General features: G+C 37.4%; 1 long non-coding RNA gene across 1 annotated transcript; it reads right to left on the bottom strand.

Annotated features, from left to right (window-relative positions):
* Window positions 1-33,196: 33,196 nt before the first annotated feature.
* Window positions 33,197-69,767, bottom strand: LOC308639038. Its single transcript, XR_014019966.1, has 3 exons — window positions 69,746-69,767; window positions 34,184-34,302; window positions 33,197-33,762 (listed from the first exon to the last, which is right to left on the bottom strand). It is a non-coding gene; the product is annotated as an uncharacterized lncRNA (long non-coding RNA).
* Between the last annotated feature and the right edge of the window lie 2,322 nt (window positions 69,768-72,089).

Raw genomic sequence — 72,089 nt, 5'->3', positions numbered from 1 at the left:
CCATGTTTCTTGGCCTGTCAGTGTGCCTGGGCCACTAACAAAGGAGTCAAGCCTGGGGACCTGAGGAATGGTTCTACAAATGCTGGGAACTTCAACTTTGACATAGGGGGTTGTGCTCCAATAAAATTGATGGGAGACTGCTATGACCTTTCATCTTGGGGAAGCTGTTCTCAGAGCTCTCAGCTTTGCCCCTAGCATCAAGATACACCTTGATTTGATGCTTCTGCTTAGCTATTAGCCAGAGACACTGCCTGGAAGGACATGGTTTCCATAGCTTTGATACTCCTAATCACCCATGAGTGAGGACAAGTCATTGGTCAGGCATCTCCCCCAAGTCATTTTCTCAGCTGCTGTAGCACTACAGGCCCAAGGTAGGACCCACTTTCTCTGGGGCATCTAAGGAAGTCGTCACCTCAGAGTGATATCAAGTGGGAGGGACTCTCCAGCAAGGTGTTTTGGGAATCCAACCACCCATGTACTACATTCGTAATTTCTTTAGGCAGATGGGGCATGAATGCTGAATCTCTACAGATGCATTCACCCAATGGTATGTTTTTTGCCTTTGGTAGAAAAAGGTTGTCCATAGATCTTACACGGAATGGCCTCTCTCCAGTGTGGGTACATTAATTACATCTTGAGAGAGCTTTGGCAGCTCAAGACCCAGCAGCAAATGAGACTAGGGTCAGTGGTTGCCTTGTCGATGTTCACCACTGCCTGCTGTAATTTCAGATCTCTGAACCTAGCTTGGGGGTTCCATTACCCATGGAAGCCACCAACCATTGGGGAATTATAGTTTGGCCCCAGCCCAGGTCATGTGGGTCCACCCTCACTTTTTGGAGAAGGCCTATGCAGCAGTCATTGGGCAATGGGCCACCCATGAGGTCCTTAAGGTTTAGTCCCTGAAGAGAGATTTTGATGACCCATACAGAAGTGGTCCCTGTTACAAGGACAGGTTTGCTGTCTGAAGGACAAGAACCGAGTGCATAGAGGATGCCATTGCCTGCTGCCCTTTAGTTATATAATTCAGAAAACAGCTGGGGGTTCGTCTTTACCTGAGACTTTCAATGAAAGTATACCTTGAGGTTGCCCTTGGTGGTAAGTGATGGCCACAGACAGAGCACACAAAGAGGCTCTCTCCAATATGGGAGCAGAGGTGGATCTGCAAAGAGTTATCAATCCCGAAAAAAAAGTACTATAGAAATCGACCGGTCTTTAGGTTTGATATCCACAGCAGAGATGTTTGGTGACTTCCCTTTCCCTTATGGATTAGTGTCAGGGCCTGAGGTAGCCAAGCACTCTGGAGGTAAGAGATGACATTCAGGAGCACTCATGACCCATCTGGCTTCAGGGGAAAGGGTGTCAACCCTGGTGACAAAGAGCTGGCCATGGAAGGGATATTGCCATGAGATATCTTGATTCATTTCAAGGCGTCCAGAAACAGACATTGTCTTCCATCTTTCTGGCTGAGCAGTTACTTCAGTGGAAACCTTCTGGGAAAGTGGCTGCCTAAAGTCTTCAGGGTGTCAGCCACTGCCACACTAGAGTGGAGGGTGTGTGCAGCCCACACATTCACCTGGATGTGGAGCTGCTTCTGCTACAGGTACAGAATCTGCTTGAGGCCCCACATGGGATGCTGTTGGCACCAGGCACCAGGGTTGGCTGGCAGCTCATCCACACTCTAATGGTTCACCTCCACCTTGGTGATCAGTAGTGCCTGAAGAGTCCATTAGTATTGGCCACTTTGCATTTGGGTAAATAGTCATGTCCTGGGGTGTGGGCATCAGGGCAGCTTCTGCCTTCAAGTACACAACAGACTCTGGACTTGGCTTCTCCTTCCCCCTGTGACCATTCTTACTGCTTGGGCTATGTAACTGGTTGCTCAGTGCAGCTCTGGAGAAGTCCTCTGAAGGTACTGGCCCATCACTGTCACTAATGATGAGGACAGGTGGAATTCTAATACAATTTTTCTTGTATTTCAAGATTTCAGAAAGATTAAAGAACTTGGCACAGCATCTCTCACAGATGTAAGTCTTCTCCCAACAGAGCCACTTCACCATGGCTTTGTCCCATTCCCTTCATCACCATTCCCTAGAGGGTTCATTGGAGTAAACCTGTGCTACTGGGGTGTAATTTACAGTCAGCTCAAGTCATGGATGCTTGCCCTGGTTCTTCTCAGAGTTCATTTATTGGGGCTTTACCTGCTTGTGCCTAGACATTGGTGCTAACATCTGGGGGCCAGGAGAGCCACAGTTTTTTGCTCTCCCCACCACAAATTCTATGAATTGGGAAACCTACCCACTTCATGTGCATATCTCAGTAATTATTATCAATAATCGGTAGTGCCAGCTTCTGAGAGCATGGTCAAAGAATACATCTTAACATTTTTGATGAGTTTAGCTTTCTTCCAATAATGCTTGATTAATATAATAAGGTCACACGCCTCACTGCTTCCTGTCCTACACCCTCGCACCCCAGAATGGGCAATATGAAAATGTCTCAGTGATGACTTTCGATGATGACAGCTGGAGAGACTCAGTAAATCTTCACAGTTCTATAGAAACAGGAAGACGGGAAAGGAAAGGAGCATTACAGAAACTTCCAGGAGGATTATGTGAAGAAGTCCTGCCAGAACAATGCAGCTGGGCAACATCTTGCCTTTCTTTCTCCTATGGAAACTGCTCAGAGTGAATTACACATGGGTGCAGACACACGCACATACACACACCATAAACATGACGACACACAAACATGCACTAAGTGAAATTTACCAGATTTGCTAGCCAGGGTTAGTTTTGCAATCAGTGATAAACCCCAGCAGAACAAGCTTCTTCTGGATTGTATTGAAGTAACTCAGGGCAACCAAAACAAATGGTCAAAATACTTCTCAGAATGCAAACACGTGTGTCTATTGCCAAGTCGAACAGAAGCCCCAAGAAGTCATGTTTGGGAGAGGGAAGTTTGTAGTTCATTAGTGAAAATGCAACTTTTTCTTTCATTGTTCAACTATAAATAATTCTTTAGCACCTTCTATGTCAATAGTTCTATGTTAAGGACTAGAAAAGGGATGCCAAGAAGTACAGAACCCACTCTTTATCTTCTATGAGAGAGAAACTTCTCTGTATATTCCTCCTTGAGCCTAACATTTCTCCTAACATTTCTTCATCCTCAGGGAAGTGGTAGACAGATGCTTTCACCCATCACTCACCCCTCCATAAGACTTTAACAGATATAGATCAAAGTCAGACCACCTGATGGAAGATAAAGGGATGTCAAAATGTCGCTGAACAGAAATGGTCCCTCCTTTTGCACTTGACTTTCTTTGAGATAGCCTGCCTATGGAAGTCGCTCATAGGCCTGTTGTTTCTGCATTATAAGCAGAATAGAGAGGGGCTTCCTTGACCTGCAGAAATATCTTCAGTTTTCTACTTACTCCCCCTTGTCCTTGAGCAATTAAAGATGGAAATAATATACAGATTGATATGGGCCTTAGTTGCAATGGGAGCCCTTCTTTCTTCTTTTGCTACCATGAGAACAGGTCATGACTAAGCCCAATAATTCAAGGAGGATGAGAGTCATGTGAAGCAGATCTGAACTCAACCTACAGTTGGAAGCGTCCAGCTGAGTCTAGAAAAGCCACTCCAACCAACCTGCAGATTTATGGAAACTAAATGCTTATTATCATTTGACAGTGAGATGGTATGGTTGTCTGCAACAATAGTTAATTGGTACAGAAACTATGATTGCAAGAAATTAAAACCATGACTCTGGATTCCAGTTGGATTCCAGTTTGTTGGGTGCAATGGCAAACTCTCCAAATCAAAACTGATAACCCCAGACAAGCTCTTCACACTCTGGACTTCTGTTTGCATATCCATAAACTGGTGATAGCATAATTTCACCTCCCTCAGAGAGTTGTGAGGATTAGATTTCTCAATGCATTCAAAGAATGTGAAGCAATACCTGGCACACAATAAACAGTCAATAAATGTTTCTCAGCACAATTTTATCTAACAACAAAGTTGATGTTATAATTTGCACACGAATACAAATTTTAGGATCAACTGCAAACCAAAAATTTCTGCAGGGACTTTGATCAAGATTGCATTAAATCTATAGATTGAGTCAGAGGGAACTGGCATCTTAATATTGAGTGGTTCAATCCATAAATATGATATAGCTCTCCATTAGATCTTCTTTCACTTCTTTCAGCAGTGTTTTATTTTGGGCATTAAAATTTTGCATTTATTGTATTAGGTTTATATCTAAATGTCAGTTTTTAATGATATTTATTTTGATTTTCAATTATTCATTGCTAGACTGTTATATTTTTACTTTCTTTCATGCAATCTTGCTTAAATCAACATTAGTTTTAGGGCTTTTTGGTAGATTCTTTTGCATTTTCTACAGGAAAGGTCATTTCACTATTTTTTAGTTGTAGATGGACATAATCTTTATTTTTATGTGGTGCTGAGGATCGAACCCAGTGCCTCACACTTGTTAGTCAAGCGCTCTACCACTGAGCCACAACCCCAGCCCCATTTCACCTATTCATCTTTTCAATTTTATTTTATTTCTTTCAATTGTCTTTTTTTCATATTTGTATGCCATGTATTTCTTACCTTATAGTGGCTAAGACCTCCAGTTTAATATTGAATAGGAATGGTCAGAACAAATATACTTGCATCGTTCCTGGCCCAAGAGGGAAAGTCTGGTATTTCACCATTCAGTTTAGCTGCAGGGTTTTCATAGATAAGGGTTATCAGATTGAGGAAATTATCTTCTATTCTTAGTTTTCTGAGGGTTTTTATCCAAAACGTGTGTGGATTTTTTTTTTGTCAAAAATAATTGTTACATCTAATGAAATGATCACTTTTTCAATCTGTTATCTTAAATCAACTTTGTTTTGTCTTGAAATGTTGAACCGGTCTTGCATAACTGGGATTGATCCCAGTTCTTTCATTGTGTAACATCATTTTCATATCTTGCTGGATTTTATTTGCTAAGTTTTTCTGCATCTATGTACATGAGGGATATTAGTCTATTCCTTTCTTGTTAGGCTTTGTGTGGTTTTAGTATCAGGGTAATGTTGACCTCATAAAATAAGTTGGGAAAATATTGCTCCTGTTCTATTTGACTGAAGATTTGGTATAGCAATGGTATTATAGCTTCCTTAAGTGATTAGTAGAAATCACCAATAAAGTTTTGGAGGAGGGGGATGTTTTTTACTGAACACAATTAGCTACCAGGATCTTACCATCAAGCTGTGAGATCAGATGCATGAAGAAACAACATCTATGTGCTAAAGACCAGTGGCTTCTATAGGCCTCATGTATCAAAATCCCCTAAGTTTGTGTGTGGTTGTGAAATCAGTCCCTCAGGGATTACTTTATTATATTCAAAGTATGGAAAACCACACTTTAAAATATGCATTTTAAAATGAACACCAAGAACAATTCCTTAGGTTACTATAATGCTCACCTAGATTTGATGACTCATTTTGGGGTATAGAGAGAATGTTTTTAGCAGAGCTTGGACTATACTGAGGCAAGAGAAGCACCTAGGGTTTAATGAGGCTCTCACTCTTGTGTTAGTTTCAGGTGTGGATAAGTGTATCTGAGTACCATCTTAAATTTTATGCCCTTGGCACTTCTCTTGCTTCACCCAGTAACAGCCCTGGGTTTTAGCATTCAGGTAAAAGTGTGAGAGGAAGCAGGAGTCCTTGCTCTGCCTGGTTCCCTGTCCTACCTCACTACCATATTGTGCTCCAAACCACCTCATTTGACACTAAGTATTTGCTTGCCAACCTACTGGTCCTGCATTCCTAGCCTAACTTTTTCCTCTTCTATGACATTTCAGCTTTGTACCATAATCTAGCAATTAACTACTGCCTTGTTCCCAAGTCTTCTCCCTACCTTGAGAATGGGCTGTTTCAAGTGTGTATATGCAATGTATATATGCTAGTTATTCAGGAATTGAAGGATTTCAATCTTAAGATAATGGAAAGCAACTGGGAAACCATTGAAGAGTTTTAAGTAAGCATCTCAAATTCTGCGTGTCCAAAACAGAACTTATAACCTTTTCCTTTTGTATTCCTAAAGTAAATCATACCATCAACTATCCAAACCCAAAATGTGAGGATCATTCTACCTCTTTCCTCTCCTTCAGCTTCAGTTTCCAACCAGCTACCAAATCCTATCACTTTTTCCTCCTAAATATATCCAGCCCTGTCCAATTCTATGTATCCCCACAACCTCTGCCTTAGTTCAAGACTTTGTCATCTCTTACCTGGAGGTGGTAGCCTCCTCACTGGGCTTACTGCTCCAACATCCATAGTGTGGCCATATAATTTATTGAGATAATTGACTAAAAAGGAAAGTCTTAAAAAGTAATATTACATAATTTTTTAAATATTTATTGACCAATAAATCATCTTTTTTATATTGCTAGACTTATAAGATAGTTCTATTCACAAACCTTTAAAAAACAAATTTAATATAAAATTATGTATATCTGTGTATATGAAGGCAAAAACTCAAACTGTGTTTTTGATAGTCATAATAATCAAAATAATCTCAATGTATATTCATAATTAACATACTTTAGTTTTACATCATATCTATAGTACCATTTCATTTTCTAAAGAATTTAATTGTTTCAAAATGGTTGTATTATTTTAAATTTTTTATAAAATTTCCTATAATGGGGCTGGGACTGTGGCTCAGCGGTAGGGCACTCGCCTAGCACAGGAGGGACCCGAGTTCGATACTCAGCACCACACAAAAATTGTGTTGTGTCCATCTACACCAAAAAAATAAATACATATTTTTAAAATTTTTCCTATAATCCTCTTTAGCTTTTTATAATCTTTTGGTTTCAAATTTTGAACTATTGACATTTTACATTGACTGGTCTTAGCAGGGCATTACATTTGTGTTGATATAAAATTCACACACACCTGGGAGGGGTGGCGGCATGCCTCTAATCCTAGCAACTTGGGAGACTGAGGCAGGAGGATGGCAAGTTCCAGGCCACCCACAGCAACTTAGTTAGACCCTGTCTCAAAGAAAAAAATAAAAAGGGCTGGGGATGTAGATCAGTAAAGCACCCTGGGTTCAATCCCCAGTACGATAAATAAATAAATAAATATAAAATTTACACAACCTAAAATTTGCCATTTTAAAGTGTACATACAATTCAGGCTGGGTGTGGTGGTGCATGCCAGTAATTCCAGCAACTCGGGAGGCTGAGGCAAGAGTATCACAGGTTCAAGGCTAGCCTGGGCAATTTAGGGAAATCCAATCCCAAACTAAAAATAAAAAGGGCTGAGGAATGTAGCTCAGTGATAGAGTGCCCCTGGATTCAATCCCTGATATTAAAAAATAAATAAATTATACAATTCAGTAGTTTTCAGTATATGCATGATGGTATGCAATAATCAACACTATGTAGTTCCAGAATATTTTCATTATCCTAAAAAGAAACTCCACACCTATGAGCAGTCAATTGCATTTCCCTGTTCCTTACAGCCCTCAGCAACTACCAATCTACTCTGACTCTACATATTTGCCTATTTTGGATATTTCTTACAAATAGAATTATAAATTACATGGCTTTTTGTTCCTTCTATTTACCATGTTTTCAAGGTTCATCTATGTTTTAGCAGGAATCAGTACTTATTCTTCTTCGTGTCTGAATAATATTCCATGATATAGATGCATCATATTTTGTTTATCCATTCATCAGCTGATAAACATTTGGGTTGTTTTCACTTTGGTGTTATCATAAATACAGATGCAACAAACATTCATGTCCAGGTTTTTGTGTGAGTGTTTTCAGTTCTCTTGGATATATGCACAGAAGTGGAAGTGCTAGGTCAAATGATGACTATCTGGTCAACCTTTTGAGATGCCAAACTATTTTTCAAAGGGACTGCACTATTTTACAATCCTACCAGCAATATATGAGGAAACCAATTTCTCCACTTCTCATTTGTTTTATTATAGCCATCCTAGTAGATATGAAGTATCTCATTGTAGTTTTGATTTTCATTTCCCTGATAATCATGATGTTGAGCATCTTTTCATGTGCTTATTGGTCCATTTACCTGTCTTCTTTGGAAAATATCTATTCAAAACCTTTTCCTTCCCCCCGCCATAACTTTGGTACTGGGGATTAAATCTAGAGGCACTTTACACTGAGCCACATCCCCAGCCCTTTTTATTTTGAGACAGGGTCTTACTAAGTTGCCTAGGGCCTCATTAGGTAGCTGAGGCTGGCCTCAAACTTGCCATCCCCCTGGCTCAACCTCCTGACTCGCTGGAATTACAGGCATGCAGCACCTGGCCATTTTCCCATTTTTTAATTGTGTTGATACTTTATTGTTGAATTTTAAGAGTTCTTTATTTATTCTGGATATTAGACTTTCTTTAGATAAATAATTGCCAAGTATTTTCTTCCATTCTGTAGGTTTGTTTGTGCATTTTGATAGCATCCTTTGATATGTAAAAGTTTTTAACTATTTATTTATTTAATTGTTACTAGGAATTGAAACCTGGGGCACTTTATCACTGAGCTACATCCCCAGCACTTTATTTTTTGAGACAGGGTCTTGCTAAATTGCTGAGGGCCTCACTAAATTGCTGAGGCTAGCCTTGAATTTGCCATCCTCCTGCCTCAGCCTCCCAACATGCTGGGATTAAAGGTGTGTACCACTGTACCCTGCCAAAAGTTTTTAATTTGGGTGAAGTCATATTTTTTTCTTTCATTTATTGTGCTTGAATGTCATATCTAAGAGATTGCTGTCTAATCAAATATCATTAATATTTATGCCTAAGTTTTCTTTTAAGAGTTCTATAGGTTTAGCACTTACATTTAGGTCTTTGATTTATTTTGTGTTCATTTTTGCATATGGTGTGAGTTATGAGGCTAAATGCATTTTTTGCATCAGGATGTCCATGTCCCAGCACCATTTTTTTTAAAAAAGACTGTTTTTTCCTGTTAAAAGATTGTGGTACCCTTGTTGAAAAACAATTGACCATAGATGGGTGGTTTAGATATAATATTTTGATTGAGAGAAACATATCTGAGATGTAAATTCTGTACCTAAAGGATATTCTAAAGTTATATTTTTACTGATATGTGTAAATATATAAGCCAAAATATTTTCTCAGTGACTTTTTGCCTCCATATGGAGTATCTTTCCTTATCAAATATTTTTATGTGACAAGGCTGTTGAAATGAGTTGACTCTGTGATCCTTTTTAATGTTTTGCACAACTCAGATGCTGGAAAATTGTAGGGCTTTTCAATTTCATTCTATTTTGGTACAAACTATAAATTTATCCAATTAAAAATAGGAGTTTCATCAAAAGACCCTTCAAAGTCAAGGTATTCTAACATTCAATTATAGAATTGCAAAATTGGGTCTTACAGATCATTTGAACTCGCATAATTTAATTTGTTTAGAAGAAATCTAATGTCTGTTTGCAAGCTTTGTTTTCAATTATTCTTTTCCAAAATCTTCAAATGTGAACCTTCTTTGAATACTTTGATTAAAGACATCCAAATGGTTTTAAGAAATCAAGAAAGTAAAATTTAGGACTTACAAAAATGTTCAATACCAATGTAGCATACTTTGATTGATTTACAAAGTAATTCTTTAAAGCCTCAAACATTTCTAAAATCCATTTTATGACACATATCCCAACATCTAAGTATTTTTGATTCAACATATTTTGTTTTAAAAATTTTGTATTTCAGGTACTCTAACAGTGTATAAAAAGAAATATTTGTAAATTCTGACAACTGTAGTTTCTATTTTGATATAGTATTGTAGCTTCTCTTTTTGTAATAAATTATGTGTGTACCTTGACTAATTCCAAATATAGTTCAGTTCCTTATATTGAATTTACTAAGATAATTGTCTTCACTGCACCAAAATTTATATTTTAGCCATTATCTCTAAAACAAATTATTTTATCTTCAAATGTTAAACTTTTAAAATAAATTTACTATAGCATTCACAATCATGGCAGATGTTACACCTTTGACAGAATGAAGCTCCAAAAGCTTTATTTAGATCCATGAATTGGATGAAAATATCAAGCTATAACTGGAATGAACTGATATTCCAAGCATCTGAAGACACTAATATAAAACTGATACCATGTAACTCTTTGTGAACTTCTTTATCTTCTAATAAAGCCAACACATTGACAGATGTTGCTTCACTTTTTAAAAATATTTTTTAGTTGTTGATAGACTTTTATTTATATGCAGTGCTGAGGATCAAACCCAGTACCTCACACATGCAAGGCAAGAGTGCTACTGCTGAGCCACAGCCGCAGCCCTGTTGCTTCACTTTTTGTATGAACACAACGTACATACAAAAAAAGGAATGAAAGTTTAGCAATTAGATCTACATGAAAATATATACTACACAAAGCCATATGCAAACACCATTAAATGTAGATGAGGACCCCTTCCCTGAGGCACTACACAGCATAAATGCACTCAAAAAGTAAGTACCTTTTGGGCTGGGGTTGGGCTTAGTGGTAGAGTACTTGCCTTGCATGTGTGAAGTATTGGGTTCGATCCTCAGCACCACATAAAAATAGATATTGTACCAACTACAACTAAAGAAAAATATTGTATTTTTCTTTTAAGTAAATGCCTTTTAAAACTCAGGGGCTGCCCTGTTACTTGAGATCCCAAACTGAGAGCTGGTAGACTGTGAGCCAACACCCTGAGTGTCCACACTCAAGACTAATACCTTTCAAAGCTAAGGCACCTCTTTTCCACAGCTCTACTCTAGTGTCCTGGAAAGAAAACTGCATCAAATGCTATTTTCAAAATCGGAGACTGAAAGAATTTTAGAGCACAGTCGAGAGCTGGGAAGTGGAGGGACTTATATAAAAGCGAAATTAATTAAATGTTTCCCCAAGATAGAAAGAATATAATAGATATATGTGTAACCAAGTATTATTTCCCATTAGTGCTGAGAATATTTATTTTGTTCCCCTCCTGGGTTCCATAAATACTAATGATTTAGCATGTATTTGTACTATTTTACAATATTAAACAGTTCAAATTATTCTTACTTTCATGCATGTCCATATATCCATACAAATATCTATATGTTAAAATATGTAATTATATATATCAAACCAGTTGTAATTTGGGTGAAGTGAGCTTCAAATTCTTTAAATTGGCAAGTAGAAACACAGTAAACCCTAGAATTGTGAATAATTCTACTTTTATAAAATTCCTTCATACAATTTTCATCGGTACTTAATTTGATTTAAAAAATTCATGATATTCATTAATTATATTTTACCTTTTAATTGATAATTTTAAATATTTTAGAAATATCATTTTTGAAAACAAAAAGTAACTTAATTTTTTATATTTATATATTTGGATGAACATATAGGCAAATTTTATATCTTGAATACAATTCAGTTTTATTTTTGATCCTTTAAATCTTTGCTGTTAAGAGAATGCAAATTACATGAAAATTTTGAATATAAAAATATAATTAGTGATTCTGTTGAAATGAAGGAAATAATACTAATTTTAGGAGGGAGGGTAGTGATAGGGATGGAACACAGGTCTCATGTATATTAAGCACGTGCTCTACTACTGAGCTACACTCCCAGCCCCAAGGACACTACATTTTATGAAATACACAACAATTCATGAATTATATATCATATTATTTGTATTAATCATCTAAACTTTGTATTTATCACCTCAACATTATCAACTGCACGAAAGTATAGTCATCTTTGAGTTTTGTCCAATTCCATATAAAAAGTATAGCTTTGGGGCTAGGGTTGTGGCTCAGTGGTAGAGTGCTCACCTAGCATGCATGAGGCACTGGGTTTGATCCTCAACACCCCATAAATGTACAATAAAGGTTATTGTGTCCACCTACAACTAAAAAACAAATATATTTTTAAAAAAAGCATAGCTTTGCACATGTTTTTTATCTTGTCATAATGAAGATATTTTTGTTAAGGTAGAAGCTAGGATATTTTATTTAACAACTTACTAGTTTGATTCATAACTTGTAAATATTTAAACCTAATGAAATGTGGGCTTTCATTTGTTCTCTTGCCCCAGGCCCACAAATGTCCAGGGTAACAGAACACACCATCTGCCACTTCATGTGGTAAATTGCCGTCTCCAGGAAGCTTCTCATAGTGACAACTATTTTTGAAACAAATGACAATGCTTTTTCAGCAACTTTGTGTCCTCTGTTTTTCATGTGGTTAGTTATAGCTCCATTGCCTCCATGGCAGGTGATAAATGTCCACAAACACTTTGTGCAGGTCATATACTGAACATCAATGGTCTTGAGAGGTGAAAATTGCTACTTAATATTTCATTGAACATTCCCTTGAGCTCATTGCTGCCAAAAGGGTTTATTGCAAAAACAAATATTAAGCATTAGCTAACAATATAATAAATAATAGACATAAGTTTGTACTGTACAATAAATGACAAAATCCCTGTAGCAAAACCATTGAGTTGACCCTTTCTAACCTCCGGCAGTACTTCTCAGCCTTTATTTCCTGCACATACTTCACACACAACTCACCAGTGATGTCCCACATTTTCTCACTGATGTGGTCAAGTGGTGGCCTATGCAGCTTTACATAAGACATATGTCTCAGACAGACTATGGCATGAGCCACAGCAACTGACTGATACACAAAGAGGCTGGCAGGAACAATAGATTTAAATATTTCTCCCACTACCACCAGAGACCAAAAGAACTTAGATCCCTCCAAGCTGTTAATGTTGGAACCACTTGGTTTTTATCAGGGAGCAGCCTGAATGCTCCCCTGTGCTGGAAGGTAGATAACTAGCTATCTTGTAACAGAAAAGTCAGGAAAAGAGAGGCAGGCTCACTGGTTTTCTTCCATATTTGACTACATGATGAATTAATGCCTCTGCTCAGTGAATATTCATCTTATTACTAAACAAGACCATGACAAAAGCTGTAAGTACCAAATACAGGTCTACCAAACTTGCTCTGACTTATTTTAATGCTTATTAATAATAATACTTGAGGGCCGGGATTGTGGCTCAATGGCAGAGCACTTGCCTCATACGTGTGAGGCACTGGGTTCAATCCTCAGCACCACATAAAAATAAATAAACAATAAAAATATTTTATCCATCTACAACTAAAAAACATATTTAAAAAAAAAATTCTTGATTCTAAAATGAAACCTCTATCACAAATGCTAACATGAGCAGAATCCCAGGACAACAGGTATGAGTCAAAACACTCAGGCCAAGATACAGTCAGGGTGATTTTTCTAAGGCATAACCCTGGTCAGAGTAGTCCTCTGTTTACAATTCTTCAATTAATCTCCACTACTCTAAAGTTAAAACCCAATCCCTTGAAGCAGTAGGCTATCTGGACCCCACCTATTTCATCTTTGACCACTTCACCCACATCCCTTCACTTGACCCAAACTGGATCCCACATGATCTTCTCTCTTTTTAGAATATTCCTTCTACTCCCTGAACTGTCATTAGCTGTTGGACCACTGTCAAAATGTATTGCATCCATCCTCTTTTCTGGAAAACTTTCCTGATCCCTCTCTTCCAGCCAAGCTGCCTGTCCCCTTTTCCCTGATAATATATTTTGCACATTCCTGACATGAGTTTTTTTTTTAAATCATGAATTGTATGGGCTGGGGATGTGGCTCAAGCGGTAGCGCGCTCGCCTGGCATGCGTGTGGCCCGGGTTCGATCCTCAGCACCACATACAAACAAAGATGTTGTGTCCGCCAAGAACTAAAAAATAAATATTAAAAAATACTCATAATCCGTTTGAATCAAATGTATGAAATATGATATATCAAGAGCTTTGTAATGTTTTGAACAACTAATAAAAAAAGAAAAATCCTCACTCTTTCTTTAAAAAAAAAATTTTTAAAAATCATGAATTGTAATCTTCTGTTTATACATCCCTACTTCATCTGCAGGCACTTGAAAGAAAGAGATCTTCTCATTTCTATATCTTCAACACATTAGACTAGTCTAGACAGAGTTGGGTTAGATTGGGTTGGGTTGGACACAATTTGGAAACAAATACTGGGAGTCCAAATATGGAGAAATATGAATGCCAAGATGATGAAATTGCACTTTGGTAGATGGCTAATAATGACAAATAGGGAGATTTTGAGCAGAAGGCATAGTGACAGTATTATTTCAGGACAAATCATCTGGAGGTGTGGAGAAGATGAACTGAATTTCCGCTCACTTGTACATGCTCCCCACCAATAATGTTCCCAGTAAACACCCTCACGTTCTCTCTCCACCCACTCCATCTGAGCCTATCAGAGTACTAGCACATGAGAATACAGAAGGCATTTCTAAGTCAACACTTTTCATTTTTAATAAATAAATGTCAATATCCTTACTATATAAACAGAGAACACTTATAAATAAACACAAAAATATGAACAGCAACTGGACAACAGGAAAAGGACATAAATAGAAATTTTACAAAAGAAAAAATTGGACCAACTAACCAAAGAGACTGCAAACTAAATTAATAATGAGATGCCAATTTTGCCTATTAAATTGTCAGAAATCATAAAACTAATAATAGTCAGCGTTGGCAAGGGTTTAGAAAAATGGCACTCGTATATTAGATGTGAGAGTGGAAATTAGTGCAAGGCTTCAGAAGAAGGGGGAAAAAATCCAGAGATGAAGTCAAGGATATATTGTACAAGACATTTAGCACATTTATAATTACTTAGCTATTCAGTTGTTTTCCAAATTTCTAATAAAAGGGAATTTAAACCATGATACATTTTAATGATTCAATTTTATATAGTTATTTAAAACCACATTTTAAAAGAATATTAGGGACTTGGGGCACTTCACATTCATATTATAATGTTTAGTTTAAAACAGGATGTGGACATATATACAGATAATATAGTCACACAGAATACATGTTTTTGATTGGCATTAAATGAATGAGTATTAAAATTTATATTTGGCTAAAACAATCCATAACAGAAAGAACTTCTGGGATACAATAGTAAGTCAGAACTTTTATCCAAATTTAACTATAATTACAATTTTATTACAAAAATTGTTCTAGTCAAAATTTTAAAGTTACCATTATGATAAAGGAACAATAACTTGGGATACGCAATATGTTCACTTTCAGCTGAGGTGGGTAGAATACTTAATTTCATGTAACTCATTTTTTTTTCTAACACAATTTTCTCTCTTCATATTTTTTGTATCTTTCATTATGTTACAGCTTGAGGATGATAAATCATGAATGCTGTTGAATGTGAGTTTGGAGTTTCTTCCTATATATTTTTTTAATTTTTAAATTTGTTGTTTATTTATGCTAAGAATCAAACCCAGTGCCTCACACATGCTAGGCAAGCACTCTGCCACTGAGCTAGAGCCCCAGCCCTCTCCCTATATTTTTATTTACATTTTTAAGCATTTATCAACTAAAACAGGATATAATGAAGTCTCTAAAGTTATTGAGCTAATACACTCTGTATATTTCAATTATCTGTGCATTTATTTCTTCATCATTTTAGAGTTCTTGATTATTGTATTTTAATACATTTTACAACATTAAAAATAATAAATATACATCTACACTTCTCCTGATGAGTAAAATTTCAAGAAAAATACACAAAAGATGTTATATCTAAAAGGCTTAACCATATTTGTAAAGGAGACAAATAATAATCTTTAAAACATCAAACACATTTGATGTGCCATCCTCATATTTCTGACATAGTTGGGTCTTGCTTTTTAAAAAATCTAATATGACAATATTTGCCATTCGATTGGAGTATTTAGATCATTTACATTTAATCTTATTATTGATAAAACTGTGTCTGAATCTACCACATTACTGGGTTTTTTCTATTTATCTCATCTGTTCTTTATTTCCTTTTCCCCTGTTTTGTCTTCTTTTGGACTGAGGGTTTTGGTTGTTTTGTTTTTGTTTTTAATGAGTCCATTCTCTCAGTTTATTAGCTGAAACTCTTTGTTTTATTGTTCTAGTGTTCACTTTATGGTTTACAGTATACCTCTTGAACTTCTCACACTCTGCCTTCAGTAATATAACAATTCATATATAGCATAAGAGGCTTATGACACTATGCTTGCAGTTGCCCACTGGGAGTCTTTAGGACTCATAATCTATACAGTTTTCCATTTGCCCTCTGGCTGTTTATCCCTTAATTCTTCCTCCATTTTCCACTTGGTTTCATATATGCCACTAATACATCTTTCCTCCTGATATGCTCTAACCTTTAAGACTGAAAAAAAAATTTTTCCCTGTGGTAGGCCAACTAATGACCCCTAAAAATATCCACACCCTAATCCCAAAAATCTATGAATGTTACCTTATATAGAAAAAAGTACTTTGCAGATGTTGCTAAACCAAGGATCTTGAAATGGTGAGATTATTTTGGGTTATCTGAGTGGGCCCTAAGTATAATCATAAGGGAAGAAGACAAAAAAGGAGGCAGTGGGAACTGCAACAACAGAAATAAGAAGTCTGAATAAAGGGGAGAGATTACAGAGCTGAGGAATGCAGCCTCATATGAAACAGATTCTCTCCTGAAGTCTGCAGAAGGAATGCAATCATGCCAACATCTTTAGTCTAATCAGACTGATTCTGGACTTCTAACATCTAAAACTGTGAGAAAACAAATATATGGCATTTTTTACACTACTAAAATTTGTGGCAATTTGTTACAACAGCAATAAGAAACTAATACATTTGTCAGGTTGCAATTTTGAAATATGTATTTCATGAAGACTCTTTCAAAGATAAGTATATTTTTATCAGGACTTTAAATATTTTAAATATTTTTAGTTGCTGATGGACCTTTATTTTATTTATTTGTATATGGTGCTGAGAATCGAATCCAGTGCCTCACATATGCAAGGCAAGCACTCTACCACTGAGCTACAACCTCAGCCCTCTATCAGAAATTTTTAAAAATCCTAACTTCAAGGAAAATGTCCTAATAGACATTTGCTGCAGTAAACTGGAACCCATTCACATTTGCATGAGTAAAAGGGAAATGGTGACTGCAACACAACAGGCAATCCCAAAGGTAGCATCCAAAGAGAAAGCAAAGCTTTGGTGGACCATGAGATGCAGCAACTGGCATGTTGAAGAAAGATTAATTCTGGGGCCTCTGTTGGTCCCCAAAAATCTCTCAAAGTCTGGTTCAGACTCCAGTTTCTCTCAGGAAACACTTTTGAGAGTCAGTTCTAGATGACTTTTTGATTCAAGAATCCACCATGGGGCAATCTCTGGGTTCTTCTATCTCATTTCTCAAGAGAGAGAAGATTAGATTAACCCAGTACAGCTTATGATTGGTTGCAGATATCTATTCCCAGCCCAATCAATTGAGATCAAGTGTCACACACTAGAAACATGACTGCCTGGACCTTCCTCTTTATCGAGGTCAATGTCAAAGAAGAGTAAGTTCAGCTGGCATCCCAAAATGAGTCTGATACATATGTGTAAATAAACATAGTATGAAAGGCCAGGGTAGTAAGCCCTATTTCTCTTTGGATAACTTTTCAACAGGTGACTAATTCCCTGAAGTCTGGAATAAGACTGACATTTACAGGGCATGCCTTAGAAGTCAAGGAGATTGGGACAATGATGAGCAATTCTTAACATAATTATTCACCTTAGCTGAACAATTAAGTAACCTGAAGGGAGAGAATTTAGATGGGCAGTGAGATCATAAACAAAGAATAGAAAAGGAAAGGGTAAAGAAATAAGTATTTACTGAACACCTTATTGAATTCTGGGCACTTATCATAGGTTTTCTGGTGTGTTTGCTAAACGAGGAAAAGAGGGGAGAAGGAAAAACTGAGAAAAGGATAAGAAAGTTTGTACCAATTTACTCTCCCCACCAACGGTAAATATTGCTGCCTGTTTTATACTAGTGTGGATTTATTTTCAAAAGAACTATTTTTATATCATTTGTACAGCAAATCTCAGTTATCAGGAACTTAGATAATGAGCTAGTTCTTCTAATTGTAAGCTCAAACCTTTTTATGTTAACCAGATCACATGGATGAGTCTCAAGCATTATGCTTAATAAAAGAAGCCAGACTTAAAGGACTACATACTGAAGTTACACAATTGTGCTGGGGATGTGGCTCAAGTGGTAGCGGGCTCGCCTGGCATGCGGCCCAGGTTTGATCCTCAGCACCACATACAAACAAAGATATTGTGTCTGCCGAGAACTAAAAAAATAAATATTAAAATTTCAAAAAAAAAAGAACAAGCAAATGAAGTTACACAATTGTATATTCTCAAAGTTTTGTAAAACTATATACTTAAAAAGGGTGAACTTTGCATGTAAATTATGCCTAAATGAACACTTTTTTAACTTTTTTTCATTAATTCAGATTGAAATCTTTCAAAATTTTATCACATACCATCTTGAATTTTCTACATCAAAACATAATCTTTCCTTCATTGTTTGGGGATTTGAAAAGAATATGAATTCTAATAATTGTTCTCTTCTATATAAAATTGATGTATTTTCCCCTACATGAAATGATCCCAACTCACTTGCCTATTTTAGTCTTTGTATCTGCATTATCAATTTTCTCCCCCACCCCTGTTCCTGTGACCTCTCAACATCCACAACCCCTGTGAATGTACTCTGCCAAAATGACACTTCTAACTAGCAGCTACTAATCTGCTGTGAACTGTTGTGGATAGGATTGAGGGCAGATAACCTTCATGATAAGAATAGTGTGTTAAGTACAAATAAACTTTAAAGAAGGAACCAGGAAACAATCCTGTAAGAAGGTGCATCTGCTTTTATGCAAGGATTGAGTGATATCTAGTTTAGCTACTCAGAGCTGTTTTACTTATTTATTAGTTCTGTACTAAGTTCCCGAAAGGTCAGGTTGCTACATCATTGCATTCTTTTGAGATGAGGTATTAGAATAATATTTTATTCATACACATGGTCACACATACGTATTTACACACCAAAAAAAAAAAAACCCTGCTTAGGCAATAAGGAAAAGGAAGGAACCAAAATAAATCTTCCATTCTTCAGAGTAGGTACAGCATAGTATTCTATAGTTTAATAATCAAAGTGACCTCAAAGGGGGAATAGACACACATGCACATGCACACACACAGACACACAATTTCTTGAGTTAGACGAAAGGGTTTGGTTCACTGCCCACAGGATAAGGTCACATTTGAGTCAACCAACTGATAATGCCAGAAAAGCATTTCAAAGAAGCACAAACAGTAAAGACCATTTTCTATTTATCAAGCAGAGCATTTGATTAACCTTTTTTCTAAAGGAATCAATTACATGAATATCCTGCTATATGCGTTATAGCTGCTCATAATTCAACAATTTAAAATCTTTATAAAAATAAGATGATCTCTACACTCACGAGTCTAGACGAAATTTTGTTAATTCATTCTCAAAGGCTGTAGTAATTAGTGAAATATTTAAAGTGACAGGAAATAGTAATGAAGCTTTAGAGTTTTAGCATAAAATGGCATCATGACTAGAATAGGGAATTTTGAGTCTTGGCTTCCCTTTTCTGTGCTAAAATCTGCATGGTTGGGTTTGTAGATGACATTAGTTACATTCATCAGATGTCCTCATTTTGCAGCTCTCTCTGCCCAGTAATTGCTATCATTTTCAGAAAGGCTTTGTAAAAAGGAATGCATTTATTTCTGATTTATATTCTTTTATTTTGAGCTCCTATTTTGTATCGGGCACTATGCAGGCACTTCTAATTCTCAAAAGGATAGGTACTAATATTTTCCCCATTTCAAAACAGCAGAAACTAAGGCTCAAGAGGTTTCAGTAGGTTTCTCAAAGACACAAAGTTAGTTAGGCAGGGTAGTACATGCCTATAATCCCAACAAGCCAGGAGGCTGAGGTGGGAAGATCACAAGTTTGAGATGAGCCTCAGCAATTTAGCAAGACCCTATCTCAAAAAGTTAAAAAAAAAAAAAAAACTAAAAAGTACTGGGAATGTAGCTCAGTGGCAGAGTACCCTGGGTTCAATCCCCAGGACCAAAAAGAAATTATTTTTTCAGTGTATGAGTACCAGTTCAACATTCCCTATTCAACAGTAGATATTGTCGGGGGAAAAAAGATTTTTAAAAAGACATGAAACTGGTAAATTAGGAGCTAATAAATCTGATACACACTAATATCCTTGAGCTCATTGACATTACTTTTGCTAAATAAAAAGAAGAGGTCTCTATTTCCTTTTAATGATTGTAGCAAAGTCTGCTAATTCTTTATCTTTATATATTTTCAAAATTAATTTTATATCTTGTACCTCTGTTCATCTGAATTATTCTCTCACCATTTTATTTGGGCCAACAAAGTATTTTTAGTAAACATGAGACTCAAACCACTATTTCCAGGAATTTATAATTCTCTCTATAATGTGCCAAGTTCTTCAAAAACATTCCTTTCATTACAAAAAGATCAGCTTTACCTTTTCAAGTATAAAGATGACCACCTCAAGGCTCTCAATTTTATAAACTTGCCAAAAGAAAATTGACTTTTGGTAATCATTTTTTGAAATACTCAGGAATCCTCCTCCCCACTGTATCAGTTGAAATGAAATTCAAATCTTAAAATGAAACAAACTTGGCTGTCTTACATGATTAAAAGAACCTAAGTAACAGGAACACTTAATACAATCCCTTTGCTTCATCTTTTTATGCTTTTATATAGTTTTTTTTAATTGTTGGCTCTGCCTCTCTAAGTAATAAAAGAAAGATTGAGCTTTGAAGAACCTTTGCAAAAAAAAAAAAAAAAAGAAAAAAGAAAAAAGAAAGAAAAGGAAACAGGCCCAGAGAGCTGGCCTTAGCCTCACAACTGGATAAGGAGCCAGTCCTGAAATTTTTCTTCAGTTTTTTCTCCTGCTCCATGCAGTCTTGGGCTGATCTTATTCCTACTTGTTTTCTTCTGAAACCTGAATTTCCTAAGTCTCCCTATCTAACTACTCAAAGAAAACTGTCCACTGATTTCCTAGCAGAAGTGTCTTTCAAAGTTCTAATAGGTATCTATTTGCTTCTCCTAATGACACTTAAGCACTGCCCTGCTCTTGTTAACTTTCCAGATCATCAGATAATAAACTGAGTCACCTCTGTGTTCCATGTGGCTGGAACATCCAGTTGCTGAATAATGAGAAATTCTATGAAAGGCAGAGAAGTGATTCTGGGGCAACAAGTCAGAAGAGTGTTTATCAATTATTTTGTTACAATCCTGGTTTTACCTATCATGTCAAGGCAACCCATCCCACTGAAAAAAACTTATTTATATAAATATATAACATATTTATATATATGTATAATATATTATACATAAACTTTTATTTATATATATATGTATATATATATATATATATATATATATATATATATAAAAGAGAGAATAAGAACAAGGAAAGAAGAGTGATTACTCTGTAGTACAAGAGGAAGTTAAAAGCAGAACATCCAGTCCAAATTTTCAGCACTCCCCAATAAAGAGTTAGTTCTCTTTCTCTGCTTAAGCAGGAAGACTGCTGCAAGTAGTTGGCCACCTGTAAAATATTACCCCATGCCAGATATTCATCAGGAAAAACAAACACAAGCCAAATTTCCTCATGTATAGAACACAATACATATCTCAGAGTGTTGTGAGAATTTTATAACAAATGTGAACATGCCCTAGCACAGACCTCACATGTAGAAAGTGCTTCTGGAATGTTACAACACATGGTAGACATGGAACTCACTACCTAAGACGCCTTCAGTGGACAGCTCATTGCCCCCACTGCCGGGAGTGCTGTTAGTAGGTAGCCTTCAGCTTTCAGCCACTCTAAGATCACCCTATGCTGCAGAGAGGCTCACACAGGACAGTTTTTGTGGGTTATTTTAGTCACACAGCTCTCTATGGGGTTGGCCTAAACTGTCACTAGGCCCCCCTTCACAGGTCAGTTTCTCTCTCTGGTCACTCCTGTTTCTGTCTCCTCCCTTCCTGCGCACTAAACTTTCCCTGCTCCTCATGGAAGACAATCTGCAATAAGAGAATACAGAAATAAATAAATGGTTAGAATTTGAGGTTTAAAATCATTTGTAGCCCTGGCTTATACTAATACAATTTATTGAAATCTATTTATTAAAAGATTAGGAAAAACAAAAATGAGCAGTTCAGGTCATACTAGAGCATACTTGTAACCCCAGTGACTTTGGGGGTGCTGAGGCAAAAAGATCACAACTTCTAGGTCATCACCCAGAATTAGCAACTTTAGTGTTAACAAAATTATCATTTTTAAAATATTTGCTTCTATTCATTTGTTAAAATTTACATACATGGTATTTTATCAACTTGAGTACTTAGCTGAAAGTAAGAAGAAGAAGGATTTATGGTTTATTGGATCATTAGCATATAAAAGGGAAGCATGGAGATGGTCTCCTAAGACAGGCATATGCAAAGCCAATCAGACTATGGGAGGCATGGTCAAGTTATGGCACAGGAACAGTCTTATTAGGTGCCATCACTGGTCCAACCCCCTCTGCACATTAAACATCCCTACCTCTGGACTCTCTCAATATGGCTGTTCCAACCATGAGTAATTTTTCAACTTTTCCTGAGTCTTGACATAACTCTCTCAAAATTCAAAGTCCCTTCAAATGGCCCAGGTCATACTCTAGCCATAAATACAAGGAAGAAAGCATATTTGATCCCCTTGGAGAAACAAGACTCTGTCACACACACCCAAAAAAAGACAAGATAGAGAAGTGCCAGTTAAGAAACTATTTTTCCTCAACCTCAATCTCAGTCTCCTGTATGTCAGTTTGTGATGCTGAGGCTGAAACTCTGTAACCACATTTCTCCTTCACCATCTGTTCTCTATATTGACTGTGCCAATAGAAGACTCTAGAAGCAAACTGGAAGGCTGGGTAAGATAAGAAGGTCAATGCTTCTATTTACTTATGTGCCTTTCAGCATTACTTTAGCAATGTTTCCTCACCCCAGCAGTGAAGACTCATGCTATTAGTAACAGTTTATTCCAAATTACGATCTTTTTAGCACTCCCAAAAACAGTGTCTAACCCCCTTTGAGCTCATAGACACCAGTACCAGCCAATCAGCCTTTGCCCTCCTCAGACGTTCAAGTCCATGCCCTATGGGGCCCCTCCCACAAGTCTCTTAGTTTTCAAAATGTTGACCTTTTTCCTTTGTTTTTCCATCCCCAGGGGTCATAACCCTTGATGTCTCCTTTTTGCTTTCTGTTCTCAGTACCTACTTAACATAAAGGATATAATTTTAAAAATTGTTAAAATTACTCATGTGCTTTCTGTTCTCAGGCTGTTCAGGTATTCCTCTAAAATAAAGTATTTGAAATTTGAGTATAACCCCCACCCCCCAAAATGATGCAGTATCATCTTATTTCTTCACTAAGCATTGAATATTTGAGATCTATCCACATTGATCATGTATGCAAGTATTTTATCATTTTTCTATAAACTATTTCATTGTATGAACTTGATTTGTTTATTGAGGTACACTGAGGTTGTTTCTAACTTTTCACTCTTAAGAACAATGCTGCAAGAAGAGATAAAGGAGGAAAAACTGTTCATTAAATGGTTGTGGAAAACGCATTTGACAAAATTCCACACCCATTTATGATCAAATTTCTCAGCAATTTAAAAATAGAAAAGAATTTCCTTAACCTGATTAAAATATACCTATGAAAAGCCTACAGTTCACATCACATTTAACGGAGGAGACAATGTTTTCCATTTCTAATAGCATCAAAATGTGAAATACTGGACTGGGACCGGAGCTCAGTGGTAGAGCACTTGCCTGGCACATGAGGCGCTGGGTTCAATCCTCAGCACCACATTAAAAATATAATAAAGGTATTGTGTCCACCTACAACTAAAAATAAATACATATTAAAAAATGTGAAATAGGAAAAAAAAATTTAACAAACTTGTGAAATGAATGTTCCCTAAAAACTACAAAACATTGATTATCAAAATTAAAGATGACCTAAATAAATGGGAAAATACAGTCTTCATGGACTGGGAAACTTAAGCTTGTTAATATGCAATTCTTCCCACATTAATCTATACATTTGATTCAATCACAATCAAAACCCCAGCATGCTTTTTTCCCTAGAAATTGACAAACTGATTATAAAATTTACATAGAAATCAAAAGGACAGTATAATTACAACAGTTCAGAAAAATAAGAACAAGAGTTAGGTAACTTATACTACCTGATTTCAAGAATGACTTAGGCCAGACATAGTATCACCCGTCTGTAATCTCAAGAGGCTGAGAGAGGAAAATCTCGAATTTGAGGCCAGCCTCAGCAACTTAGAAAGACCCTGTCTCAAAATTAAACAAAAAATTTAAAATGCTGGGAATTCAGCTCAGTGGTAGAGCACCCCTAGGCTCAATCTGTAGTATCAAAAAAAAAAAAAACCAAAAAACCTTACCATAAACCTACAGTAACCAAGAAAAAAATGGTATTGGCATAAAGATAGACACATAGATCAATGGAACAGAATAAAGAGTCCAGAAATAAACCCACACAATAAATGAGCAATTGATTTTTAATAAGGTACTCACATGGAGAGAGAATCTTTTCAACCGTGGTGCTGGAACAATTAGATATCATTTTGGAAAAATATTAACCATAGATCTTATTTCACATCATACAGAACTTAACTCAAAATAGATCATAGATCTAAATGAATAGATTAAAATTTTTAAATTTCTAGGAGACAACATAGGAGAATATCTTCATGACCTTGAGGTAGGTGAAAATTTCTTAGGGCACAAAAGCATGAAATATAAAAAGAAAAAAATAATGATAAATTGAACTTCATCAAAATTTAAACCTCTGCTCTTCAGAAGAGACTAAGAAAATCAAAGGATAAGCCATAATTAGCAAGAAATGTTATATATATTAAATATATTGCACAATAGATATCCAGGATACTTGTACGCAGAATATATAGAGAACTCATATAACTCAATAAAAATAAGACAAATAATCTATTGAAATAGGCACAAGATTTGAACACTATATAAAATAATATATAGAAGTGGTCAAAAGGCATACAAAAAAGATGTTCAACATCATTACTCATTAGATTCAAAACAAAATTGTCACATATCCATTAGAACTGCTAAAAGTAAAAAGACTACCTAATACAAAGTGTTGACAACAATGTAAAACAACTGGAAGTCTTCTTCATCGCTCATGTAAATGAAAAATGGTACAGCCTCTTTGAATAACAGTTTTGCAGTTTCTTAAAGAATTGAACATATACTTACCACAACCTAGTAATTTCACTCCTGGCTATTTCCCAAAGAATATTAAATACATATATTCATACCAAGCTTTGTATGCCAATGTTCATAGAATCTGTATGCATAAAGTTTATTCTCATTTATGCTAGATACTTATCTGTTATATGCATTTTGAATGACTTCTCCTGCTTATCATATGCTTTTAACATTTTGGGGTTATCATGTGACACAGACATTCTGTATTTTGATACCTGAATTTATCAATGTTTAATGGTTTGAGCTTTGTCTTATTGAAAGAGAAGGAAAGAGAGACTTGAAGGGAGAAAAGTAAAGAAAGGAAGGGAGAGAGGCAGAGAGGGAAGAAACCCAAGATCATTCGTTCATTTATTCATTGAACAAATATTAAGTATTTATTCTTTGTTCTGTTAGTACCTATAGTGACAAATAAGACAGACAGAGTTCCTGCCCTTGTGGAGCTTACATAAATATACAATTTACTGTCAGGGAGTGAAAGTACTATGAAGAAAAGTACACAAGGGCAGGTGGACAGAGAGCTACCCTCGGTAACTAGCATGGTCAGGAGATGTCATTCTGAACAGAGAAATGGCTGCACTGAGGGAATAAGCTATGCATGTATCAGGGGCACAAGCACATCCCAGGTGGAGGGGAAAGACAGGAAAGACACCCTGAGTTGACAAAGATGTCTGAAGTCTTTGAAGAATAATCAGCAAGAAGGCCAATGGACCTGAAATTCAGTTATTAGGGGCAAGTGGTAGGAAATGAAGTGAGAGAGGTAGGCAAGGGAGGGAGATCTGTGGGCCACAATAGAGAGGCAGAAAAGAGATCTTATCTTACTTACAATTTAAAAGGGTCACTGTGTTCTGCAGGACAGAGAACAGATGGAGGGATGCATGAGAGAAAACAAGGAAATTAGTTGGAAAGCAACTGCAGTGTCCAGGCAAAAAAAAAAAAAAAAATAGCTACATGTACCAGGTCATCATTCTACATTTTCTTCTCCTTTAGAAGAAGGTTTGTTTCATTATTGTTATTGCTACAGTTGAGTTTGTTGTTGTTTTTTAATCTTCGGGACTTTAGCAGAATTTATTTGAGGATATGCTGTAAGGGTCTGATTTTAACTTTTTTTCCATATTGAGAATCAAGCATCCCAACATCATCATCATTGAGTATAGTTGGTTTTTTCCCAACTGATTTGTGAAGCAAGCCGTGTCTTACATCAAAGGTTGGTTGGGGGGGGGGGCCTTTCCATTCTGTTTAATGGATTATTTGTCTATTCTGTTTCAATACCATTCTTTTCTATTTGCTGTAATTTGTTAATGTGTCTTGTTATCTGAAAAGATGGATTTCTCCCCTACCCTACTACATTTTGTTCTTTTTTTTTTCAAATTTTTTGAAAATTTTTGAGCACATCATTGTTTCATGTTAACTTTAGAATCAGTTTGCTGTTGAAGTCCCCAAAAAGTCCCATAAATGTTTTTCAATTACACTTAGTTTATAACATAACCTAGAGAGAATTATATCTATAAAGTATTAAGTCTTCCTAAAGGCAAATGGAGCACGCTTTCCATTTATCAGTTTCCTTAATAAAGTCTGAAAATTTTCTCCATCTAATCCTTCTGAGTACTTTATATGGCTATCATAAACATCCTTTTAAACTATTGGGTTATATTAATTACTACAGGAAACAAAGGATGATATTTTAGTGTCCAAAAACATAAAAAGGCAAACAAATAGGAAAAAAAATGAGCAAAGGATATGAACAATTTTATGAAGAAACACAAATGACCAATTAACATACTGAAGTTTTTAGCCTATTTACTCAAAGAAATGCAAACAACACTAAAATAATCATTTTACATTTGCCAAAGAAGAAAAGTTTATTTTAAAATTATTGTATTAAGTATAGTACCAGCAGATATCTCATATCCTGATAGTGAGAGTGTAATTGGTACAACTTTGAGGAAAAGGAATATAGTAAGTTTTTCTAAGAACTGATCATGCCCAAGTTTAAGGATTTTAATTTAAGGAAAAAGTCAAAAGATTATTTTTTTGTAAAAGAATGCTCATCAAGGAGTCATCTCTGATAACAAAAACTTGGGAGAATCTAAATACTTAATACCAGGGGAAGAATAAAAGTATGGTTGTAGCCATATGGTGAAATGATATGACCATAATAACAATATTTTAAAATTCTTTCAGAGCTAAGAAAAGTGTGCATAAAGGAATGTTAAAGTAAAAGGTAAAAACAGGAGAAAAACAGTAATAGAGAAAAGAGTTTATAGAAAAGTAAAAAAAAAAAAAAGTAGAACTAGATAAAATACATCAGAATATGACCATATTCGTCTCTGGATAGTGGATTACTAGTGACTTATTTTTTATTATAGTTGTCTGTGTCTCCTAAATGTTCTACAATAAGCATGTAGTATCAGGACACAAAACTGTTACATAAATAATAATCTAAATGGATATAAGAAACTGAAATTATGAAAGGACCCATCTTGAATTCTCAGTTCATCTTTAAATGTTTGGTTCCTTGTAAGGAATAATGGATAGACAATGCCTGTGAACAGACTATTCTCTGCTTGAAAAGTGCAAAGTGTTGGTTGTGACAATTTAGTTCCTAATGAGAAGGGGCTCACATCACAGTCTTAAGATCCCTAATTAAAGTGAGTATAGTGGTAAGATCCGAGAGCTAAACAATGTTAGGAACAGGGGATTTGTCTAGGCATCTTAAAACACATAGTATTTCTTTTTTTTCTTTTTTTTATTGGTTGTTCACAACATTACAAAGCTCTTGACATATCATATTTCATACATTAGAATCAAGTGGGTTATGAACTCCCATTTTTTACCCCAAATACAGATTGCAGAATCACATCGGTTACACATCCACATTTTTACATACTGCCATATTAGTGACTGTTGTATTCTGCTACCTTTCCTATCCTCTACTATCCCCCCTCCCCTCCCCTCCCCTCCCATCTTCTCTCTCTACCCCATCTACTGTAATTCATTTCCCTCCATGTTTATTATCCCGTTCCCCTCACAACCTCTTATATGTAATTTTGTATAACAATGAGGGTCTCCCTCCATTTCCATGCAATTTCCCTTTTTTCTCCCTTTCCCTCCCACCTCATGTCTCTGTTTAATGTTAATCTTTTCTTCCTGCTCTTCCTCCCTGCTCTGTTCATAGTTGCTCTCATTATATCAAAGAAGACATTTGGTATTTGTTTTTTAGGGATTGGCTAGCTTCACTAAGCATAATCTGCTCTAGTGCCATCCATTTCCCTGCAAATTCCATGATTTTGTCATTTTTTAGTGCTGCGTAATACTCCATGGTGTATAAATGCCACATTTTTTTTATCCATTCATCTATTGAAGGGCATCTGGGTTGATTCCACAGTCTAGCAATTGTGAATTGTGCTGCTATGTTCATAGATGATCTTCTTTAACGACCAACAATAAAAAAAAAATCACATAGTATTTCTTTACACCGACAACTCTTTATAGTTCCAAATTATATATGTGTGTGTGTATATATATATATATATACATACACACACACACACACACACACACACATATATATATATGTTGTTACATGCATATCTGGATCTAAATTTTAACACAATGTTGGCATTTTAAGTGAGATGAGTTTGTCATGATTTTGGCAAAAACAAACATGCTATTTCTAAGGTTTATGTTGTCACTTGGTCCATCGTCCAAGTCCAGCATACCCGTGAACATAATCACACCCACAACCTTGCTGGGTACTGTAATTCACTCCCCTCACCCTTGCAGCCAGGAAAGATTTCAGAGTATCCTTTTACACTTATGCGTAACTGCCTACCAAGATATTTTTATCGTATCCTCAAAACCACTCATCTCCTTTTCATTTGCCTTTTCTACTTATAATAACTTCAACTCTTTCCTCTTTCTGAAAACAAGGAAGTTCCCTTGATATTATGTATTTATTTTGCTAGGAAACAAATTGGACTTAAGCCCACATTTCTATTCAGTGTCAATAGAGCTCATAAAGAGACCAGTTTCCCCTCAGTTTAGGCCTCTTGGTCAAATTTACTCAGCTTCATAGTCAGCAATCCATCCCACTCAAGAGTCCTGGGTTTCTCCAGAGAATAAATAACCTAGGCCTGGTGCTCTGTGACTAATCGTGTTTGCCCAGCCCTCCCCATCCCCTCATTACACAGCTTTCAGAATTCAGCTTCCTCTGTCTACCAGTGAATATGTGAAATCCTGAGACACTTCATCCCAGACTCCAGTCTAATATGGCAGCAGCTTCCTCACTTGGTCCCTGGCAGCGTGCACCTGGGTATGCAGATTATTAATGTGCTGTGTGTCCCAGATCAGTGTTTGCCCAGCTGCCCAGACACCCTAATATCTGTCCCCATCAGTGGTATCTACATCTAAATGCAAGCCCTCAGTGAGCAAGTGCATAGCAAATGGAGCTATGGTAGATTTTTATGCTCATAAAACAAGATAAAGCACATACATGAGGCACCTAGAATAGTAAAATTCATAAGGACAGAGCTGAGGGTGTCACTCAGTGGTAAAGTAGGGGGCCTATAAGGACAGAAAATAAAAGAGTAGCTGCCATGGGCTGAGGGGAGGGCAAAATGGGATATTAGTATATAATGGGTATAGAGTTTCTGTTTGGGAAGATGGAAAGTTCTGGAGATGGATGATGGTTATAGTCACTCATCAATGTAAATGTGTTTAATGCCACTGAATGTAGAACTAGAAATGGTTAAGATGGTAAATTTTGCATTGTGTATAGTTTATAACAGTTTTTGTAAAACAAGTTGATAAAAGGAATAAAAAGACCAGGAAAAAGCAGCCGTGTTTCTCTCATGTAATCCAAACCCTCTTATCTAGATGCTGCCTCTTAACATTCCAGATGGGTGAGCTCTTAGATTTTCAGAGTTCCACACCAGGTCAACTGGTGAAAGGAAGCTGGAAAGAACAGGAGAGAAAGGAGACTTAGATGCACTGGTATCCTGAGATGCTGTAAATAAATTTTATTAAAAGGGCACTGGGGCTCCAAAATTGTTGCAAGCCAGAGTTTCTCACCACTGACTTGAGAAGTCCTTGCAAAGCACTTGTCTGGACTTTGCTTTGTTTGGGGATGAGGGACCCCCTCCCCAACTTTAGCCAAGTTGATCCTGGTTATTTGCCCAACAGTTTCACAACTGTTACCCTGGGTAAAAGGTAATTTTTCCCCTTTCCCACCCCTCTCCAGCCCCTGAAACCCAGTCTCAGCTGTGCCTTCCCCTATCCCAACTATCAGGGAAGATGATGGGACAAGTCAATAACAAGGAGCATCCAACCCTGCATTTTTCTAAGACTTCTCCCCAATTTCTAAAGAAAATTCCTAAAGTAAAAATGGAATTTTTGCTGGAACAATTTTCAAGTCAAGCAAATCTGCCACATTCCTTAAACGACAGCTGCGGTAAGTACAGCTACCGTGCTGTTGTGCAACATTCAGCCAATATTGGCACAACCGAGCACATGGATAAAACATGACATGCTTTCTCTGTTTTCCATGTTTTGCCACAAAATTCTGTTCAAAAAAGTCTGACTCTTTAATATCTGTCATTTCTGTAGATTTATCTGGGTATTAAGTGCCCTTTCAGTGAAAATTCCTCCCATATGTAATGAAAGAATTCTCCCTGGCCTTTGTTAACACCTTCCTTTCTTACCTGAACTAATGCTTACCTCTATATATTGATGTGACTACAACACCCTCTTTTATTTTGCATTTTCAGGGAATAATATGGAGGGCCAAGAACTTTTATGTCCCAATTTCCAGGGTAACTGCAGAACCACTAATCTGTTAAAAAAAAATTCCTTCAATTAACATTTAACAACTTCCATGCTCTGTGAAAACAGTATTGGTAACACCTCCCTGAATTTGCAATCTATTTAGGTGTAACATTGGTAGAAATTAGTAGCAAAGTGTTACTTCAAGTGAACTAAAACAACAAATTTTGAGCCTGAAATTGTAATGTATGCAGTCTAGGTCTGATATATCAAAAAGGGGAAGGAAATATTCAGAAAACTGATAATGTCATAAGAATAATTCTGGTTTAATTAAGCTACTGCAACAATAGAGAAAACACGAATTTTCATTTCTAGGAAATTGAATTTTAAATATTCATTTTGACCCCTTCTTGGAGAAGATATTAATTATTCTTTTAGTTAAAGTATTCTAATAAAGAGAAAACCAGTGAAGAGAGTTGAAATGTTTTTCATTCAAAAACAAAATTTCTACAATGCCAAGCCAAAATATCTTCCAAAGCCAGGTTCTAAAAAATGAATTACATCTTTCAAGACCCCAAAGGATCATTCCACATTAAATTTCATAAAAATAAGTATCATTTTGACAAAAATGTTAATTCAACAATAATATTGCCAAGCCCTAACCTATGTCCATTCACTATAACAAAAACTTCAGCACAATAATACCCCAGCTTAAATGAGCCTTAAAATACATACATTGTATGTAATGAATACAAAACAATATAGGAGTAGCTTGCTTAAATACAAGAAATGTGCTTTTACAAAGATGAAGTTAATTCAGATTTTTTAAGATTAAATCACAGCAACTCTCCACCCAAAGAAACACTTCAGTAAACATATTAAATGAAACATTTTAAAAAATATATCATCACCTCCTAATTTATGTGTTCTTTTTTAACATATTCATCCAGACATCATAGGTTTTCCTGAAGAGGAGGTTTCCCTGTAATAAAACCTTCTGACTTTTAACACTGCCCCCCTCTGAAAGGATTAATGTCCCCCTTGAACACCTGACTACCAAAAATATAAGCCATCCACTTCATAAAGAATCACACTGATCGAGGCAACTTTATATGTTTCAGTAATTATCCAAAAACACAACAAAAGACAATAACCTAAGTGGCTATAAATGGAGGACAGGCTACAAGATCTCTTTCTTCAATGGAAGCTGTAAAAATAAAAAAATTAAAAAGATGTCCTCTGTGCACGTATGTGGAAAGTCTGCCAAAATCCACCTGGGGGGAGCAAGGTGCAGAATACTGGATATAGAAATTATTTGTGTAAAGAGGTTGAGGAGAATGAAAATTGTATCTGCATGTCTATGCACTTTTGAAATCCCTGGAATAATACAAAAGCAATTAATAACTGCAGTGACTTTTGAAGGGAGGTGAGTGGGCAGATAGGGGAATGAGTTAAAGCATATTTTGTTTTCAAATTTTCAAACCCTGTAAGTGTATTACCACTTTAAAAAAATGTTCAGAAACTCCAGGTGATCCTAAATGATGTAATTTCAACATATCTTTTCCACCCCTAAGGGTGTTCTTGCAACTTCCTGGCGTTAGATCCATCTCCTTTCCCTAGAAGCAGAGCCTGAGACAGATTTGGATGCTCATGATGAACTGAGGAATGCTCTCTGGAGAAGGTTTCTCTGTAATATACAGGAGCAGAAAATAGGGCAGGGAGTCAAGCAAGATGTTATGGAGTAGAAGACACAGAATAGGGCAGGGAGTCAAGCAAGGGTATGCTCTCAGGAAAGTCCAGTCTTGAGCTAAACCATACAGGGGCTCAGGAGCATAAACCACACCACAAATTGTAAATCCTCAAAACCAAAGAGACAAATTTTTGCACTTCAGTATCCAACTCTGGACCCCAGAGTGGGGACAGAGGGCTTTAATCTCTCCTATTAAGCCAAGGGCAAATCTCCAGAAATAAAGGGCAACTGTAAGCAGTTAGAAACTTTATTTTTTATTGATTTATTTTATTTTAGTTAATTTTATGTGTAAATTTGCCTGGGCCAGGGATGCTCAGATAAGTGGTTAACCAGTATTTCTGGGTATGTCTGTGATGGGGTTTCCAGAAGAGATTAGGACTTGAATTGGTTAATTAAGTAAAGCAGGTGTCCCTGCCCAGTGAATATGGGCATTATCCAATCCATCAAGGACCTAAGAAGAAAAAGATGGAAGATTGAATTCATTCTATGCCCAGTTGTTTGAACTCAAGTGTAAATCAGAATTACATGGAAAGCTTCTTAAACTTGATCACTGGGCCCAGCCTCAAGAGTCTTTCACTTACTAAGTGGGGAAAGAGACTAAATAATTTGCATTTCCCAGGAGAAGCTATGCTGCTGGTCCCAGGAACCACAATTTGAGAATGATTCTCCTCCATCAATCAACTTTGCCTCTTGCCTCTCCTTTTCCTCTGTTGTCAATCTCAGTATCCTCTTAATTTCTTCAAATTCTCCAACAAGATTTCTTGTTTCTTTGAAGTGACTTCTTCCAGGCAGTTCCGATACACTGCTTCCTCTCCATTCCCATTGTTAACACTCTAGTGCACACTCTTATTCCATCAGACCTATATTAGGGGTGATTATTACAAAGATGAATGTGAATTACCTTTATTGGATGACATTGAATAAAGCCATAGGGAAAGGGATAGGGTGTAGCTCAATAGTGCACTTGTCTACCATACATGAGGCCCTGGGTTCAAGCACTAGTAGTTCAAACAAAAGAACAAAGAAACCCCCCCCAAAAAAAAAGCCACAGGGTAATTATCCAACTCATTTTAATTGTCTGGAATTGGCACACAGAAGGCTTGACATGTGTTAACACGGCATTAGAACATCTGGGGCTGGGAATGTAGCTCACTGATACAGCATTGCCTAGCATATGTAAGGCCCTAGCTCAATCCCCAGTATTTCAAGTGGATGGAATGATGGATACAGACGTACATACATACAGACATCTACAGTTCTAGCATCTACAGTGATGCATACCTGCTCTTGTCCTGGGAGTATCCTGGCCTGAGATTTACAATGAGGACCTCATTAAGGGCCTTCAGCAGCAGCCAGTTCACCAACTTCAGCATACCACCTGCTTTCCAGGCTCATTCACTCTAAAAAGCAATGAAAGTAACATTTATTGAGCCATTAGAGTGTGTTCAAGACAATGTACCAGGACTATCATTCATATATATATTACTACCTCTTTATCTCCCTTAAACATCTCACTAAGAATAATGTTAGGACTAGGGTAAGGTAAGAGAGTTTCCTCATCTCAATGCAGACCAAGATGACCCCCTTGCAGATAGGAACAACCATCTTCTGGGGATGTCCTGATCCTATTGTCACTGAGAGTCAAAACATCAAAAAATGCATGTAATTATGGCAGAACTAAGCATCTCAAGAAGTGACAGAGTTGTGCAATATTAGTCAATGAGAAATTAATCTTTGAATCTAACAATTAAGCCACTCCTTGGTAAAATCAAGAGTGGTAGCAGCCACACAGAAAAAAGCCATTTGTAGCTTCAATTTTGTCTTCTCAACCCTGTCCTTGAGGTCACCTGTGATTAGAGACTACTTTCTATATGAGGTATCTTTCTCCAACAAGATTTCTTGTTTCGGGCTGGGGATGTGGCTCAAGCGGTAGCGCGCTCGCCTGGCATGCGCGCGGCCCGGGTTCGATCCTCAGCACCACATACCAACAAAGATGTTGTGTCCGCCGAGAACTAAAAAATAAATATTAAAAATTCTCTCTCTCTCTCTCTCTCTCTCTCTCTCTCTCTCTCTCTCCTCTCTCACTCTCTCTTTAAAAAAAAAAAAAAAAGATTTCTTGTTTCTTTGATGAAGTGACTTCTTCCAGGCAGTTCTAGTGTCTAGAACTATGTTGCCCAATATGGTACCCTCTCTTCATGTGTCTATTTCAATTTAAATTTAAATCAGTTAAGTAATTCAATAAAATTCTCCTCGGTCTCACCAGCTACATTTCAAGTGCTCAGTAGCCATCTACAATATTAAACAGTGTACATATCCAAACCATAGTCGATGGATATGTTTATATGTGGTATCCCCTAAAAGTTCATGTGTGAGACAATTCGAGAATATTTGAAGGTGAAATGATTAGGTTATAGTTATCCTAATTTAATCAGTGGATTAATCCACTGATATGGATTAACTGAGTGGTAATTATAGGGAAGTAGAATATGGCTTTAAGAGGTAGGTCACTGGGGGTATGCCTTTGGGGGTTCTATTTTTTTCTCTGGTGATCAGGGTTCTGCTTCCTGATTGCCATATCCTGAGCTGCTTTTCTCCTCCATGCACTTTTGCCACGAGAGTTTGCCTCACCTTAGGCTCAGAACAATGGAGTTTGCCTTCTATGGATTGAGACTACTAAAACCATGAGCCAAAATAAATTTTTCCTCCAGTAATTTTTTTGTATCAGGTGTTTTGGTTATAATGACAAATAAGCCAACTAAAACACCATCATTTCAGAAAGTTCTTTTGGACAGAGCTGGTGTAGAAGATTTCACTACACTTGATTTAGTCAAAATCTTATTTCTCAGAGTCACCAAGAAAAAACAAGAATGTCCTCCTTAATTATACAGAATCTGGTTTTGTGTTTATGATCCTGTAATTCCTGTATGACTTGCACCTGCTCAAATTTGCCTTTAAAATTATCTAAAAATCATCTATGTCTGTGGCTCTCAAAGTAGAGTAAGGAGATCCCTGGGGATCTCCAAGAACCTTTCAGGGATTCTGCAAGGTCAAAACTATTTTTTGTAGTTATATAACACAAAAAACAATAGCTCTCTGGGGTCCTCAAATTTTTAAGAATATAAAGGGTTTGTGAAAAGAAAAGCTATTAGCACTCTGAGCTAAGTTAGTTTTAATGATATCATTCATTATCTTTGTTTTTATTCTTGTTTTTGACACATACCCATCATTATATAAGAAAGACTAGTCCTACCTCAGATTTTCCCATTGTTCCCAGCTTGTCTTGCAGCAACATTAAGGAGACAGTCATCTCAAATTCCTTGAATAAAGAAACTGGCATGAATAGGAAAATATGAGCTCTGTTGTCCCACTTATAAACTAGCAAAATGAACCTCTCTCCAGGAAGCAGAGCAGTTAGCAATGAGAGTACATGAACAGCAGGAATGTCCCCCCACCTCCAGGCCTGCTCTCCTTCAACCCACCCCTGCCCTCTGAACCTAACAGAGAAACTGAAGAAAAGTTTAAATCTGGGGGAGAAAAAAACCAAACCCCGAGGAATCTGGGGTAAGCAAGGGTCTTGATCAAATCAGTGAGTGCTAATAAGATTGTAATTAAAATAACCCATTAAGAAACAAATTAAGGAGTATGAATATATGTACTTGACCATTTTAGAAATTTATGTTTACTCCCCCCTCCAAAAAAATGGGCTTAGGGCTGGGGATGGAACTCGGTGGCAGAGCATTTGCCTGGCACACATGAGGCCCTGGGTTCTATCCCTAGCACTGCAAATAATAATAATAATAATAATAATAATACTTTAAAAGTATCTGTTTTAAGTCATTTAAGTTTAAATTTGCTTTTTTGCTAAGGAATCAGTGTTGCACAGGAAGAAGCCATGTGTAAATACATCTGAAACTGCACCTAGAGTTTTGGAAATCGGGAACAGAGAAGTGATAGATAATATCTAAAGATTTTTTTAATTGTTGTTATGTGAATAGATTATAAAACCAAAGACCATGGCAAAGTTACAAATATTAATAAAGAGAAACCTAGCATCTGGGACCTAGGATGATGATTTGAGGGAGATTATCGAAAAGTTGCTGAGAGGCCTGCTGGTACACACCTGCAATCTCAGCTACTTGGGAGGCTGAGGCAGGAGAATCGGAGGATCACAAGTTTGAGGCCAGCCTTGGCAACTTGGTGAGACCCCGTCTCAAAAATAAAAATAAAAATTTAAACAAAAGGCTGTGTATGTAACTCAGTGGTAGAGCACCACTGGTTTAAATCTCCAGTATCAAAAGATTGCATACACGGGCTGGGGATGTGGCTCAAGTGGTAGCGCGCTTGTCTGGCATGCGTGCGGCCCGGGTTCGATCCTCAGCACCATATACCAACAAAGATGTTGTGTCCGCCGAGAACTAAAAAATAAATAAATATTTTAAAAAAATAAAATCAATTTAACCTTTAAAAAAAAAGATTGCATACACTTACTTCTTTTTTTTATTTTTTGAGATGGGGCCTTGCCATTTTGCCCAGGGTGGCCTCAAGCTCCTTTCCTTTGTTCCAAGCAACTCTTGTGCCTCAGCCTCCCGAGTGCTGGGACTACAGGCACCTGCCACCATGCCCAGTTTTAAATTTATACTCTTCATGTTTTTCTTTTTTGAATGGAACCAAGAAAAGGAACAAAGGGAAGCTGGGAGGTGAGAAGTCTTCTAACAGAAAAGGTTCTCTGAAGCCTTAGTGATGTTTCTGCTCCCCACCCCCTACTTTCCTCATTTCACCCACTCTCATCCCCTCAAATAAAAACAACATCGTCTGTAACAATAATAGCTACAATGTATTTGAGCCTTGCTACATGCAGGCAATATTCTAAACAATTCAGATATAGTGACTCATTTAATCAACACAGCCTAAGAGATAGCTACTCTTATTAATCCTCATCTTATAGATGAGGCAATGAGACACAAAAAGGTAAAGTAATTTTCCAAGGTCTTTGCACTTCTGAGTCTAATAATGCTAAGAGGAAAAAAAAGCATCAGTTAGGTGGGATGGACAATAATTGCAGCTAAAAGAAAAAAATGTGTCATTTGGACTTATGACTATTTTCTTTTTTTTTCCTTTTAAAATTTCTCTTCAGTGTATTTAAAAATAATTATGGAAAAACTATTTTCATGTTTACAATATTTTAATAGAAAAGGCCTAAATAAAAATGAAAAAGAGAAATACAAAACCATTCTCTGTCCACATGTGAAAAGAAGCAAACTGCTGAAACTCGGTTACCTCTTCAGTAGAACAGGAATAAACTTCTTAAGGTTACAAAAGGATTTGAGAACAACAATACAGGCAATGCCTAACACTACCTGACACAAAAATAGGTGATGAATAAGTGACAGCTATAATGATGATTCTACCACATCTATCCCTTAGTGCTTTGCTTTCCTCTGTGTTGGTTCCATTCTGAGACAAATAATCTCTCCTCTTGCAGTGGCAAGGTGGTGTAAGCAGGCTCAAGTTTACATCCCCTATCCTCAGAAACTTCAGCAGAAAGACACTTCAGAGTTTCCATCAAAGTGTAAAGAACTGTGAAGAAGCTGAGCTTTTACATTTGTCACTGTTGCTGGTAGAAGACGTGAGATTGCTAGGTCAGAGATGAAGGACAATTTCTTAGCAACAGCAGTAGCTAGCATGTTAGCTCATCAGTATTGTGCTAGTGCCCCCAAACCCAATTCCCATAAGGCAATATGAGAAGGGCCAGATGACACCTGTACATGCAGTGGATTGTATTACAGGAAAGGAACCTTGAACTTGATGAACCTGAATCTTTTATAATGGGCAGAAAGCATGCCTGCCAATTGGTTCAGAGAGAGATACTATCTTTATTTTACTGGACAATAAGCATGCCTGTCTTTTGCTCTGAAGGGAGACAGAGGTTATTCTTTCAAGGTTATAGAACACATAAACCTCCTTGAAAAGATAGTCCAGAACAACAGGCATTCAATTCCTCACTTATGAGATGTGCAGAAATGCTAGAGACCCAGGGAGAATTAGATACCAACACAGAATTCCAGAAGTCAATTTAATTTTTTTTACCTAGCATCACTCTGAATCATTGTGGTCAAAGGAAGGATTGCATTGACTGGCCAGGCCTGAGCCATAGCCTAGAAACAGGGAGAGGGCCTGGCCCCCATGGAGAAAACAATACATTAGCACCACATCTTCCATTTTCAAATGTGACAGTGAGGTGAACATCACTCTATGACTACAAATCTGTGAAAATATCTCCTAATTCAAATGGAAAGATTGTTTTGACACAGAACTACAAAATTATAGCACATTATTGATATGTAGCAACCATAATGGAGGACAGTACAATAATAATACTACAGGAAAGTAAAGTTAAAGCCAAATATGAGGTCTGGGGATGTGGCTCAAGCAGTAGTGCGCTCACCTGGCATGCGTGGGGCGCTGGGTTCGATCCTCAGCACCACATAAAAATAAAATAAGGATGTTGTGTCCACCAAAAACTAAAAAATAAATATTAAAAAATTCTCTCTCTCTCTCTTTAAAAAAAAAAAGCCAAATATGAGATGACACCTTGAAGATAACACTTAAAAATTAAGAATTTCTCTAGACTGTCTTTCTAAAAATAATGTTTGACTATAAGGTAATTTGAAGAAAGTTACATTGATAAACTACTGTAACTCACCAAATTATTCCTTTGTAACTTAATACTTAAGGTGAATTTGATCTTTGAAGGTCTCAATGTAATAATGAGTGTCATTGTGGTGTTCATCTCATACCAAGGTCTATCTTTTTTACTGCTGTCTTTGAATTTGCCAATGTAACCACCAAATAAAGCCTGGATGAGTATGTCTTGCAAGGATGTTTTGAATGGGTAATAGGCTATGATAGATAGGTTTCCCAAGCTGCATGGAAACATTATCTTATTATTATGTCAATAAACTTTTGTAAAAAATAACAATAATAATAAACAAAACAGGTTTCATGTCAAATTTAAGAAGAATGCTATATAGGTAAACAGGTTTCTTTATTACAAAACTTCCCAGTGCCTTTAAAGTATTAACATGCATTATGAATGTCCATAAGAAAGATACAGAATACAGCATTCCCTATACTTCTCTAAGAACCACCCTTTTTCAAAAAATACCTAATAAAAATTCAGTGAAACACAGGACAAGATGAACATTAACAACCCTTACCAAATCAGGATTTCACAATTCTATTACTTTATCCTCTATTGAAACCTGAGAGAACTATGACCAGCTATTTTTACATTTTGATATGATTAAGTGACAATGTGCATAGAACTAAATAGTCTCTAGTAGATTACACAATTCTTCAACAAATTACTGAAATTTTAATTCTGCTTCAAGTTCTTTTGCTATAACAGAGCATTTAGGATATCAAGATGTCTAACTAAATGTGTCAAAATTAAACATGATTATTACAGATCAAGAGAGACAAAATAAAGTCAAAATTACCTAAACACTGGCATTTTCTTCAGGCTAAAATACACTTTTTACGGAGCGTACAGCCATAAAACTAGCATTTATGTCAAGCCAAGATTAGTATTATACTGCAGATACACTGAGGTGCTTTTAGCAATTTTGAAAGGCAGTTTCGTATAACCAACTGTAATAGAGTGCCCTCGAGATTACACCCACCTTTCTAAGACCAGTATAATTATGGGAGTAAAAACAACAAAATATCTTTGACAGAGCCCTTTGGCTGTCTTGAAATACTAAGACATTAAGTTAATGCAGTCTGCTGCTCTGAAGAAATGTGGATTCTGCCCTTCTATTCTAGTTTGAAACAAAAATTGGTAGCATAAAATTGAGAAGTAAATGAGCCAAGAAAGATGTCCATATTCTTCGTAATAGCCTTGCCCTGGAGAATAAATCTCTCACTGAAAAAGTAGTTCGCTATAGAAAATGAGGAAAGCACAGGCTCTTAGAGGCAAAAAGGACCTTAGCGATCATCTGGTATTTTGTAGACCAAGTTGTGCAATTTATTTTTTGAGAGCAAGAAGTTTGGCAATGGGAAAAAGATGCCACAAGGTGGATGATGTCTTATTACACTTATTATTTCATATTCCTTGCCATTGTGAGACTACTCCAACAATTGCATGCATTCTTCCAGACTGGAATAGGGAGCTAACAAAATGAAGCAGGGGGCAGTAGAAGATCCATCTTGGTGATGATGGCAACAGCATTAGCAGCAGTGGTAGCCATGTCAAAATGCTAGGGCAGAGGTGGCAACATCCAACTGTCCGACTTTACTGGTATGATGACACAAGCTGTAGCATCTAATGTTCACTGAAAACAAGAATGTTACAATGAGGTATGACTTCTAGTATAGTTATGGCTTCATCTGCCAATGTGTGAGCTAGGTTGCAGCCATCCTGGAAGGTACCCAAAATCTTTTCATTAAGCCCCTTCCCGTGTAAGTCATTAAGATTTCAATTCATTCCTCCAGAGAAAGGAGGTCTACATGGTGGTTTTTGGGGTAGTCTCGTTGAGGTATACTAGACTAATGTTTTCATGAAAGGTACCATTTTTGACACCACTCTATCCACCAGATTTCAGCTTGTGAAATATGACCAGATTCTAAGAACAACACACTATGCCTCATATTGACTACAGGAGAGAAAACTAGAAAGGTCTGAAGGGCCAGGCCTGAGATGACTTTGAATGTCAGGTACTTAGCATTAACCTTTTAAGTTAAAAATAGAAAATATTAGATCAAATCATAGTTTTATCATGGGATTTAAAGTCTTTAAGCAGAAGGACAATATGACCACAGTTGCACCTTTTATCAGTTAATATGTATGTAGAATTAATGGAGAGGGAATCCCCTCATTATACCTCTAATTTCCACTTCAGCTATGTGAACATACAGCATACTATAAGGATCTATGTGCCACATCATGACCTCCCCATGTTTTCTCCTCTTTTGCCTCAGGAAGTTTTTCAAAGCTTTTTATAAGGTTGTTTTTCTATGCAAGACAGTCCAGAAACACAGATGGGGTGAGGGATATATTCTCAGAGAAAACCAACAAATAAATAATGAGAATGAATAAATGTCCTGTGTCCCCACACTGGGAAGACATTTCTGAGATGTATTCTACACAGTTCCTCAAAGGATCCCAGAGACATTGAGCCCCAGTTGACCAAAGGATAATCACCTCACATTTAATTGGTCCTTCCTGCTTCCCTCACTCTCACAATTCCCTCCTCCCTGCTTCTTGGGATCATTTTCCTAATAAGCTACCAAGTCTTTGTTTCTGTATTTGATCTCAAGAAAACTCAAGGAAATAGTTGTTTAAAAGTGCACAGCACCTTTTTAACAACTTTCTTTTTAAAAAATATTTTTTAGTTGTACTTGGACACAATACCTTTATTTTATTATGTGGTGCTGAGGATCAAACCCAGGGCCTCACACATGCCAGGCAAGCATTCTACCACTGAGTCACAGCCCTAACCCCTTAAACAACTTTCTTATATTTGGAGAATTCCCGTATTAAGTCACTATGTCCTGCAGACAGAAACCTACATTGCTTTCCCTCATAATTGGGCACAGGTGTTTGCCTAAATTTCAACCAATTGGATGCACCCACATAAACTTTGATACTGAAGAAAGCAAGGAGAGAAAATGAGTATTACACAAAATCATTGTGCAGGTGAGGGTGGCAGAACATGACTGTAGACATTGAGCAGTGTTGACCATAGCATACCATGCAACATGGTCATGTTATAAGGCTATGGTAAATAAGATGTAAAGCAGTCAGATAGTCAGACCCCTGCTAGAGCACTTAGGTACTATAACTTGGGTGTCATTAATGTCCATACAGCCACCAAACCAGATTCTCTGGACCTCCAAATGTTTTTTGAGCCAATAATGCCCTATAATAATGGACATAAACTAGCTAGAATGTATCATGGACATAAATAGCTAGAACTTATAATAAATTATCATGGACCTAAAATACCCATTATGATACTATAGCCTGGCTAGTTACTTGTCAAAGCTCTTTTTCCTGGCAGAGAGTAGGACTACATTTCCCAGCCTCTCTTGCAGTTGGACATCACCGTGTATCAAAGTTTGGGCAATAAACATCAGAGGAAGTTATGTACCACTTCCAGGTCCAGCCCATGAAAGCCTCCCAGGCACCATGCTATGTAGCCTCTTTCATCTCTGCCAGCACAATGCAGACATAAAGCCTCTTGAGGAAAGGATCGTGTGTCCTAAATACCGCTTGGAAGGCCACCTATGAATCAAGAACTCCTTTGGGCTTTGCTATGGTCTGAATGTATCCCCCAAATTTCTTGTATTAGAAACTTAATCCCCCAATGCAACAGGGAAGTGGGGGCTTTGGGGGTGTTTAAATCATGAGGGTTCTTCCCTCACGAATAGAGGAGCTTTCAAAAGTGAGTTTGCTCTTTTCTGCTTTTCTACCATGTGAGGACACAATTTTAGTGTCCTTTTGTCTTTCTGCCCTTTGCTGTGTTAGGATACAGCAAGCAGGTCCTCACCAGATGCTAGCACCTTGATCTTGATCTTCCCAGCCTCCAGAACTCTGAGAAAATAAATTTCTGCTCTTTATAAATTACCCAGTCTTGAGTATTCTGTTATAGCAGCATAAGAAGATGGAGACAGGCTTCATGGAGTTTTTATTGTGTTAAAGCCATGGAGACATCAGAATTTGTCTGAAAGAGAAGCTAGAATTACCATAACTAATACCACTGGGCTCTACTAGAACTAAAACAGATACTATGGCAAATTCAGGATACTGAAGAAGTTTAGTAAACTGGAGAACAGAGAGAAAAGGGGACTGTAGCAATAGATCAGAATACAAAGGGAGGCACAGGTCAGATGAAGGAAAAGCCTCATAGTTTTAGTAATGGCAAATTCCAACATTAAACCAGGAGGTATATAATATTCTTATTATATCCACAGTAAATTGTTTTCTCCTAAACTTCTGATTATGTTGCTTGGCCATATGAATTAATGAGAGGGTCTTGGAGAAATTGATGTATCTTCAGAGTTAAGTCCCAGAAGTAAAAAGCATAGGTGACTAAATTCTTTAGGGAAAGGATAAATTATTGAATATGGACAAAAGGAAATCTCCAAGGAAACTTGTCTGGTGATGTAAGGCAATGACTAAGCTCAAAGATATATGAAAGGATCCCTACAGCATTCTTTTATATTTATACAAGGGCCAGGAGCAGAGGCTCTAAGTGGGTTTGCTGCACCCAAGCATTCCTACAGGTACCCAACTGTGAAAACAGAAGAGGAAAAATAAGCTAGAGTCAGTGGACAGGATCACAGAAAATCTGTGTAAATTGACAGTCTTATTTCTCTGTACTCCAGGAGGAATATAGGCAGGGATGAAAAAGATAAAATGTTGGTTTGAAATCAAATCGAATCGTGTTGTTTGGAAGCTCTTATCTCTTATAAGCTCAGCATAGATGCCCAGAGTTCCGGTTTTTATTACAATGAGTTATTGCATCACCATTTGGCAAACTCCAGTACCACCTTCTTGTCTATTTGAAAATAAGCCAAGTGTCAGTGGGAATTTAACAATCAGGAATGAAATGGAGGAAACTAGTAAACTGGGGGGGTGGGGACTAACAGGCACATAGAAAGGGAGGAATAAAGGACTTTTGCATAAGGCAAGGGAAGAATCTGCCAAAGTAGGGGGAAATTCTATTTAAAGAGATTATTTATTAAATACTAGCTATACTCTTCCTGTTCCCAGAATTACTGGCTTCCCAGATGGGCCTATTATGATATTTTTATCTTACTTGATGCTAATAAAACTTCTATTGCCTTCTCTTTGTTATCACAGGCAACATCCTCCCTTATTAGTCCATTCAATGGTTTTCTTAATAGTACTATTGCACTACATTTGGAAAATCTCAGTGTATGGGCTGAACCAACAAGTCAAGCCTTTTTATTTTGTAAAACCCTTTCAAAAGGCCTTCCATTAAACAGCATTTGCTGAAAATTATACCATCATTAAGAACCCTCAAGGCAAAGGACATTAGGCATCCTGGTGAAAATGGCAGTCATCCCCAAGATACTGAGATAACCCTATTATTTTCCCTTTGTGACAGTTCATACTTGCTCCAGAAGCGATTCCACTTGGCAAGACCCACTTCAAGGATTGCTTTAGGTGGAAGTGTGACTGATTAGTCCTATCCTCCTATCTCCTCTGGAAACCAAAAGTCTGACCTATACATCATGGAAAGTTCACATCTAGTTGATGCCTTAAGAAATGTAATTAGAGTGATTAATTTGGAGAAATTACATGAAAAGCATTTATATTTGGATTACATTCACTCCTTTTAAGGTTTAAATTCTCATTTTTTTAAAAATCTGAAGTCCTCAGCTCCCATTTCACACCCAACACCCATCTCTTAGGTGACTAGTATCACCTGTTAGTGTGACACAATGGGCCTTGCCTGTCTCAGTAACAGTACTAACAGTCAGTACTTTGGTGCCAGGAGCAGCTTCTGGATCCTGTCCACACATTTTCTATCCCAGCCAGGTGTTTTTTTTTTCTTTTTTTTTATTGGTTGTTCAAAACATTACAAAGCTCTTGACATATCATATTTCATACATTAGATTGAAGTGGGTTATGAACTCCCATTTTTACCCCAAATACAGATTGCAGAATCACGTCGGTTACACATCCACAGTTTTACATAATGCCCTATTAGTAACTGTTGTATTCTGCTACCTTTCCTATCCCCTACTATCCTCCCTCCCCTCCCCACCCATCTTCTCTCTCTACCCCATCTACTATAATTCATTTCTCTCCTTGTTTATTTCCCCATTCCCCTCACAACCTCTTATATGTAATTTTGTATAACAATGAGGGTCTCCCTCCATTTCCATGCAATTTCCCTTTTTTCTCCCTTTCCCTCCCACCTCATGTCTCTGTTTAATGTTAATCTTTTCTTCCTGCTCTTCCTCCATGCTCTGTTCTTAGTTGCTCTCATTATATCAAAGAAGACATTTGGTATTTGTTTTTTAGGGATTGGCTAGCTTCACTAAGCATAATCTGCTCTAGTGCCATCCATTTCCCTGCAAATTCCATGATTTTGTCATTTTTTAGTGCTGCGTAATACTCCATGGTGTATAAATGCCACATTTTTTTTTATCCATTCATCTATTGAAGGGCATCTGGGTTGGTTCCACAGTCTAGCTATTGTGAATTGTGCTGCTATGAGCATCGATGTGGCAGTATCCCTGTAGTACGCTCTTTTAAGGTCTTCAGGGAATAGTCCGAAAAGGGGAATACCTGGGTCAAATGGTGGTTCCATTCCCAGCTTTCCCAGGAATCTCCATACTGCTTTCCAAATTGGCCGCACCAGTTTGCATTCCCACCAGCAATGTATAAGAATACCCTTTTCCCCACATCCTCGCCAGCACTTGTTGTTGTTGGACTTCATAATGGCTGCCAATCTTACTGGAGTGAGATGGTATCTTAGGGTGGTTTTGATTTGCATTTCTCTAACTGCTAGAGATGGTGAGCATTTTTTCATGTACTTGTTGATTGATTGTATGTCCTCCGCTGAGAAGTGTCTGTTCAGGTCCTTGGCCCATTTGTTGATTGGGTTATTTGTTATCTTATTGTCTAAATTTTTGAGTTCTTTGTGTACTCTGGATATTAGGGCTCTATCTGAAGTGTGAGGAGTAAAAATTTGTTCCCAGGATGTAGGCTCCCTATTTACCTCTCTTATTGTTTCTTTTGCTGAGAAAAAAACTTTTTAGTTTAAGTAAGTCCCATTTGTTGATTCTTGTTATTAACTCTTGTGCTATGGGTGTCCTATTAAGGAATTTGGAGCCCGACCCCACAATATGTAGATTGGAGCCAACTTTTTCTTCTATCAGACGCCGTGTCTCTGATTTGATATCAAGCTCCTTGATCCACTTTGAGTTAACTTTTGTTCATGGCGAGAGGAGGGGATTCAGTTTCATTTTGTTGCATATGGATTTCCAGTTTTCCCAGCACCATTTGTTGAAGATGCTATCCTTCCTCCATTGCATGCTTTTAGCCCCTTTATCAAATATAAGATAGTTGTAGTTTTGTGGATTAGTCTCTGTGTCCTCTATTCTGTACCATTGGTCCACGGGCCTGTTTTGGTACCAGTACCATGCTGTTTTTGTTACTATTGCTCTGTAATATAGTTTGAAATCTGGTATCGCTATACCGTCTGATTCACACTTCCTGCTTAGAATTGCTTTTGCTATTCTGGGTCTTTTATTTTTCCATATGAATTTCATGATTGCTTTATCTATTTCTACAAGAAATGCCGTTGGGATTTTGATTGGCATTGCATTAAACCTGTAAAGAACTTTGGGTAATATCGCCATTTTGATGATGTTAGTTCTGCCTATCCATGAACAGGGTACATTTTTCCATCTTCTGAGATTTCTATCTCTCTCTTTAGGGTTCTATAGTTTTCACTGTATAAATCTTTCACATCTTTTGTTAGGTTGATTCCCAAGTATCTTATTTTCTTTGAGGATATTGTGAATGGAGTGTTTTGCCTCATTTCCATTTCAGAAGTTTTGTCGCTGATATACAGAAATGCCTTTGATTTGTTGATTTTATATCCTGCCACTTTGCTGAATTCATTTATTAGTTCTAGTAGTTTTTTTGTAGACCCTTTTGGGTCTTATAGGTATAGAATCATGTCATCTGAAAATAGTGATAATTTAAGTTCTTCTTTTCCTATTTTTATGCCTTTAATTTCTTTCGTCTGTCTAATTGCTCTGGCCAGTGTTTCGAGAACTATATTGAATAGAAGTGGTGATAGAGGGCATCCCTGTCTTGTTCCAGATTTTAGAGGGAATGCCTTCAATTTTTCTCCATTCAGAATGATGCTAGCCTGAGGCTTAGCATAGATAGATAGCTTTTACAATGTTGAGGAAAGTTCCTGTTATCCCTAGTTTTTCTAATGTTTTGGACATAAAGGGATGCTGTACTTTGTTGAATGCTTTTTCTGCGTCTATGGAGATGATCATATGGTTCTTATTTTTAAGTCTGTTGATGTGGTGAATAACATTTATTGATTTCCATATATTGAACCATGCTTGCATCCCAGGGATGAGTCCTACTTGATCATGGTGCACAATTTTTTTGATGTGCCTTTGTATCCGATTCGCCAGAATTTTATTGAGGATTTTTGCATCTAGGTTCATCAGAGATATTGTTCTGTAGTTTTCTTTCTTTGAGGTGTCTTTGTCTGGTTTCAGAATCAGGGTGATGTTGGCCTCATAGAATGAATTTGGCAGAGCTCCCTCTTTTTCTATTTCCTGAAATAACTTGAAAAGTATTGGTATTAATTCTTCTTTAAAGGTTTTGTAAAACTCCGCTGTATACCCATCCGGTCCTGGGCTTTTCTTGGTTGGTAGTCTTTTGATTGCTTCTTCTATTTCATCCATTGATATTGGTCTGTTTAAATTGTGTGTATCCTCCTGACTCGGTCTGGGCAAATCATACGACTTAAGAAATTAATCGATGTCTTCACTATCTTCTATTTTATTGGAATATAGGTTTTCAAAATAATTTCTAATTATCTTCTGTATTTCTGTAGCATCTGTTGTGATATTGCCTTTTTCATCCCGTATGTTAGTAATTTGAGTTCTCTCTCTTCTTCTCTTCGTTAGCATGGCTAAGGGTCTGATGATCTTATTTATTTTTTCGAAGAACCAACTTTTTGTTAATTTTTTCAATAGTTTCTTTTGTTTCAATTTCATTGATTTCCGCTCTGATTTTAATTATTTCTTGCCTTCTGCTACATTTGCTGTTGTTTTGCTCTTCCTTTTCTAGGGCTTTGAGATGAAGTGTGAGCTCATTTATTTGTTGGTTTTTCCTTTTTTTGAGGAATGACCTCCAGGCAATGAATTTCCCTCTTAAAACTGCTTTCATTGTGTCCCATAGATTCCTATATGTTGTGTCTATATTTTCATTTATCTCTAAGAATTTTTTGATTTCCTCCTTTGTCTTCTGTAACCCATTGATCATTCAGTAACATATTGTTCATTTTCCATGTGATGTAGGATTTTTCCTTCCTTCTTTTATCATTGATTTCCAGTTTCATTCCATTATGATCAGATAAAATGCATGGTATTATCTCCACCCCTTTATATTTACTGAGGGTTGCCCTATGGCATAATATATGGTCTATTTTTGAGAAGGATCCATGTGCTGCTGAGAAAAAAGTATATCCACTTGATGATGGTTGATATATTCTATATATGTCAGTTAAGTCTAGGTTATTGATTGTGATATTGAGTTCTATAGTTTCTTTATTCAACTTTTGTTTGGAGGATCTGTCCAATGGTGAGAGAGGTGTGTTGAAGTCACCCATAATTATTGTGTTGTGGTCTATTTGATTCTTGAACTTGAGGAGAATTTGTTTTATGAACGTTGCAGCACCATTATTTGGTGCATAAATATTGATAATTGTTATGTCTTGTTGGTGAATGGTTCCTTTTAACAGTATATAATGTCCTTCCTTATCCCTTTTGATTAACTTAGTCTTGAAGTCGATTTTATTCGATATGAGGATGGCCACCCCTGCTTGCTTACGAAGACCGTGTGCGTGGTATATTTTTTCCCAAACTTTCACCTTCAGCCTGTGTATGTCTTTTCCAATCAGATGTGTCTCCTGGAGGCAAAATATTGTTGGATTTGTTTTTTTAATCCATGTTACCAGCCTATGTCGCTTTATTGGAAAGTTTAAGCCATTAACGTTTAGAGTTACTATTGATATATGGTTTGTACTGCCAGCCATGTTTGATTATTTATCTTTTTTTTTAAACTTAGTTTGTTTCTCCATGATTAGCTTTCCCCCCGCCCTCTGTCATTACCAAGGCACTTCCCACTGATGGTTTTGGTTGTTGTTTTTCATTTCTTCCTCGTGTAGTGTTTTGCTCAAGATGCTTTGCAATGCTGGTTTTCTGGCTGCAAATTCTTTTAGCTTTTGTTTATCATGAAAGATTTTTATTTCGTTGTCATACCTGAAGCTTAATTTTGCTGGATACAGAATTCTTGGTTGGCATCCATTGTCTTTCAGTGTTTGAAATACGTTGTTCCAGGATCTTCTCGCTTTCAGCGTCTGTGATGAAAAACCTTATTGGTTTACCCCTGAATGTAATCTGCCTCCTTTCTCTTGTAGCTTTTAATATTTTCTCTTTGTTCTGTATATTGGATATCTTCATAACAATGTGTCTTGGCGTTGGTCTACTGTGATTTTGTGTGCTCGGTGTCCTGTATGCATCTACAATTTGTATATTCGTTTCCTTTTTTATTTCTGGAAAGTTTTCTGTAATTATTTCATTCAGCAGGTTACTCATTCCCTTGGTTTGAACCTCTGTACCTTCCTCTATCCTGATGACTTGTAAGTTTGGTTTTTTTATGTTATCCCATATCTCTTGGATGTTTTTCTCGTGATTTTTTACCAGCCTTTCTGAGTTGGCTAGACTCTTTTCAAGATGTTATATTTTGTCTTCATTATCTGACGTTCTGGCTTCTACTTGCCCCAGTCTGTTAGTGATACTCTCGATTGAGTTTTTAATTTGGTTTATCGTTTCCTTCATTTCTAGAATTATTGTTTGATTTTTTTATAATCTCTATCTCCTGATGGAGATGCTTAACTTCTTCTTTTATCTGTTTATGTAATTCATTCTCAATGTGTTCTTTCACTGTTTGGATTTGCTGTCTCGTATCCTCTTTAAGGTTCCATTCCATCTGTCTAAGGTATTCCTTGAGTTCTTTATATGACCATTTTTCTGATGACTCTAGGTCCTCCTGAATATTTAGGCTGTCCTTCATTGTTTGTACTCCTTTTCTTCCTTGCTTTTTTATGCTGCTCATGTTACTTCTTGTTCTGTTTGACTGCTGAGTTACTGTTTACTCTTACAAATTTATTTGATGCTTGGGAAGAAAGATATTAGAAGGGAAGGGAAGAAGTCACTAAAGAGAATGAGAGTAGGCAGGTAGAATTCAAGGAAGGGGGAATAAGAAAATTGAAAAGAAATGAAAAGACAAAAGAGAAAAAAATAGAAAAGAAAGAAAGAAAGAGAAAATTTTTAAAAAATAATAAAAAAATTAAAATTAAAATTAAAAAAATAATAATAATAAAATAAAATTTTTAAAAAATAAAAACATTAAAAAAGTTAAAGAACAACAACAAAAGAATGAAAGAAAAAACCCAAATTAAATAATAATAATAATAATAATAATAATAATAAATGCAGTCATAGAGTTTGATTAACTTCTCTTCCAGTAGGTGGAGCTGTGCCCACTGGGCCAAGCTTCTCTCAATAGGTGGGAACCAATCACTGTGCAGCAACTCTTCCTCCCAAACTGGGCGGGTCTCCAATCCTGAGTGTCTAGGTCCTTCTCTTATGTTTCCTCAAGCCAGGCCCCGCTCACCTGTGACGCTCACCACAATACTGAGTACACGCCAGGTCTGCTGCTCCTTCGAGCCCTGTTTTCATGAACGCCTGGGCACACTCTCCCCGTTTGCCTCCCTCAGACCCTAAGTTTATAGAGCTTGGGGCTGAGAACCCCCAGTAAATTTGCTTGCCCTCCGGTAGCCACGCCCCCGGTAGCTGGTGCAAGAGACCTCAGTTGTCAGCACTGGGGGGAGCAGTAGCCGGGAGTTCTGCGCCACTCCTGATTCCCTCGGTCTGGCTATCCCGCTCACAGGAGAGCTGGGAGGGGCCCTTAAGGTTTCCCCACTGTGTGGAGAGGGATGGCTAGGGGATTGCACACCTGTAGTCGCTGGTTTCAATGAAGTTATCTCCTCCGCCCATGACATCAGTTCTCTGCCATGGTGGTATCCCATGCAAATGGTGACCGTTCGTTCCCTTTGCCGGGTGACCAATGCAACGGGTGGGTCCTGACTGTCTCTCCCAAGCCCCGTTTCAATCCTGTGGTCACTGCCTATGAAGGCTCGGTTGGCTTTTACCTCTGTAAGTTCAGGAGGGCCGACCAGTTATTTCGTTAGTGCTGAGTCACAAGAAGCAGGTGAACTGGAGCTTGAATGCAGCCGATCCAGGCTCGGTATGTTCCGAGAGGCCCAGACTGTTCGCCCCAGAACCACGTCAGCTCAGCATTGCCTAGTGATCCTGAGCAAACAGCATTTAGACAGTTTACGACTCCCTATGCCCGCGCAGCTGAAGAGGTCAGAGACTTGATCTCTCCGCGCCCGCCGCCATGTTGGATCTCCCCCAGCCAGGTGTTTACAACTGAATGTTCAAGCTTTGTTAGTGTCTTGACATTGAAATTTGCCTTCATAAGAGTCATCCAAAGCCCCTTAGCTGGAAACAGGGAAAAAAATAGAATTAAACTTCTTCCTGGGACTGGGGCTGTGGCTCATGGCAGAGCACTTGACTACCATGTGTGAGGCACTGGGTTCAATCCTCAGCACCACATATAAAAAAATTTTTAAAAGGTACATCAACAACTAAAAAATATTTTTAAAATTTTTTTAAAAAGTAATTAAACTTCTTCCTAATTTGTTCTTTGTCATCTCATTCCTTTTGATAATTCTATGATGTTACTCAGGTTCCAAGGGCTTCCTATAAATATTTCATTTGTTCTTCCCTATAAGTAGGTAATGCAGATGTTATTTCCATTTTATTTGTGAGGAAACAAATATCAAAGAAGTCCAGTGATTTGGAAACAAGTATACAATTAGGTAACTAAAGAGAAGACTCTTATGAGAAACTCCTATCACCTAACCCAGTTCTCTAACAATTATTCTCATGCTTGTTTGGCCACCATCTTCTATAAGGAACCACTGTTGTGGTTCCTGATCATTTTCTTGAATTGTCTTGGCACTGCCACCATTGAGATTGATGTCCCCTTGGTTCTACCTATATCATTCCTGATATAGTGCCACAGATGCTATCAGAGTTTTGCCTATATTCCTTTGGAATTTACTATTCCTACACATGCTGATCCAATGATTCTCAATTACAAGTACCTATGGCTGCCTGTCTGGGGATTTTTCTGACTGCTGGAGCCCTCTCAGTTTGTATGTAGGTAGATAACACCCCATTTCCCCAAAACATCTCTTGGTATATCCAGAAACAGCCCTTAACCAATGAATGACTGATAGAAGTTGATGGATAAATTCCCTAGCTTCCTTGCCACTTTGGTAGAATTTATAACATTCTACACTCTCTCCTATTGTTCCCCAGGTGAAATGAGCCTTAGTTGCCCACAGAAGTATGCAGCTTAATCAGCTAGCACAAACCCTGTTAAATTTACTCTATAATCCCCCCTCTGTTGGCTTCCTTTCCTTCCCTGTATCACTTCCTACTTCCCTACCAATGCTTCCTGATCACCTTCCCATGAACTATTTTGCTCAAATCCTTGTCTCTGGGTCTGCTTCTGAGGAAACACAGACTAAGACTTCATGCATGTGTTCTAGCCTCCTCCCAATTTGACTTCCAGGTTGGGATTCCCAGCATTCCATATAAAGAAGCAGTTCTACTCAAAAACATTCCCTTGACCTCAAACAATTGACTACTAAATTCTGAATTGATCCTAAATCAAACCATTCCTAATCCTTCTTTGTATCTTATATACAGATGCTCTAAGCATCTCTCCCTTCCCTGTACCCTCAGTCAACAGTGCCTCATACTTCTATCACCAACCAATATTATAGTCTCATAAAGTAATTGGAATTTGGGTATGTAAATAAATATTGTGGGAAAATATTTAAAACTATTTTTTGTCTATTATTCACAACAGTTATGAATGAGTTTCTACATTTGAATGAGGACCAGAATCTTCCCAGAGAAAAATAACAAAATACATATATATATATTTAGTAACGTTCTAGATCATTTTATAGTTTATAAACTTTTTAACCACATTTTGAAAACTTTAATAATTTTGTCTGGCAATTTTATAGAAACAACCATATCCCAGGGAAGCATCTTCCTTCCTATTACATTATGTATATGTGAGTTTTCATTAGAACAATGCCAGCAAGTGCTCCTGGATTTTAAGAATGCTCCTAAAACAATCCTCTCATTTTTTCATTCACATACTGGCATATCAATTACTGGCCAGGCATCTTTATAGGAAGACAAATTTCTCTTCATTCCCTATCCTAAGGCCAATTTAGAGGGAGGCACATGGAGCTCCAATAGCATAAACTTCCTCCTCCTCCCTAAAACACACAAATGACTTTTCCACTTCTAGGCCCAAACCACTGGGAGCCACAGAGTAGGAGAATTAATATCTAGTGGATAGAAATGCTACCAACAAATCTTCTCTGGCCTACCCAGAAGACTCATTTACCTTGATAGGAAAATACTGTGATAAGAAAAAAATACACTCAAATTAACTCAAGGAAAAAGACATACAAAGGGTATCCCTCAAAACCCAGTGGCAATAAGTTCAGTCAGGCCTCAACAAGATATGAAATGAGAAATTAAGAAGCTTGAAGTTTGTGCTCTCCTACTTTCTAAAGTCACGTGGGCTCTTACTCTGTTCTGTGTAGATGGTGTTGCCAATCCCTCTCTTGAGACTGACTATCTCTGCCTTAGGAACATGTGATGAGAATGGCCATTCCAGGTACAGCTTACATAAGGTCCTAACTTCACTATCCATCCCTGACCAGTTGGGGTTTCTCTGTCTCAAGTTAAGATTTCCTGAGAAATAGTCAGATTGGCCAGTTCCTGATCCTATAGCCCAGAAGGTTTTCTCACATCACTAATATTAAGGCCAGGCACACCCAATGATCAAACACCTCAATATTTCTGTCACAAGCAGGAATATTCACACTATTTAAGCCTAAAAAGAATGCCACAACTGCTCAGGATAGGTTTTGCCACCAAATGATTTTTTTAACACAAATTTCAGGAAAAAAAAGTTCTTTAGAATATTTTCAGTTTGGGAGTTCAGGATAAGGTATCATGGACTTGCAACTGCCTTGACCTGCCTTTATTACAAGATTGCTATGAGGAAACAAAGATATGCAATCCAATAGTATTTGTTGTCGTGTGATTTGTGCAATGTATTATGCTAAGCTCTAGTGGATCTGAAATTAATAAAATACAGCCCCTGCTACAAAGGAGCTTACAGTCTGGAGGACTTGGTAGGGAAAATGAGCGAATACACTTAGTATAACAAATACTATAATAGAGATCAGCATGGGGTGTTATATTAGTAGACAAAGGAGTATCTCAGAAGAAGGGCACCTCACTGGATGTTAACCAATGTAGGCATCATTCCCTCATAATTTAATTAACCTCTCATATCTCATTATATTTCAACCTTCTTATGCAGTGGGCCCTGCATAAAAGTCAGGAAACAAATGCTTCAATGAATCTACCACGCGGCCTGCGCAGTGGTTTCATTAATGAGGTTCTAGGCATAAAGTTAGTTAGAAGAGATTGAAATAAAACACACAAACCAGTTACCTTATTTATATTGCTAGGTCCGAGACGGCTCACCTCCCTGGTTCCCGCCTCCAGCCGCCCAGCAGGGCAGCGAGGATTACTCTGGGCTAGCAGGAGAGAGAGAGAACGAACACGCCTGGGAGTAGCCTTTTATTTGGGGAACAAGAGATTCAGGGGAGAATTCCATCCAATGAAGGTTGAGGGGGGCTGCACTCCAAGGTCAGGGTCAGTGATTGGGTCTCCGGGGTCAGTGGTCACGCACACCCCCACACGGATGGGCTCTCTCATCAGGAAAGGGTCGGGAAAGCTCCGACACAGCCAGAGCGCCTCAGGCCCTTAACGGGAGTCACCCAATCACGTGTCAGAATGGCTCCCCACAAACGAAGATAAGGGGGAATCAGTGGATATGTACCCCAGCCATCCTCATCCTATGGGAGGAACAACTCTGAGGCCTGTTCTATGGAGTCCCCATAGGTCCCCAGCAGGATGAACCTCACAGCCTACAGTGATAATATGCTCATTAATATACCCCATATTGTCTCATTTGCCCACTCCCCAACCAGTACTTTTTGGGATCCCTCCCCAAATAAATTACTTGTACTCAAATCTTTGTCTCAGAATGTTGTGATTATCTATCACTGAGTAGCAAAACACCCAAATCTAGTGGCTCAAAGCAACTTCCTTTTAAAATATTATGGGAGGGACAGTAGTAGGTATATTTGAAATAAGAATGGTCATGAATTAAAATTATTAACCTGAATAATGGGTACATGTGAGTACATTCTACTATTCTCTACTTTGTTTTAATTCTGAAGAATTTCAGACATACACTTTTTAATCAAAAAGGCAATTTTTTTATTGTTCATGATCCTAGGGGTCAGAAATTTGGATAGGGCTCATCAGGGATAACATATGAATTTTAGGGAGATACAAACATTCTTTAACAGATGGCTTGTCACTGTTCCAAATAATATCATCTGGGGTGTCCTACCTGGAGCTAGAGAATCCAAGATGGCTTCACCAGTGTATCTGAGGCCTTGGCACTAGCCGTTGACTTGGGCATCTATATTATCTTCTACGTACTCTTTCTCCACATGGCCTCTCTTTTAAGCAAGACAGCCTGGACTTTTTTACATGGCATTTGGGTTATGAGAGCAAAAGTAAAAGATATAAGGCCTCTTAATACCTAGGCTAGAGAGGACCAGAATGTCATTTTCATCACATTCCATTGATCAAATCAGCCTAGATTCAAAGGATATATAACCAGGCTCTACTTATTGATAGAAAGAGTGGCAAACTCATATTACAAAGGAGCATGAACACAGGGAAATGTGACTCATTGTAGGCTGATATTACAATCTACCAACAGAAACTTGCTTCTAAGGGATTCTAGTTTAAGAGAGCCAATAAATGCTTTTATGAGAGAATAACCCTTGAGCTAATGCCTAATGATGGATGGGACCCATAAAGAAGATAGATGAGGGTGTGTTCTAGACAAAGAGAACAGCATGAGTGGAAGGCATAGATGCATTTGTAAATGTGGTGCTAAAAGGGGTTCTGTATGACTAGAGTTCTATGTATCTGAGGAGAAGAAAGGGCTGGTGATGACAAAAAAGAAGGGAGTAGAGATTACATCTTGAAGGTCTGGGCACACCCTGTGAAAAATGATTAAATTTTATCCTGAAGTCAGCTGGTCAGACCTAAAAGATTTCAAGCAGGAGAGTGCCACGATTAGATTCATGTTATGAAAAACTACTGTGAAGGCTCTGCAGAGAGTAGACTGGAGTGAAATCTTAATTTAAATCAAATAATGGATGTGAAAGCACAATGTAAACTGTAATGATAATTCACCAGTGAAATATTTTGAATCCTGATGTAAATTACACTAGACATCTTTATTAACACAATATAATGCCCTTCCCTATATCCTCCTTCATCCTAGTCTGGGACCATTAGTAGCAGGAGACAGCTATGGATTTATTCTGTCAACATTTACTCAGTACCTGCTATGTACCAGGTACTGGGATTGTGTTGGGGATGAATAATACACAGCACCTTCCTTGGCAGAATTTACTATCCAATTTCCAGAATCCACATACCCTGAAACCACCCACATGACCTACTGCATGCCTAATTACAGGACTGTGTAGTAACCATCTCAAGGCTCTGAGTACACTGCACCCACTAATGGAAACTCTGGTGTGAGACCAAGAAGGGGTGGAAGATGGGGCCAGTCCCAGATGGGGAGAAAATACTTGACTCTGACAAGTGACAGGAAATGGAGAAAACAGGAAATGGTATGGCCAAATGTAGGCCTATTACACACCCACACTTCTCCTATCTTACCTTATTTGGTTCACATAATCACACTGGCAATGAAGTACTATTATTATCATGTATAAAACACGTGACTAGGAAGTAGAAGATCTGAGGTTTAAACTCAGAATAGTCCACCACCAAAGTGCATGCTAGTAATGACTACAGCTAATGTGAGGACCTGAATGGGGAAGGACTAGATAAGAATGTATGAAGGAAAAATGGCTGAATGAGAAATCTGAGGCAGGAGGGCGTCTTGAAACAGTTAGTTCCAGGGAAGAGACCTAGGTAACTATCATTTTGTATGAAGATGAATACTCAAGTATGAATTATTTGACTACCATCCTGCAGAATACCAAAATTTCTAAGATAACACATAATACTAGTGCCTATTAGTGAAATCACCATAATTCTTTGAATTTTGGTATTCATTCTAGATTATTAATCTTATGTTTCCTACTAACTTGTTGAAAAGTGAACATATACAAATAATTTTTGCATGGCTTTACCTTAATAATACTTGAAGCTTTTGATCATAAAAAACAAATTTTTTACTGTACTTGGATTTCTCTTTTTCTTCTAAAATAAAACAATGCAGCTGAACCTAAATAAGACATTTAAAAATTTAGTGATGATATGAATAACTAAATGACGCATTGTCTTGGATGAAACAAAAGTATTTGTTTAATAACATAAAAAACAAGTTTTTCAGTGGATGATACTAATTCTCTAAATATAATATGATGTTTTTACATTGTAATATTCTGCATAATAGCTACTTTATAACTAACATTAATTCTCTAAATATGACTCAACACACAATAGCTTTGCATTTTTATATTCTTGGTAGAGGTTGGTTTGTGTCAGAATAAAGGTTATTATTTGGTGTAATCTCTGCATTATCTTTTTACTTACTATTTTTTATTAAATGTTCCCTTCCAGTATCAGAACTGACCTTTTACAGAAATCTCTACACCAGAGCAAAAATTGATCTCATAAAGCAAAAAGGATATTAAATAACAGCTTGTCGGGGATGTACTATGGCATCCAGGTCTAGCATTTTGCTGCCTTTGTATGTCAGTAACTTCCTACAGTTATAATTAATATTCAAATGTGAACTCATAACCACTGATAGGATACACAAGTCAGTTGAATCGATGAAAACCTAGATATATTCAATAATTATCCTGGTACACTATCCAAATTTTAATAAAGTAAAATTCAATGGGAAAGAGCTTCAAACTTAATCTTTGATTACACATTTCCCCTCTTACCCTCACTCTAAAATGAGTGTGTGGTGGGGGGCTGGGAATATAGCTAGGTATTAGAGCATTTTTCTATCATGTACAAGGCCCTGAGTTTGATCCCCAGCACTGAAAAAATAATAATTAAATAAAATGGACTTGCTTAAAAAACCTAGAAATGGACAATGGATTCATGCTTCATGTTGTCTCTGTAAAATTTTCTCCTCCATCAGTCTTCACAGGCTTTCATTTCTGATGTGTTTCTCCAACTTTAAAATGTTTAAGGGGTCCACCCAATTATTCTTACTCTTGGAAAGTAGACAGGTAGACTAGCTCATTTCAGAAGGGATAAGAAGACAGTTGTACAGATGTAGAAAATGAGAATATTTACAACTTCTCTGAAGACAAATATCTGAAAACAACCTTAGATCTCATATTATTAGTTTTTTTTCTTTTTTGCTACTCTGGACAGATTTTGTTAGTCCTTCTTTTTTGCTAAAAATCCTATCTTGATAAAAGTTCTATTTTTTAACTTTCATATGCTGAATCTAATGCTAATGGTATTGGGGAAAATGAACTACAGAGTTTGTAGTAAATATAGACTGAGAATAGTTGACATCATCTGTGGGTTTTTCCTCATGACTGAGTCATCATGTAAGTAATGAATTTCTGTTGTGCTTATCTTTCCAATTATATGGTGAGAATCAAGCCCTATGTTGACCATCTATGTAATAGCAATATTTTCATTCTCAAACAATCAAAGTCAAATTCAATCAAATCTTGGTATGAACTACAAATAAAGTATCCTTTTCCACAAATCCACTTAGGTATGCCTTATACTTTATAGTGCTTTCTGTAGCCTGATAACTAGTGATTAATATTCTTAAAGAGATAACATCAAGATCAATTCATGGGCTACTAAGCATTTGGGAGTTCAGCAGTTCTTAAGAGTGATGTGGAATCTCAATACTTGAAGTGGGTCCAGGAACCACAAGTATCAGCATCCCCAGGAGCTATTCAAATGCAGACTTTTGGGATCCTTCTCAGACCTATTGGATTAGAATCTGCATTTTAACAAGATCCCAGGGGATTACAATGCACATTAAAGTTAGAGAAGCTCTGATTTTTAAAAAGATAGGAAAAATAGTTCCCACCTGGGAACCAGCAATGAGGCACATTTTGGGAGGAAATCCAAGAGCTCAAAGACCCCAAAATATGCCCATATGCAGGCAAATACCTCACATCCCTTGAATAGGAGTCATAACATTTCACTTCACAATCAAAGACAAGTTTTATGAAAAGAAGGCTCCTGAGAGAGGACGAGTACTGACCAAATTCACACAAGAACCTGCTTGTTCTGACTCCACAATTCAGATTTTCTCACCAGCTCAGCTCATCCTCCCACAAAAGGCAAAAATGACCTACACTGGGCACAGAGGAAGAAACTACAGTGCTGAGCCTGAAGTAGCTACATTATCTATCTGCCCACACACACCCCAAACTCCTAGAATTGCAAACCCAAAAGTGGTGACCTATTATGGAAAAAATAAAGTACTACTTTGTAGAGCTGGGGTTTTTAATACCCAGATCTGAAAGAGTATTTTCTAATATGCAAGGACTGAACATGCTTGTTAAGAGGACAATCTCTGAATTTAATACCCAACTCCATCATTTACTCTATGGCATTAGACAAATATTTTTGGAGGGATGGGGGGTAACAAGGAATTGAACTCAGGAGCACTTGATCACTGAGCCACATCCCCAGCGCTATTTGGTATTTTTATTTAGAGAAAGGGTCACACTGAGTTGCTTAGTGCCTACCTTTTGCTGAGGCCGGATTTGAACTTGAGATCCTCCTGCCTCAGCCTCAAGAGCTGTTGGGATTATAGGCATGCTCCACAGCACCCAGCTAGACAAAATAATTTAATAGCTCAACTTTCCACATCTGCAGACTTCCCATAATAGTCTCTACCTCATGAAGGAATTGTGAGGGTTAAATAGATTAATCTAGATAAAGCATTTCTAGCAATGTCTGGCACATAGTAACTGTCGCTTATTGAATTCTTACTATTACTATCATTATTTTTATCATTTATTATTACCATTATTACAAGAAACTCTCTGGTTTAACATTAAATCTGTATTTTCTTGGTAATGTTGTTCAACCAGTTCCAAATGCACACCATCCCCCACTGCTTTTCATCCAGACTATAATTTTCCATCTTATCAGGAAGTAAATTTTTATGAAGACACTGTGGTAAACCCAACTAAAATTGAGTTGTAGAGGCTTGATGCCAGATGCCAGACCATCTCTAATCTGCCAAGATACTAACTATATTCATGTGGAAATAGAGCTTACCCAACATGACTTAGTGACCCCACTCTAAATAGCCAAACCCTCGACCCTTTCTAAGTACCCATAAACCACTCAATTTAATAATTCATTCTAGAATTTTGAGTGAATTCAATTATTTCCAGTTTGAGGTTAGAGTTTTTGGGAAATTAGGACATTTTTCCTTTCCAGTCCTTGAGTTCTCCTCTTCCCCACAGTTCCTCAGAATTACCAGCAGTGGCTCAGCAATTTCATCTACATTTGTCTAAATTCTCTGATTGTCATTCTTCTGTGTCAGAAGACATAAATCCATTTATAGCAGCTTGTGGCTCTCTTATGATCATCTCACTTATCTCTGGGTCTGGTTCCTCTTAGCCAAATGCATTCTGACCTTTCTGCCTTGTCCCCACTGCCCACTGACATGACACTATTATAACCAAACAAGCTAATCCAGTCTGTATTTTGGGGGAGCAAAGGATAAATTATAAAACATCCCCCACAAAAGAGTGAGCTTTTTTTTTATCAAAACTCAACTCATTTGGGGTTAAAGAATTTCTGATAATAGTTTTACAGGTTTGTATTTGTTCTTTTTATAAATCAGAGAATGTTGAATGGAATTTTGAGCTGAAGATAGAAGTACTAAATGGCTCCATATTCTAAGGAGAACTATGAACAATCAGGACCAGATGCCCACAAAGGGTGCCCCACTCTTGTCAGTCATCAGACTAAGAAAGCAGGGGAGGCACAATTTCTTCCAATCTCTGTGTTGCATACTGGGGAAGGAGTCACAGGAGCCACAGTGCCATTCCTCAGGTGGGAACACAGTGAGATAAGAGGCAGACTTTATTCCATCCCAATGAAAAAGGATTGAAGAAGGAGTGTCTCCTTCAACACCCTTGAGCAAGATGAAGTGGTGCCTACAAGAAGTAAGGACTGCAAAACCACAATCACAAAAATGAGCTATCACTCCATACAGTATGGCTATAATCAAATAGACAACAAATGTTGATAAGGATGTGGAGAAACTGTAGCCCACATACACTGCTAGTTGGAGTGCAAAATGGTGCAGCTGCTTTGGGAAATGGTGTGCAGTTTCCTCAAAAAATTAAACAAATATTTACTATGTGATTAGGCAATTCCACTCCTAGGTATATACCCAAGAGAATAGAAAACATATGTTCACACAAAAGCTTGTACACCAACATTCTCAGTAGTACTATAGTCATAATAACAAAATTATGGAAACAATTCAAATGTTCATCAACAAACAGATGGGTAAATAAATGACATTCTATCCATACAATGGAATACCATTCAGTAATAAAAAGGAATGATATACTGATACATGCTATGACATGGATTAACCTTGAAAGCATTATGCTAAGTGAAACAAGCCAAACACAAAGAGTCATATAGTATATGGTTCTATTTATATGAAATGTCCTGAATAGGTAAATCCACTGAGACAGGAAGTAGATTAGTGGTCACTTAGGACAGGGTAGAGGGGAAGGTGGGAGACAATGGCCAAGTGGTGCAGGGTTTCTTTTCAGAATGATGAAAATGTACTGGAAGTGATTGTTGATGATTGTGAAAATCATGAATATATTAAAAGCCATGGAATTTTACACTAGGCAGGTGAATTGTATAGCATATTAATTATATCTCAATAAAGCTATTACAAAAGAAGGAAGAGGGGAAGGAAGAGACAAAGAAGAGGAATAAGAAGTGTACTAGTAGTCATTGTGGGGAAGGAGAGGGTAGAAAATTAAAACAAGAAAAAGAATTGGCAATAGGGATGGGTTCCCTTCTCCAGCTGGATGCTTAATTAGGTACAGAATTTGCAGGCCTATCCTACTGCAAATCGGAGCATGGCCAGGGACAGTTGAGCAGTTTGGAGGTTTAAGGGGCCCTGGAAGGACCAGCTTCTAGCCTAGTATAAAATGGGGCAAGACAGGGCAAATACTGAAACAGCCCACTGGGATATGGCAGTGAAGATGGGTGATTAGCAGTGGGCATCCTGTATGCCACAGTTTGTCAAGGCAAGAATGAACATATTTCCTACAGGCCAAGGAGACATTGAGGAAGGTCTTTGGGCTTGAGCAATTGTGCTGAGCAATTGAGCAGCTCACTCAAGAGGACTGCTTACTAGATAAAGGGACCCCCACCCCAGCAGCAAGAGGCTTGAAGCATACACCTAATAGTGGTACTGAGGGAAAGGGAAGAAGAAGAGGTTAAACCAGTTCTCTCCCCCTGGAGAGACCTACATAGTGGAGAGGCCTCCCGAGTACCTGTAATGCAATACTTCTCAGCCTTTACTATGACTTTGAAGCACCTGGGGATCTTATTAAAATGCAGGACTGATTTATCAGATCTAGGATGGGGCTCTGCATTTCTAATGAGATCCCAAATGATTGGGATTCCTCCAGTCACCAACCTGAAACAGCAGAGCTCACACTTTGTTCTCAGATCTTTCCCCACTCTTAAAAATTATTGAGAATCCTGGGACTGGGGTTGTGGCTCAGTGGTAAAAGCACTCACCTAGCATGTGCAATGCCCTGGATTTGATCCTCAGCACCACATAGAAATAAATAAAAATAAAGTTTAAAAAATTTGGGGGGAAAAAAAGGTAGGCCCTAATCTTCATCATGTGACATTAGGCCCCAATTTCCTTAATAAGACTCCTATAGCACAAGAATTAAAACCAAGAATTCATAAATGGGATGGACTCAAACTAAAAAGTTTCTTCTCAGCAAAAGAAACAATCTGTGAGGTGAACAGAGAGCCTACATCCTGGGAGCAAATTTTTACCCCTCACATATCAGATAGAGCACTAATCTCTAGGGTATATAAAGAACTCAAAAAGCTAAGCACCAAAACCAAAAACAAAAACAAAAAAACAACCCAATCAACAAATGGGCCAAGGACCTGAACAGACGCTTCTGAGAAGATGATATACAATCATCAACAAATATATGAAAAAATGCTCATCATCTCTAGCAATCAGAGAAATGCAAATCAAAACTACTCTAAGATACCATCTCACTCCAGTCAGAATGGCAGCTATCAAGAATACAAACAATAAGTGTTGGCAAGGATGTGGGGGAAAAGGTACACTCATACATTGCTAGTGGGACTACAAATTGGAGCAACCAATCTGGAAAGCAGTAATAGAGATTCCTTGGAAATCTGGGAATGGAACCACCATTTGACCCAGCTATCCCTCTCCTGGGTCTATACCCAAAGGGCTTAAAAACAGCATACTACAGGGACACAGTCACATCAATGTTTATAGCAGCACAATTCACAATAGCTAAACTGTGGAGCCAACCTAGATGCCCTTCAGTGGATGAATGGATAAAAAAAAAAATGTGGCATACATGCACAATGGAATATTACTCAGCAATAAAAGAGAATAAAATCATGGCTTTTGCAGGTAAATGGATGGTATTGAAGAAGATAATGCTAAGTGAAGTTAGCCAATCCCCCCCCCAAAAAAAATGCCGAATGTCTTCTCTGATATAAGAAGGCTGACTCACAGTGGGGTAGGGAGGGGGAGCATGGGAGGAATAGAGGAACACTAGATAGGGCAAAGGGGAGGGAGGGAAAGGGAGCGGGCAGGGGATTAGCAAGGATGGTGGAATGTGATGGACATCATTATCCAAAGTACATGTATGAAGATATGAATTGGTGTGAACCTACTTTATATACAGAGATATGAAAAATTGTGCTGTATGTGTGTAATAAGAATTGTAGGGCTGGGGTTGTGGCTCAGTGACGCAGCGCTTGCCTCGCACATGTGAGGCACTGGGTTTGATCCTCAGCACCACATAAAAATAGACAAAAAAGTAAAGATATTTGTCCATGTATAAATAAAAAAATTTTTAAATTGTAATGCAAAAAAAGTACATGTATAAAGACATGAATTGGCGTGAACATACTTTATATACAAAGATATGAAAAATTGCTCTATATGCGTATAAGAACTGTAATGCATTCCACTGTTGTGTATTTTAAAAATAAAATCAATTAAATAAAAAAAAGTAAAAAAAAAAAAATTATTGAGAATCCCAAAGACCCTTTGTTCATGTGGGCTATAGCTATGAATATTTACTGTGTTTTAACATAAAACTGATAATTTTATATGTATCAATTGATTCACTTTAAAATAACAATAACTATATTAACATAAATAACATTTTCATGAAAAATAACTACATTCCAATACAAAGAATTAGTGATTGGCATTGTTTTACATTTTTGCAAGTCTCTGATTTAAAAGATAGTTGTATCCTCACATCTGCTTCTGCGTCAAATCTGTTGCAATATATTGGCTTTGTTTAAGAATATAAAGACTATCCGGCCACATGCAGATACGAAGTTGGAAAAAGAGGAGTATTTTTTAAATACTTTTTTAGACACAATACCTTTTATTTATTTGTTTGTTTGTTGTTTTTATGTAGTGCTGAGGATCAAACCCAGCACCTTGCATGCGGTAGGCAAGCACTCAACCACTGAGCCACAACCCCAGCCCCAAAGGAGGAGTATTTTAATGACCTTTTCAGGAAAGTTATAAATTATTTTTCTTTGATACACCAAAAACTCAGTAAAGGATAATTTCTTAAAGGTTAATTACACTGTGGAATCTGAAACCATAACAGTGAACTTTTCATATTCTGTTACATGAAAATCAATTGGTTGACCCTGCACCTTAAATGAATCTTTTACGTGATTTTGTTACACTGGTATTTTAAAAATATGAGTTCACTAAGTTATGCAGATGTTCCACATGTTGACGCGTTTCATTATATGATTTCAAAAAGTCACATTTGCCAATACCACCATTGATCTCACCAGTCAGCTCCCCAGAAAAGTTTTTAAGTACCGGAAAGCTTTTAAGCTCACAGTGGTGGAGACAAGTCTTCCAAAATTTTAATTTTTGTTTGAAAGCTCAAATTGTATCATTGACAACAAATACTGTCAGTTGTTTTCCTTAAAGTGACAAGCCTTACTTCACTCATTTGCAAGAAAATGGCAAAGTCTAAATAACCCTCATTTATGAGTCAGGCATTTTTTCAAGTGAAATAATATTCCTTAAAAATAAGTGGCCAGGGGCTGGGGCTGTGGTTCATCAATAGCACACTTGCCTGGCATGTGTGAGGCACTGGGTTCGATTCTTGGCACTGCATATTAATTAATAAAATAAAGATCTATCAACAACTAAAAAAATATTTTTAAAAAGTGACCAGTGGGGCCAGGGTTGTGGTTCAGTGGTAGAGCACTTGCCTAGCATGTGTGACATGCTAGATTCGATCCCTTGGCATCATATAAAAATAAAAAATAAAATAAAGGTATCGTGTCTATCTACAACTAAAAGAAAAATATTTAAAAAACAAAATAAGTGGCCAGTTCAGCTGCAACTTGATCAGATGTCATCTTTCTTCTTGAGAAAACAATTACAATTCAGTATGAAGCAGAAGTGCTTTGTTCATTCTTCTCATTTTCTCTCACAAAGTAGTAAAAAAAAAATGTATTCAAAGGTCAAGATTTAACACAATTAGTAACTTTTTACTATTTCATCAAGGACACTCTTATTTGGAATTGGAGTCTGTTTTGGTTTGGTTTGTTGCCAGAAGCACACAGCAATCAAGAATATCATGACTACCAATACAGTTTGGTGCCATGACCTTGATTTGTGCTAAGGCACCAGCAGTTTTACCCATCACTGCTTTCACAACACCACTGCAAATGCCAACACAGTGAAAAAGGCAAATGACATCTTAGTATTAACATGAAAATAATTTTGATCTTGCAGACCAAAGAAAGGTTCTCTGAGAACCACTGCCCTAAAGAAATTCACCATGTGGTCCACAAGAAAGCCAACATTTGGAAGGTTGCCTCCAGAGGGCACAGAGGCCTGGCAGTGTACACCAAAGTAGCCACAACAGCCAAGGGAAAGAGTGACAACAACAGCCCACTAAGTATAGAGGCCTTTATCCTTTTTCTTTTCTCACCTCCCCATAGCCAATGTGCTTGGAAAGGTACACCCTGGAAGGGGAGTAAGATAAACTTTAAAGCTACACGAAGCCACTCCAACCCAGCTCAACCTTGGGTTTGGCCAGAAGAGGAAATGAGATTGAGATCAAAATTGAGATTGTGATTTTTAAACTGGACTTTTAATAATCAAAAGTAACCAGAAAGTTATGGAATCTGCCCAAAATGTTATTAAGAAAACAGGAAGGGCAATACGACAGAGCACAGTTGGAAGCAGGGATTAAAGCTAAATAAAACACTTTCATGTTTCTATCCCCATTGAGTTGAGACTCTTCATTAAACAGTTATGTCTAGTCTCCATTCCATTTATAATGCATACATATCTGAGCTAATTGAAAAGCTCCCTATGTGACATGCCATATTTCTTTTCCTCCTTGTCAACATCATATCATTCTTCTATTCAAAAATGTTTGATTGAATGCCTACTGTGCCAGGCACTCTTCAAAGGACTTGGGAAACACCAATAAGGAGGGAAAAGATAGAGATCTGTTGGTGGAGCTTACATTTGTAATTCATACTTTTTAAAGCTTCCCCCCACACACAGAAGTAACCATGCAGGCTCAGCTGTAAAGCATGCTGGTATCTTGTAGCAGATATTATGAGTGTTCTATGGGCTAGTCCCAAGAAATATGAACAGCAATCTATATTGAAATGTTCCAAGGCCTGTCCAGCTGGCTCCAACAGTCAAGGTTATCTGATAATCTACTGGGAAGGAGTCCAAGAACAGAAGGCTCAGGGCAAGATTGATAAGAGTAACACCATCTTGATTTCAGTGGAATCTAACAGGATTCCAATACCAGCCAGTAGCTGGAGGCACTAGGGGATAGGCCAGCTCCTTCAAGGAAAGAGGCCTGGGGAAGGCTTGTTGGGGATAGGATCTTAGGAAAATGAGTTGGTATTCACTTGGGAAACTTAGTAACAGAAATAAAAATCAGCTCACAGGCTAGAATGTACACTCCAGATTGGATTCAAGACAAAGGACACTCTGATGGGTAAATGATTGCTGCCTGCTGAGCATTTCGAAGGTGTGTTCCAGGGACAGTTTAAGAACATCAGAGACACTAAGCCCTGAAAAGACAAATAATATAGAATAAAATAACACTAAACCAGAAAAAAAAAACAGAAAATAAGTATAATGGAGTCTACCATCATTCTATTTTTCCCCATGATGTCTTCTTCAAAGTTGTCTTTTCTTACCTTCTTAATTTTTTGTTTTAATTTAGTTATACATGACAGTAGAATGCACTTATATACTTTGATATGTTATACATACATGGGATATAATTTCTCATTTTTCTCAGTGTACATGTTGTAGAATCATCAGTCATGAAGTCACATATATACATAAAGTAATAATGTCTGTTTTGTTCTCCTATCTTTCCTATCCCCACAAAGTTCTCTTAATATCCAATGCCTTCAATTGTGTGTATGTGCATGTGCATATGTACATGCAAGCACATTAATGTGTGTGCACCATAATCTCATTTAGTCTGTTATAAGGGTCCTCTATGCTGGTCTATCCCCAGCCCAGCCCAGCCCAGCAAAGAACATCAAGGAACTTCTGGCATTTAAGTGATTCATCCTGAACAGGCCTTCTATCTCATTCCACCCTCAGTTCATTCCTTTGCCTCTTTGATTTTATTTTGGCTTAGCACATCTAGTTTGTGACCCAACCACCTACTACTCCAACACTTAGCAATCCTATTTCACTCTTGGTGTTTTTTTCTTCCTCCACTTATGGTACTTCCTTGAAACAACTCTTTCAGGGATGGTCCCCTTAGCCTCCAAGTCTCCTTCATATACTCTGACTTTGTAGGAAGATCTAATTGGGTATGATCTGGCTTCCCCCCCACCACAGCTTGGACCCTGGAGGAAATAGTCATAAAACTCAAGGAAAATGCAAAGCTATAGAAAATGACATACCAATTAAAAAAGAACACTAATAACCTTACATTTAATAATCATAAAATTCTCAGAGCAGAGTTTCTAAAAATGTCTTATATTATGCTATATGCATTGCATCATCCTAGGGTGTTTGTTGTTGAAACTGCCACTTGGATGGCATTAATCTTGTGACACTTCTGGCCTACAAAATCAGAGCTCTCTTGGAAAAAAAAAACCCACAGGTGCTGTAGTTAGAGGTCAGACTGGGGTACACTGAAATAGGAAGGACTGAAGGGTAGGGGGCTGACATCAATGCAACACCAACTAAATTGACATATATGGCTAGAAATTACATCCTGAATAGCTCTTTGCACTACAGTTGGAAAACACAGAATATTAAGGAAACATAAATGGATTGAATCTATAATTTTCTATGGGCTTCTGTGACTAAAAAGGCACCTCCCACCATCATCCCTCCCCCACCAAAAATAATCTAATTTTAGTAAACCTTCTTTTCCATATGATCAAAGCAAAGAACTTAAACCTACTACTCACCATTATAATCCCTAGGCTGAATTTCTATTTTGTACCAGGGGAGCTATTTTAGACAAACCCTGTGAACTTAAATAGGGAAAGTGATTCATTGGCATGTAAGGTCCGTTTCATGTTGATGTCAGGATGGAGAATCAGATGGTGCTAAATGTTCTCTCAGGTCAATACTTGATGACTTCATAGCTTTCACCAGCATTCTTAATGGTTCAACATTTAGCACTCAAGTTCAGGAGCATTTTGCCAGCTCTTTGTGAAGGAGGAGGCCCAGAGAGATACTATTGAAAGCTTTTTTCAAAAGGTTAGTTAATGTACTAGGGCATGGATTTCATTACATGATCACATAACACTGAGTAGCAGAACATATAGTGAACAATCTAAAAATAATTGCTGCTCAGATGTTGATTAACCAAAAGTTGACCATGAGCCAGGCTTTGGAAAAGTGAAGCCAGGCACTAAGAGTGCAGTTTCCTGAGACTGAGATTCAATAAGGCTGCAGGTTGGAAGGGAATAAAATCATATTCCTGCTAATGCACTTCTCACTCATTTTCCCTTCCTATTTGCCATAACCATTCCCTGCTCTGTGCCAGCAGGACCTGAAAAGGGCTGAGAAAGGGCTGCCATCAAGCTGAGGGAAAGGGGTGGTTGGGGGAATCTTACAAAAATAGACAGGAGAACATCAAAGTAGAGGAAGGAGACCAGAGGAAGGAAGGAAAAGGGAAGGTTCTGGAAAGTAAAGTTGATTAAATTATATTGTGTTTAAGTATGAATATGCAACAACAAATCCAACTAATATGTATAATTATAATGCACCAATAAACATATTTTTTAAAAAATCTTTTCAACCCTAGAAGAGAGAAAAAAAAAAAAAAGGGCTGCCATCATCCTTCTTTGCTACAGCCAGGAGCCATCTTGCCTATGTTAAATATCAACATTGATTATAATTAATGTTTATCAGTAGTGGCTGACTTGTTCTTTCTCCTGTACCACCAGACATAGAAAAGTGAAAGGATCAAACAGAGACCAAGGGAAAACAGAGAAAGTATACCAAGGTGTGCATCTGAAGCATCTCCTAAAAGACCCAGTCAAGAATGCTTAGAGGAGGGAGGTTTCAAGATGGCAGAATAGAGCAGGTCACTTTCCTGGCTGTTTCACACTGTGAAACTATAACAGTGGTCCACTTTATGCTTTGAATGTGGCCCTTGCTGCTCTGCCACTGCAACTTATTTTTAAAATGGACATGCTTCTTTCTTTTCCTCTCCCTACTCACTTATCTGTTTCCCTGGAATCTTTCTTTTCTTCTGCTAACAGCCAATCTCTTTCTTTCACTCTTCCTTTTAATTTTACTTCTAACCTCTCTCCTCCTCCCTCATAATCATCACATCCTACATCACTTCTGTTCTCTCCTGTCCACCAAACAATTGCAAACTTATTTGTTTTTTTCTTGTAGGCAATAACTAATCACATCATTTCTGTTTATTGTGACAACATTGTAGACGTCATAGCAGGAACTATTTGGCTTAATGCTGCATATTGTTTGCATTGGCTGTTGTTATTATTTTAAATATTTATTTTTTTTTAGTTGTAAGTGAACACAATATCTTTACTTCATTTTTATGTGTTGCTGAAGATTGAACCCAGGGCCTCACGTGTGCTAGACAAACACTCTACCACTGAGCCACAATCCCAGCCCTGTTATTATTTTAAAACCAGCAAAGGGTGGAACTACACTAGAAGAATAGTCAATCAATGGAGAAACTAATTCAAATTAAAAACAAGAAATAAGTCAAAATGACAGGCAATGAAAATCATATTCCAATAATAACATTGAATGTAAATGCCCTAAATTAATCCATCAAAAGACATAGACTGGGGACTAGTGTTGTGGATCAGTGGTAACACACTTGCCTAGCATGCATGAGGCACTGGGTTCTATTCTCAGCACCATATACAAATAAATAAAATAAAGGTCCATCAACAAAAAAATTTTTTTAAAAAAAGACATAGACTGGTAGAGTGGATTATAAAACAGGACCCAACAATATGCTGTCTCCAAGAGACTTACCTCATAGGCAAAGAGCCACAGACTAAAGGTAAAAGGATGGGAAAAAACCATATCATTCATAGGATCTTGCAAACAAGCAGGGGTTTCTATCCTCATATCAGATAAAGTGAACTTCAAGCTAAAGTCCATCAGAAGGGACCAGAATGTCATTTCATACTGCTTAAGGTAATTATACATCAACAAGACATAATAATTGTAAATATTTATGCCCCAAACTATGGAGCATCTGCATACATAAAACAAACCCTTCTCAACTTCAAGAATCAAATAGACCACAACACAATA

This window comes from Spermophilus citellus (assembly GCF_964194105.1).
Source record: "Spermophilus citellus genome assembly, chromosome: X".
Classification (NCBI taxonomy): domain Eukaryota; kingdom Metazoa; phylum Chordata; class Mammalia; order Rodentia; family Sciuridae; genus Spermophilus; species Spermophilus citellus.
The sequence above is the reverse complement of the archived record's forward strand: the minus strand, read 5'-3'. Positions and strand labels throughout refer to the sequence as shown.